The 68,390-nt window shown below is 42.8% G+C and overlaps 1 protein-coding gene across 1 annotated transcript; it reads left to right on the forward strand.

Moving 5' to 3' along the window:
* The first annotated feature begins 3,584 nt into the window (after nucleotides 1-3,584).
* Nucleotides 3,585-21,212, forward strand: LOC308325177 (LIM/homeobox protein Lhx8-like). Its single transcript, XM_080777601.1, has 8 exons — nucleotides 3,585-3,703; nucleotides 7,994-8,170; nucleotides 9,256-9,377; nucleotides 11,031-11,251; nucleotides 13,907-14,016; nucleotides 15,372-15,467; nucleotides 19,322-19,493; nucleotides 20,560-21,212. The coding sequence occupies exons 1-8, from the start codon at nucleotides 3,677-3,679 to the stop codon at nucleotides 20,634-20,636; spliced, it is 1,002 nt and encodes a 333-aa protein (XP_080633727.1). The 5' UTR covers nucleotides 3,585-3,676; the 3' UTR covers nucleotides 20,637-21,212.
* Nucleotides 21,213-68,390: the final 47,178 nt, after the last annotated feature.

Below are 68,390 nucleotides of genomic sequence, written 5' to 3' on the forward strand. Positions count from 1 at the left end.
CACACACACACACACACACACACACACACACACACACACACACGCACACTAGACACAGAGTTTCCTTAATTGCCGCTGTCTGTTGTTTAGCTTACTGTACAGAGTGAAGGGCCCACCGGCAGCCAATCACCTCCTCCACATCCATACCTGTCACAACTAAGCACTTCCTTTCAGGGTCAGGTGACCAGACGAGACCTGGGAGGTAGTGAGGAGGGTGGCACGCACGCACGCACGCACGCACGCACGCACGCACCCACGCACACACACACACACACACACACACACACACACACACACACACACACACACACACACACACACACTACATACAACTCGCAGAATCAGCTGTGTTCACTTTAACTTTGAATGTTTAAAAATAGACCCGAGCTTTTCTTTAGGAGATAATTAACATTCTGGATTTTTTTTTACGTTTTGTAGCAGCAGAGAGATAAGTGGGGTGTTGTGGCCCAAAACTAAAACGACTGAACGACAAATAAACAATACGTGCTTTTATTATTAGGATGCCGAGATGTTTGGGAAGAGAAGGGAAACCGAACCCAGAGACAAACAGTGGCCCCTCCTCACGAACCCTGCCTGGCGTCTTAATGATAAACCCACACACACACACACACACACACACACACACACACACACACACACACACACACACACACACACACACACACACACACACACACACAAACACATCCAATGGGAACAGTGCACTCCTGTTGCACTGCTGTAAAATATGCTATGGGCTGGAACTCCCTTCTAAATTTCTATATTGCAGCATTGACACTTTTACTGAAGTAAAAAAACGTTGAGTATACTTTTTCCCAGCACTGCTTGAGCGACGAGTATTGGGCTGGATGCATACGGAGCCTTTTATTAAGATACATGTCAACTTTTACAAGCTATAAGAGAGTGATATGCATTGACCTAACCAAGTATTACACAGTGCAGGTTCAGGGAATTGTCTTTATGTTAACTTTGGAAAAGATTACATACAATTCTTAAAGGGACACTTCACCCTTTTTGCAAAAAGATATATGTTAATGACGTTTAGAAGCTTTAGATCACTTTCTTGGGGGTATTTATGTGTGTAATATGTGGTTTTAGATATTTTAGATTGTAGCAGTGAGCCTGTTGTCTCTGATGTCATGGACACTGGTCTCACTACCTTCCTGGACTACAATTCCCATAATTCTTTGGTGCACTGCTCCTCCTTGTGGATAGGGGGAAGAGCTGTCTTACTGAGACAACATGTAGTCCAGGAAGGAAGTGAGACCAGTGTCCATGACATCAGAGACAACAGGCTCACTGCTACAATCTAAAATATCTAAAACCACATATTACACACATAAATACCCCCAGGAAAGTGTTCTAAAGCTCCTAAACGTCATTAACATATATTTTTTTGCAAAAAGGGTGAAGTGTCCCTTTAAGGACAAACAAGAAATGTTTCAGGAGGTGTGGGGCCGTTTTATAAGTTATATTAAGAACAATAATTTGTCACATTTAATGGATGAAGCTGAAGAGGAGTACAGTGCTGTTGTCGTTTTACTTTTTTGGTCCTTGTTGTTTTGCTTTCTTTACATGTGTAATTGTCTCGTTAATGTTCATTGTTGTTTTTTGTATATTATTTGTATTGTCATTTGTGTGGAAAAAGGAAAATCAATAAATCCATTGTTGGAGAAAAAAAAAAAATACATTTCAACGCTGTGTCCTTTTAGTGGCTCCCTTTAGGATGCACAATCTGCTCTCTTATATTTTTTAAAGACGTTATTTCACTGTATTGTCCCTTTGACCTCGTAAACGCTATACTGTGTTGACAGACAGGAGTCCTCAGGGGTCGATATAAATATAGGCGCCCTCCTTCCCCCCCCCCCCTCTCTAGTCCAGATCTCTTTGCTGAACTTGTAGATCTGCTATTTTCACGCCGAAATAGTGACCCTATAGGAGTGTAGGGTTCACTATGAATGCCCTACTTGTGGGCATGCAGACTAGTGTGGTGTGACGGGATCTCCTTTTAAGGCTCATTCATAGTCTGGATTTTCCAGACTATATGGAAAAACTATGGTGAGCTGACCACCGCTACGGTGGTGAGGTGACCACCGCTCCGGTGGTGAGCTGAGACCACCGGAGCTGAAATAACGTTGAGCGGTGGTTAGACTGTCATATTCGCAGATACCGATATGACCCGATATTACCAAAAAGGGACGATACCGATATACAGTATCGGGACATCTCTATACCCGTAAGTAGACAAATGTTTGGTGTAACTATATAAAGATTGCTGTCATGCATGTATACAGCGATGTGATCGAGCTCTGATTTGTCTACTGTTTTGGGGACATGTATGCGTACAGTAGTATACAGTATAGTTGATAATTGTTATAATGTGTATATTGTATTGTACATACAATTTGCCCTCACAAAAACAATGTATCACCTGCATGGCAGCAATACAAACAAAAATAGTTATACAATTCACATTCAGCCCGGGAAAAAAATCTATAGTTGTTAATTTATTCTGAAGGAGTTCTGCAGGGTTGAGCGTGTGGAGCTGAGCCGTGTGTTGCTGAAGTATAATTTAATTCCCCTGTGAGGACCTGGTCGTCAGACGATGTATGTCTGGCTAAATATAATGCCGACCCCAAACATGACCTGTGCACTGTTTCCCCTGCTCCTATTGGCTGTCCCCCTGGTCCCATGGGCCGTTCCCCTGTTCCTATTGGGCCCAGAGGAAAAGATGAAGCATGCTGATAATGTCAATCCGTAATGGATCTGAATGCTTTAACACACGTATGGACATTTTGGATTTAAAAAAAGAATGCTGCACTTTAAAAGCTGCACTTGAAAATGCAATCTATATGAAAACACTATAGGCTATTATACAATGTAAACTATATTTGAAGCATTTGACTATAATTGCATGATTTTTTTTACCCCCTTATGTTGCATCCTGTTCTGTGACTATAGACTATTTGCCTAATACAAAATAAAAACGGCTAAATAATAAGAGGCCTGTGTGTGTGTGTGTGTGTGTGTGTGTGTGTGTGTGTGTGTGCGTGTGTGTGTGTGTGTGTGTGTGTGTGTGTGTGTGTGTGTGTGTTATTGGAGTAGGGGGGAGTGCATGGGTCTTGATATCGAATGGAAGTTAGGAACCAATGAACCAATCCATCTGTCCCAGGCCAACCTCAACTGTATCAGACGGGGGCGGTGCTGCAGCCAAGAAGGTTTGCCCCAAAATAAGGAGGAAAAAGTGGCTTGGCTCTTGTTGTCAGACACAACACAGCACAGACACAGCACAGCACAACACAGACACATCACAGACTCAGACACAGCACAGCACAGCACAGCACAGCACAGCACAGCACAGCACAGCACAGCACAGACACAGCACAGACTCAGACACAGACACAGCACAGCACAGCACAGCACAGACACAGCACAGCACAGCACAGACACAGTCACAGACACAGCACAGCCTCCACTTCTTTACAGGATGGATTAGTTGAGTGCTGCAGAAGGACATGCCAGGAGGACACTGCCGCTGTAAGGTGGATGATAATATTAATAATCTGAACCCGACAACAAGACATTCCCTCCCTGCAGGCTGCTGTGGAATAAACAGACCCTCTGGACCGTCTGGGGATGTATTGGAATATAGACAATGTTCAACTGCATCTCTCATAGCACGGTGAGTATAGTATATAGGCTAATAATAATAATAATAATAATAATAATAGAAATAAATTACCAGCATTTTGTGGGGGGCCTTGAGCCTATATTTATTATATTCGAGGCCTGCAACGCTGTGACTTTAATATCAACACATTATTTTGTGCAGAGCTTCTTCACTTTTGGTTCCATAACTCAAACTCAACAGCATAGAAAGTGCTATTAGCAAAACATAAATGCATATTAATGCCACAGAAAGTTAAACCACCAAATACATAAATAACATTTTATACACTTAGGTATATTTATAGGTAGGTAGAGATTTCAAAATTCAAAAATGTCTGCACACACAACCTTACATTACATTTTTGTGCCCCACTAAAATGTAGCCTATCCTATTGATCATGCAACAGCAGATTAATATCAGGTTATTGGGTGAGTTTTAACTGGCCTGCAGTTAAATAAACGTTAAAATAAATATAACTCTAGTTTAGTATACAGTGGTGCCAGTGGTGATTTCGTCGACTAAAACTAAGACGAAAAATGTTCGTCGACTACCTTTTTTCACTGACTAAATGGAAACTAAATGATGACGATGACTAAAACTATAAGACAATAAATAAAGACAATTTCGTCAACGTATAAAAACTAGACTAAAATGTTAGGAAGGGACTAGTGGACAAGAGATCCAGTATAAGTCATTTTACACTTGGTTGCATGCTGAAAATAGCTGACCTACAAGCTCACAACGCGTCGCAGCGCGACGCGTTGTGAGCTTGTAGATCGGCTATTTTCAGCAAGTGTAAAAACAGTCATTACGACAGCATCAAGGCCCGCCAATAGTCGACTAAATCAACTGTAGATTTAGTCGACTAAAACTAGACTAACAGGTTTTTTTGGGAGCGTTCTATACCCATTGCAGGCTGTCTGAATAAAATAAATAAATAAGGTAATTAACATTTTCTCATATTATTGCTTATATGCAGCTTTTTAAAAGTCTTATATAAAAGTCCTTAAATTGTCACTTGGCCCAAAATCATGTGGGGGTCAGACCCCCCTGGGGGTCCCGACCCGCAGGTTGAGAACCACTAGCTTTAGCAGTGGCCAAACCTGAAGCTATGCACAAATAAATACACACTCAGTTCAGTTGGTTTTCAACCCTTTTAATGTCATCGACGTCCAATATTTATTCTGCATTTGAGCCACGGCTGACGGCACCGACCACCAGTTGATGATGAGATAATTTATAGCCTCTCAGAAGCCCTAAAACCACAAATATTTTGTCGTCATTGGATACGATTTTGTCCACAATTGATGTGGTATACCATAATGGAGAGACAAACAGGCAAACATTGATCAAAATAACAATTCGTCTACATTCTCTCTAATTGTGTAAACGTCTTGTAAATTAAGTAGACCTATAATAATGCAGACATTTAACAATAATTTAACTCTTAAGAGTGTAACATTTCATTTTACGCTCTCAAGAGTTAAATATCTATAATAACCCATTTTGTGCGGGAACCCCTTTTGGTGTTTTAAGCATTATGCTATGCTTTATAGCTATTGAAAAATAGCAGATCTACAAGCTCATAGCCACACTATGAACTTGTATTTTTTTCGACGTCAGGCTATAATACGTAAATGGGATAAGGGTGCAGATGGTTACCAACTCTGAACTCTCCATAAATTAGTGGCATGGGTTGGGGACCACCTGGAACCTGAAAAATGTTGAAAAATGTTATAAAATGCTGAAAATAATTGATTTTTTTTAAAAACTAAGAAGTAGTGTTGGAAGTGTGTTCAACCTTAACAGGTGTATAGAGGAATCTAATATGTTGAAAACTATTTTTGACTGGCCACCAACAATGCACCTCTTCAAGGACCACAACTGGGTGGTCCCAGGACCACTAGAGTGGTCCCAGGACCACTGGTTGAGAACCACCGCCCCACTGCAGTTAAAATGAATACATCACTGATTCACACACAAGTCACAACTCACAAGGTGGGTGCAAAAACAGCAACGCCTTGTCCCTGTGTGAGCTTATAGATCTGCTACAGTATAGGCTATTTTCGTCCATGCTATTAAACCCCTTATCATCCCAAAACATTTTTTTGCCTTTTTTTGAAAATATGCTTTGAATAGTTCAACTAGCCATCTATATCGACACGTTGTGAGCTTGTAGATTGTAGATTCATTTTTATGTTTTCACATAAAGATGAATCAAATGTATACAGATAAAGTGAGACAAACTAGAAAGGTATTAAAAAATGTTTTTCAAAATAGTAAAAAAAAAAAAAAAAAAAGGCTAAGTAGTTTAGGGATAAGGAATTAGCATGGACGAAAATAGAGCCCTATATGTTCGGCACGAGCAATTGATTGATTGATTGATTGAAGTATTTATTAACAGTGTCAGTTTGCAGAATTACAGTACATTTCAAGCACAAACTCACATACACAACTCCAGCTTAAGCACTGTCTCTGCCACTGACACGCTGCAGTCTGCAGTGCACGCGCAATCAGAGCAAAATCACCTGCAGCTGGTAGCGCTGCGGCATGACGTCACGCGCTAGGCTGAGCTCGAGCCTCGTCTTGCTGCTTTGTCTAAACTTTTAGAAAAAAAAAAAAAAAGTGAATATTTCAGGTGTCTTAATATAGTTCTTCATTTCAGAGACAGTCACAAACAAACCTTAAAGGCTTAATTGTAAGGTTGTTGTTTTGTTTCGTGTTTTTTGGGGGGGGGGGGGGGGGGGGGGGAACAAGGAAGTGCACCGTCGGATCCATGCGTGGTCATTCATTTATCCTATTTAATATAGTTTTAGAATAAATACTTCGTCGCCATCATGTCCCTGTCGGAACCACCACAACAACAACATCATGTTTGGCGTCCAATTCCAACTAATGTTCTCACCACCGAAGGACTGGGAGTTGAACTAGTAGGTGTTGTTTGTGTTTTTCTAACTACATTAATATTGGTAAGCTATTATTGGAAGTTGTTTTTTATTGACGTTAAGGCAGAGACACAAATGTTAACTCCCAAGCAGAAGAACAATAAGTTTCCAAAACAAATCTGGGAGCTGTTGGGAGGAATTTGCTCTGCTCATTGTTGACAAACTTGGCTTAAAATGGACAAAACAAATCGCCTAAAATCCACCTAGAGACAATTTACCAGAGTGTGTGGTAAGAATGTAACCAAATGGACCAGGTATTCGTCTATATTCGTGTGTGTTGCCAATAATTGGTTACATTGAGCTGTGTGTGGACGGACCATTATTTTGGCTACATTTGCAGGCTACTCAGTTTCAAGTGGCTAAAACGAATGGATACATAATTAATTAAGCACTACACTCAGTGAAATGAACACAGTGTATCGAATCCTTCACGTACGTTATGACTCATAACTTTTGACACACAGAGTTGACATGAACTATATTACTATTATTTATTTTGTCTGTTTTAAGTGTCTAGCCTATAATAAAGCAGTGGTTCTCATACTTTGTCATGTCAAGGACCCCCACATTGATGTGTATTTGCCAGCCAGGGACCACCAGACCATTGAAAACATTTCATGTTCTGCTTTTAACTGTGTTCTTGTACTGTTTTTAACCTGTACGGTGACCTTGAGTGCCCTGAAAGGCGCCTTATAAATAAAATGTATTATTATTATTATTATTATTATTATAAACAGCAGCTCACAGATTATATAAACTTAAAGGCTAGATATGGATGTGCATAAAATTTTACATTTCCTCTGATAAGTCCTAGTAGTAAAGAAATCTCTTTTTTTGCAAGTAGAAATTAATCCGGGTTTTACAGGGATAACTTAGTTAAAAAAATAATGGTGATGCTATAGTAGGCTTATATTGCCTAATTTAGCTGGGGACCCCCCGGAACCCACTTTGAGAACCACCTGCTACTGCTGCTAAATATTTTTTACGTTTAGCCTAAAAAGGCTGCTTTATAGGCCTACTAAGTTTCACAATGGTGTTGCAAGTTTCACAATGGTGTTGCATTGCATGCCATTATAAATAGCAGATATACAACTTGGCACACAATGCGTCACGACACGAATATGACACGTTGTGAGCTTGTATATCTGCTGTTTACTAAACGTGAAGCCAGCACGACGCAACCAAGTAAGCAACCGAGTTTTTAACTGGAGTTTTGACAGCTGGGGCGTCATTTGGGGCACCAGGGGACGACAATCGCCAGTGTTTCTGACTGTTAGGACGTCGGAACCAAAGATATGCACCGATTTTGATTCCTATCTCTTCCTGAAACTATACGCCTCTTTGTTTTGACGGACAGGGTTCTTCCGGGCCCGACGACCTCTTCGAGGACGACGGCTCCTACTCCCCGGCCTCCTCGGTGTCCTCGGTGACGTCGTCCACCGTCCCCACGCTGACCGCCACCTCCTCCCTGGTGGGGGGGAAGGTCCTGTGCACCGCCTGTGGCCAGGAGATCTCCGACAGGTACCTCCTCCAGGTCAGTGTGCGACTGTCAAACTCTTCCTTCTACAGGTACCTCCTCCAGGTTCCGGCGTGTTTCCTCCTCCGCGTCATCAGTGCCCATACCCGAAGGCGGGGTTGGTGAAAGGGCCTTTCTGTGTGGAGTTTGCATGTTCTCCCCGTGTCCCCTAGGGTAGGTACCCTTACATGTTCTCCCCGTGTCTCCTAGGGTAGGTACCCTTACATGTTCTCCCCGTGTCCCCTACGGTAGGTACCCTCAAAAAAAACATGCAGTAATCCTGGTCTCTAAACTGCCTCCCCCTGGCCAGCCGGGGCGCCTGATGGAGGGGAAAGGAACTGGTTGGAATAACGTGTTCCTTCCACGCGCTACGTCCAACCAGGGAAACCCCCCCCCCCCCCCCTGTCAGGTGTAAAGGAGCAACTTGGACACTCAGGCATGAAGGAAGCATGAGTTCAAGTCCGTTGCTCTCCCCTTGTCCCCCATATATGGGGACTAGGTTGGTGGAGGGTGTGTAGAGCCCAGGATCACATTGATTGATGATTGACACAGGGGTGAAAAATAGGTTACAAAATTGTGGGATAAAAAAAAAAATACAGTGTCATGTCAAAGACCCCCAAATTGACACTAATTAGCCCCGCGATTAACCCCCCATTTGGAAAAGTTATGCCGGCAGGGACCCTCCATAAGAGAAGATTTTTTTGTCTCTAGCAGTGATTTTCAACCCAATTAATTTCAAGGACAACCCCCAGTTTGACATGCATTAGTCTACGGACCCCCATTTAATGGCATTTCTATCTCTGGGAGGGACCCCCGATTTATATTGTTTATATTTATATTGTCTATGCACACCGTTAATAATGTAATGAAGTATTCAATCAATCAATCAACACAACTGTAACATTCTTAACCTTTATAATTCAATTTGAATGTAGCCTTTATCATCGACAACCAATATATTTTTTAACTAATATGATGTACTGTCTGTCTGTCTGTCTGTGTCTTTCTCTCTCTTACACGCACACACACACGCACACGCACACACACACACACCCACACACACACACACACACACACACACACACACACACACCTACCTTCAGGTCAACAACTTCTGCTGGCATGTGCGCTGTCTGGCGTGCAGCGTGTGTCAGACCTCGCTGGGCCGACATGTGAGTTGCTACATCAAAGATCAACAGATCTTCTGCAAACTCGACTACTTCAGGTACAAAAACACTTTATTTTACTCCATATACTGAGGGGGAAAAAAATCGGAGGAATCCTCTTGAAGAAGACTTTTGAAAAATAGTGCATAGTGTCGTAGGCCTAATTGGTGGTGTTATGTACAGTAGAGTTAATAATGATTTCTCTGGATAAGAGCATCTGCTAAATGCCTCATTTATAATTGTAAATATTGTAAAAACTATGGTCTGTAAACGTGACTGTACAACATTGCATTCTGACTATTCAACTAGACCAGTGGTTCACAGATGGCAATTTAAGGACTTTTGGCCTGACGTCGAAATTTAAAAGAATGTCTTCTAAATCCTCACAGTTTTCTGAAATACCTATATGTTCCTATGTCAGTGTCAGTGGTGTTCAATATTTCATGTCAAGGACCCCCAGAATGATGTGTATTTGACCACCGACCCCACTTTATTTGAGTTAAAAACGTTCGCTCTGAAAGAAAATATATATTCAAAGATTTGTGCCACATTTTCACGATTTCTCAAAAATAGCAGTCCTACAAGCTCGTAGCGCTATGAGCATGTAGATCTGCTGCTATTTTTCAATAGCTAAAGTATAACATGATGCTTAAAAGGCCATTCATTACCACATCAAAAGTTCAACAAACTCTAAAAACTGGTCGAACATTGTGAAATAACGTAAAGAGGCAACATTTGTGAAAATAGCCGATCTACAATCTCATAACACCTCGCAACTTGTACTGTAGATTGGCTATTATCACAACATTTATGTCTCAAAGTCTCCTACATTCCCAATGCTTCAGTCACAAGTTCAAATGTGATTATTTTGGGGGTTTGTGGCCAGTATCGCTGAACTAGACTACTTTTTTTTCACCAGCCAGCATAATGTGCTGCCCATGGCAGACAATGTTGTACAGTACAATATTTCTACTTTTACTTATAGGACGGAAAAGCATCTGTGTCGCCTTAGCTTTTAACCACTTTAACCATAATTGTAAACTTTAGCTGTTGGAAAAATAGCACATCTAGACCTGGGGCGTGCGCTGGCCTATAGCGGTCCAGGCGCATCCTGCCACATTATAGGCTCTGGCCTGACAGTGTGTCGCGTGTTCGAGTCCTGTTCATGACGACCTTTTGCTGCATGTCTCTCCCCTTCTCTCTCTCTCCTTTCCTCTCCGTCTTCACTATCAATACAGGCACAAAAGCCAAAAACAAATCTTTACATGCAAAAAAAAGAAGAAGAAAATGGCAGATCTACAAGCTCATAGCACAGCACAGTGTGCCTTGCTATGAGCTTGTAGATCTGGAACAACATATTTTCAGATGGGGGGTCGGTGTCCAATTGCATAAACTCTTTGGGGTCATGAAATAGTTTGAGACATAGACACTGTCAGGATTTGGAAGACATTTTGTAGAATCTGGCCTCAGTCTTATGTGGGTCAATGACAAAAGTGAGATCTGAGTACAGACTACTTCCCATTGTCCCTCTCTCTCTCTTGGGGTTGTGCACGCTTTCCCGACACACCAAAGGGCCGATGCGAAACTGCGATGGTCCGACATGCGCTGCTCCCGTGCTTGCGGTTATGGTTAGGTATTGAGGGATTGAGGTTTTCGGATCAATAGTATGTCGGAAATAAAGCCTGTACCCCTCTCTTGTCTCGCTCCTTCAGGAAGTACGGGACGCGCTGTGCGCGCTGCGGTCGCAACATCCGCTCCAGCGACTGGGTGCGGCGTGCGCGCGGCTGCACCTTCCACGTGCAGTGCTTCTCCTGCTCCTCGTGCAAACGCCAGCTCTCCACCGGGGAGGAGTTCGGACTGATCGACGACAAGGTGTTCTGCCGAGTGCACTACGAGAACATGCTGGACAACATCAAACGCGCCCAGGAATGTAGTAAGTGATCAATAATTGGCCATTTGCAGACCGCGGCCATGTTTCCATCAGAGTTTGGAAGCGCTCGTTTTCAGTAAAGCGACGTCCTGCTGCCTCCTGCATTATGTGCTAATTCAAAACAGGTGGTACACATGGGCAGTTGAGTGATATCTAACGAGCACTTCCAAACTCCAGCACTTCAAAAAAAAACCTGCAAGGACACAAAGTAGCTCATAACATGTATACAGTGGATTTTTATGAAACAAACACTTCGAGGATAGAAAGAGAATAATTCAAGCTTCCCGTACAGCTGCAATGTTGGTGAGTTGACATTGTTTAATACAATCAGATAATAATAATAATAATAAACTTTATTTATATAGCACCTTTCATACATAAATGCAGCTCAAAGTGCTTGACAGAGCAGAAAAGATAATAAAAACAAAAGCAAAACAAAACGGCATTAAAACAGGCATGCAGTTAACGGTTAACAATAGGACATCAATTAACGCAGTGTCAAATCAGGCAAAGGCAGTGGTACAATGATAAGAATAGATATTTTAAAACTCAACTAAAAGCAAGAGTGAAAAGGTGAGTCTTAAAGGACCTATAACATCAAATTCAACTTTTTCAATTTATTTTGTGTTTTTGGGGCTCCCATATGTGTTTTCTATCCCCACAAATAACCAATTTTGAACAATCAGGCTTTCATATCATACGGGTGCTTTAATGGAAAGTGCTCTCAGGAACAGCTCGACTGATTTTGGCCTCATCGTGATGTCATCAATGTCACCCTACTTTGTATAAAGCTCCTCTTCAGTCTTCAGTTCCAAATTTGCATTTCCACTTTGTTTACAATTTCCACCATTGTTAATTTTCCAAGCTGGCATGGAATGGAAACAAGCCAGGTTTTATCTAGCATCAGTATTATAATGACTCAAATATTAAATAATCTGCATATCAGCACTCCCACCACCTCAGGACATTGTGGTACTGCAGCTAAAACTGCTTTCAAAGTCCAGAAAGAAATGACAAGGACTGGTTATACCAGAGTGGTGAATGAGGCTCAAACCATTAGAAATAACATTGAGGGACATAGACAATATGATAGTAAATATTAAAAGCAGTTTTAAAATGCATGTTATTTGCGCTTTAAGCTGTGTCTTAAAGATGTCTGTAGAGGTCTTATACTGTACATAGATATAGATAGGACTTTTCTGTTTGGATGAATGGGCTGCCAATGGAAGTTGCACCTTGGAAGCACCTTGCCATTAACTTACATTGGTAAGAGGGAGTTGGTAGATGGCCACATAATAGCACGTCTCTGTACGTCTGTACTAGAGCTGGGACTCGATTAAAATAATTAATGTAATTAATCAGAGGCTTTGTAATTAATTAATCTCGATTAATCGCATATCAATATTCAACCCGAGAACAGTGAGAAACCTTTTTTTTTTTTCAAATGTTTTTTGATATCCCAGTGAATAGTGACTACGGGATTCCACTCATTTTCAACATTTTACTGTCATTAATAATATACCTTAGAGTTGTGGATATAATAAGAAAGTCCCCCAATTCTGTGTTGCCTAGAACTGGAGGTCTGAAAAAATCAGTAACATTATGAAGTACATGTCAGTGACATCACAAAAATGTACTTCATAATGTTACTGTTTTTTCCCCCCAGACCTACAGTTCTAGGCAACACAGAATGGGGGGACTTTTTATTATTTCCAGTGCACACAACTCCATAGAAACATTTTGAAAATGAGTGGTATTCCCCTTTAAGCAATAAAACTTTTTTATCCCAACATAAGGCAGCATGTGCAGCCTATATAAAGTGTCTTCAGTGTGTATATGAATACTCAAATGTGCTTTACATGGCGGGGCATGAGAAAACAAATAAAAACAACTTTATTAGGGGGGGAAACATTTCACATGACATGAGGTTGGGGCAGACCATTGACTGACCATGGAATTCCCACGCTTGCTACTTCAGTTATAGTTCAGTATGTTTCGTTGGTTATTTAAAAGGATAAATGAACACTTAACAATTGTACTGTATAATGCTGATGCGTGTCAATTGCCAATTTATTTGTCCAGTTAGGTTTCTGCATAGGGCCCTGTAAAGCATTTCACAAACCATATATTGATTTTAGATTGCAAAGTTTCTTTCATTACGTGATGGGGGTGAATTGTTAACATCTCCCATTTAATTCCAACTGGAGCCATTATGTTGCATGCCTTATCCCCCTGGTCTCTCTCTCCTGTTAACCCATTTTGACCTGAGAAAAGATTCTACAAATATCTTCTAAATCCTGACAGTTTTCAGAAAAGCCAATTTTTCTATGTCAGTGGTTCTCAAACATTTTCATGTCAAGGACCCACAGAATTATAGGCTATGTATGTGTAGGGCGACCCCCATCTGAAAATATGTTGTTCCAAGGACCCCCCCCATGCAGAAGCAAAGATTTGAGTTCAAAACGTTCGCTCTGAAATAATATATATTCAAAGATTTGTGTCACATTTTCGATATTTTTACAATAGCTAAAGTATAACATAATGCTTTAAAAAACCAACAGGGGTTCCCGCCCCCAGAATGAGTTAAAATAAATTAATAAATTAATTACTATTAAAAACAAACAAATGAAAACAAACACACTCTTTGTCATCTTTCAGAAAGAGCCCGAGAGGAGGATGCAGTGCCCTCTCCTGGTCAACATGGTGCCAGCACCATAGCCAGACCAGCCAAGAGGGCTAGAACTAGCTTCACTGTTGACCAGTTGCAGGTATGACGCAGTGTTGGGGCTTGTTGACAAAAAAACACAAGCTTCAGAGTTGGTATTGTATTGTATATTGAATTGTACAACTCTTAATACACTACGCATTAATATTCCGTTCTCAGAATTGATCATTGTATTGCAGTGTTGGGAATTTTTTTTTAAATGAACTAGTTCACTTCAGTTAAACATTTTAAAAATGAACTACCGGTAGTTCTGTTCATAGTTCATCATTCAAAATGTTGAACTAAAGTTTTCATCGTTCTAAAAAATTAAATATTATAGTTATTTTTCGTGCTTTTCTTTTCTTTTTTTTTTTATTTTATTATTGCCACACTAGCCCATAGCCATATAAAACTTTAGACTTTATTCCAAATGTCCAAACCTTAAAAAACGACTTTGGGATTAATACATTGACAACTCATACAAAGTCTCCATTACCATTATCCAAATTAATTCCTTATATATATATATTTTTTTTTTTACATTTTACAAAGATTGCTCTTTTGCAATGTGAAATGCCACTGAATTCTTCATTATTTTCCTTGTCTATTTGTGCACACTTGTGAAAGCTGCATGCTTTTATTATGAAGGCAAAAGTTTCTGAATGTTCTCAGAACCTGCATTTCCGCACGATGAAAATAGCTGATCTACAAGCTCACAACTCGTCGCGAGCTTGTATATCAGCTATTCTCAGCACGGAACACATTGTACGACGAAGAATAAATCTGGCATCACTGCACTTGCACTCAATGTGGATCCATGAAACACTGAGGAATTGACTTCGCACAAAGATTGAGGAGATGATCTTTATTTTCTTATGTGAATCAATGGCACCAATTGATCTGTGCCTCTCCTCCCCTACCACCAATAGAGAGTATGCACATCAGGACACGTCCCCCCTCATCTAGACTGAGTGGCAAAACATTGAGCAGCATGAAGGGTTGGAGTTTGGAAACGCTTGTTGGAAATCACTCAACCGTCCTGTTTCTAAATGTCACATAATGCAGGAGGCAGCATAATGTTGTGTTATTGAAAACAAGCACTTCCAAACTCTGACACTTAGAAAAAATAATCAAATGCAGGGCATTTATTGACAGAAAGTAGCTCATAACGTTTCTATGGTGGAGTTTTATGAAACAAAAACTTTGCAGATAGAAAGAGGATAATTCTAGCTTTTCGTAACAGCTGCAATGTTGGTGAGTTTAACATTGTTTAATGCAATCAGACAGGACTTTTCTGTTTGGATGAATGGAGCTGTCAAGGCCATAGAAAGTAGTTTTTTGACACTCAGTCAGTGGGCGTTCCCGCATAACTTCCAGGTACGATGATGTCACACGCATACCCCTCTATACCTTCTCCAGGTCATGCAGACCCAGTTTGCCAAAGACAACAACCCAGACGCCCAGACCCTCCAGAAGCTAGCAGAGAGGACCGGCCTCAGCCGCAGGGTCATACAGGTACATCACCTACAGTAGTCTGTGGTCTTCAACAGATGGTCTGTGGTCTTCAAACAAATGGTCTGTGGTCTACAACAGATGGTCTTCAACAGATGGTCTGTGGTCTTCAAACAAATGGTCTGTGGTCTACAACAGATGGTCTTCAACAGATGGTCTGTGGTCTTCAAACAAATGGTCTGTGGTCTTCAACAGATGGTCTGTGGTCTTCAACAAATGGTCTGGTGTCTTCACCAGGAGGTTGTGTGGTGTCTTCACCAGAAGGTTCTGGTGTCTTCACCAGGAGGTCTGGTGTCTTCACCAGGAGGTTGTGTGGTGTCTTCACCAGAAGGTTCTGGTGTCTTCACCAGGAGTTTGTGTGGTGTCTTCACCAGAAGGTTCTGGTGTCTTCACCAGAAGGTTCTGGTGTCTTCACCAGGAGGTTGTGTGGTGTCTTCACCAGAAGGTTGTGGTGTCTTCACCAGGAGGCCTGTGGTGTCTTCACCAGAAGGTTGTGTGGTGTCTTCACCAGAAGGTTCTGGTGTCTTCACCAGAAGGTTCTGGTGTCTTCACCAGGAGGTTGTGTGGTGTCTTCACCAGAAGGTTGTGTGGTGTCTTCACCAGAAGGTTCTGGTGTCTTCACCAGAAGGTTCTGGTGTCTTCACCAGGAGGTTGTGTGGTGTCTTCACCAGAAGGTTGTGGTGTCTTCACCAGGAGGCCTGTGGTGTCTTCACCAGAAGGTTGTGTGGTGTCTTCACCAGAAGGTTCTGGTGTCTTCACCAGAAGGTTCTGGTGTCTTCACCAGGAGGTTGTGTGGTGTCTTCACCAGAAGGTTGTGGTGTCTTCACCAGGAGGCCTGTGGTGTCTTCACCAGAAGGTTGTGGTGTCTTCAGCATTCCCTCACAGCAGACAGACTTGTCTCCGTGCAGATCGCAGCATCGCAGCAGGTCTCTGATCGCTTCCCGGCACAAACTCTCCTGGAAGTTGTTGGCCTTCAGACACGTCTGGATGGCACAGGCCTGCTTCTGACAGGGATCCTTCTTCCCCCTCCGTGGCATGACGATCAGAACGGGACGTTTTGGTTCAGATGAAAACGTGACATACTGTAATAACACGGCCAGTAAATGGTGGTTCGGTAGCACATTATGTCACGCAAAGTCTGGCCAATTGGTGACGGCGATTACTGTTGATGTACCTAATTTGGTTGAACAGATTTTTAATGCGCGGCATGTCCTTAAAGATGAGGTTGATTAAAATGTTGTTTTATTTGGACGTAAAATCGCAGTGTTCTGATTAAATATACTGATACGGATATCAAGCTGTTTTTTATTTATTTCACAATTCCTTTTAAAGGACGTGGTAACTTGTGATGTCATTGTACGATGACGTCATCCATCTATGCATGCACCAAGCGTCTGTACGTGTTTACGTATGTGTGTCAAGTTGACACACGTTACAGCTCTAGTGGTTCCCTCACTTTTCATGTCAAGGACCCCCAAAATCGACATTTATTAGGCCCCTATTTGAAGAGATGTATGCCAGGGGCCCCCGATAAGAGAGGATTTTTACGGCTCTAGCAGTGATTCCAAAATTCTTAACAGATAATTTCATGGATCCCCAGTTTCACATTAAGTGCCCATACCAAATGGACCCTCGCGGGTCCATTTGGTTCCATTTGTACACTCCCAAGAGTTAAATTAACTTTGATTTTACTATATAAATTGGGGGTCCCAGAGATAGAAATACCATTAAATGGGCGTCCGTCCGTAGCTTAAAGGAGAATTCCATACTAAAAGGCTTTCTTACCTTTCTTTGCAGTCGTTACGTCCCCACCAAAGAGGTCCAGGTGTTATTTTGTGCAAAAGCTCCTTTTTGGCTGTTTCCCCTACCATAAGCCCTAAATGAATTGCATTGAATTGAATGGGAATTGAATGGGGCTATGGGGTGTTGTGCTAATTCGCTTATTTCCATCACTCAAAATTATAATTTCTTTGTATATATCCTCTCTTCATAATGTAAATAATATCCCAAGCGGCACACTTTACTACTTCTTTCGATGGAAATAAGCGAACTAGCATAACACCCCATAGCCCCATTAAATTCCCATTCAATGCAATGCAATTCATTGAGGGCTTATGGTAGGGACATATGGGGAAGTAACAACTACAAAGAAAGCATTCTAGCATGGAATTCTCCTTTAATGCATGTCAAACTGGGGTTCCTGAATGAAAACGGATTCATTTGCATCGTAGGAAGCATGAGGACAGTCCGTTGCTCACCCCAGGTTGGCAGAAGGTAGTGTAATAATAATAATAATAATAATCCAACTTTATTTGTATAGCACTTTTCATGACATGCAGCTCAAAGTGCTTTACAGAGCAATGGAGAAAAAAAGAGAAGCAAGGCATAATCATTAAAAAAAATCAATTAAAAGCAATTGGGTGTAGATTAGAAGTGGGTCTTGAGCTGTGCTTTAAAAATGTCTACAGAGGCTGCCTGTCGAAGGTAGTGTAGTGTAGCGCCCAGGATTACATCTAGTAGACAATTGAGACTAGGTGGGAAAAAATGGGTTACCATTCTGACCTGAGATCAGATTCATACGAGGTTTCCACTGGACACACACTGGTCTGATTAAAGGCGCAGTGAAACGGAAATGGTGAAGAACATGAAAATGGTGTTTCCACATGAAACACCGGTCTGAAGTTTCTGAACCAATCAGAGTGTCGCATCCCTTCAGGCGATGGGACGGTAGCTAGGGACGGTGGCTAATGCTATGCGCAACAGCGTGGTGTTGTTTGTTTATAAATCAGACGGTCGCCCAGCACAACCAGTTTACTGTTATGTGGCTTATTTCTACCCTATAATGTTTTCAGAAACATATTTTAGCGTGATGATTAAGTTGAAACCGAGTAATACACTGTCTGAATGTTATCTTGAATGGAAATAAAAACGGAGAAATCTGTAATCAGAAGCAGCTGTGTTGCATGGATGCGCAGACATGGGGAATTAAACATGTGAGCTTCATTTTTATTGGCTTTTATCGATGTGTACCTCTACACGTCATCACGCAGCACGTTTTCGTTTTAATAAATAAATAATACAATCGTTTTTATGGACCTTTGATATAAAAACACACGGAAATGAGAATTTTCCCATTGTTTTGGCATCCATTGTTAGGTATGCCCATATGATGACCACGGATATGGTCTAAAAGTGTGAAAAACGTATTTTTCATTTCACTGCGCCTTTAACCCATTCTGACCTGAGATCAGATTAAAAAAAATGTCAGTCGTTCTTTGATTTTTCAAAAATAGCAGACCTACAAGCTCGTAGCGCGCCACTCGGTGGCGCGCTATGAGCTTGTAGATCTGCTATTTTTCAATAGCTTAAGCATAACATGATGCTATTAAACACCAAAATGGGGTTCCCGTTCAGAATGGGTTAAAAATCACCCAACCGTCGCTCTTGTTTCTCACACCCTCTCCAGGTCTGGTTCCAGAACTGTCTCAGAACCGTCTCTCTTGTTTCTCACACCCTCTCCAGGTCTGGTTCCAGAACTGTCTCAGAACCGTGTCTGTGTTTCTCACACCCTCTCCAGGTCTGGTTCCAGAACTGTCTCAGAACCGTCTCTCTTGTTTCTCACACCCTCTCCAGGTCTGGTTCCAGAACTGTCTCAGAACCGTCTCTCTTGTTTCTCACACCCTCTCCAGGTCTGGTTCCAGAACTGTCTCAGAACCGTCTCTCTTGTTTCTCACACCCTCTCCAGGTCTGGTTCCAGAACTGTCTCAGAACCGTCTCTCTTGTTTCTCACACCCTCTCCAGGTCTGGTTCCAGAACTGTCTCAGAACCGTCTCTCTTGTTTCTCACACCCTCTCCAGGTCTGGTTCCAGAACTGTCGAGCTCGTCAGAAAAAGCACATCAATCCAATTGCTTTATCCTGTCCTGTGGTGATGACATCACTTCCCTCTGGCCAACTGGTACCAGAAAACCTGCATTACTCCACCTTTGTCCCTGACACCACCCTCCTGACCACCCTGACCTACATGGATGGTAAGAGACACACACACACACACACACACTGTAGGGCAGAAGTCTTGAGACGTGGCCTCTCCCGTGGTGGTCAAAAGTCCCTCCCTTCGTGATGCAGAAAACTACCTTCTATAGCCAGTGGTTCTCAAAGGGGGGTCCTTGAGGGAGCTCCAGGCGGTCCCCAGCTAAATTATAGTTTGGAACCAAATGGGCCTGTAACTCTGAGAGTGTACGAATGGACCCTCACAGGTCCATTTGGTTCCATTTGTACACTCTCAAGAGTTAAATTGACATGGATTTTACCATATAAATTGGGGGTCCCAGAGATAGAAATGCCATTAAAATGGGCGTCCGTAGGCTTAATGCATGTCAAACTTGGCGGTCCTTGAAATGAAAACGGTTGAAAGTGACAGCTAGAGCTGTTACAAATGGAGGGTCCCACAGGCTAATAAATGTCAATTTGGCCGTTCTTTGACATGAAAAGGTTTGAGAACCTACTGTTCTATACAACAGTTCTCTTCATATCCACTAGAATTCAATGTTGTTTTTGGCAGCAAATTTCAAATTTAGTTTAGTCATAGTCTTTGGACTGAAACTTCATTTAGTTTTAGTCACATTTTAGTCACCTGGTCTTAGTGTTAGTCTAGTTTTAGTCGACTAAATGTCATAAGATTTTAGTCGACTAAATCTACAGGTGATTTAGTCGACTAAAATGTGTTTCGGTGGGCCTTGATGCCGTCGTAATGAGTGTTTTTACACTTGCTGAAAATAGCCGATCTACAAGCTCACAACGTGTCGCAACGTGACGCGTTGTGAGCTTGTAGATCAGGATGCAACCAAGAGTAAAATGACTTAAAGTGGATCTCTTGTCCACTAGTCCCTTCCTAACATTTTAGTCTAGTTTTTATTTGTCGACGAAATTGTCAGTATATTTAGTGTTAGTCATCATAGCTTAGTTTTCATTTAGTTTCCATTTAGTTTTTGTCAGTGAAAAAAGGTAGTCGACGAACATTTTTCGTCTTAGTTTTTTAGTCGACGAAAACAACACTGCTAGAATTTGAACCTTGTGTATTTCTACCTCTTCCAGTCCAGTCCGCCAACCCACTGTTACTCCAGCCGGTCATAGCCAATCCGATGACACACTTGCCAGTCGGCCACGCTTGAGCCACGCCCACTTTGAAGACGAGCTGTCGCTGGTCGGCCCCAGAGAGGTTTTTTCCACAGGAGCCGGTTGAAGAGATAATAAGCATTGCACTGAACGTCAAAACATGCCTAGTAGAAGCACTAGATGTGTTCCAAATGATAAATGCTGTATTTGGATTTATTCAGGTTTTCGAAAACATTGCCATAATCTATACACTGCCCCTTTTTATGGCGCTGCGAGCGTTACAAACATTCCATTTCTTTAAATGTTTACTGAAGAGAAGCAGTATGGCAGAGTTGCCACCAGCGTTAAGTACATTTTACATTAGTATGTAGAAGAAGTGTAAAATAAGTTATATTTGTGTTATTGTTTTATCCATTATTGGTTATACATTTCCTGGCATTTAATTTATTTTGAAATGTATGACAAAGGCACCTTGTAGCAACAAACCCATTTCTCAGTGGAATATTTGTCAGCTGTTAATTTACACCGTAGAGTTTGGAGTCGTGTGAACAGGCTCAAAATAGTTTATTTTTATTTTATGTACACAGGAACAGATTTTTTTGTTTGTTTTTGTATTAACCTGGAAAGCCCAGCTAGACCGGTCATTACCTGTGTAATCGGTAATAAATTATTGAAATCTTGCAACAAAAAAAAAGAGAAGAAAATCCAGTCTTTGTTGCACCTTCCCGAGGCTGTGCGAATCGTTTTACTTACTTGGACAACCATTTCAAAAACCTTTTTAGCCTGCGGACCCCCATTTGAAAAATATATACCAGGGACCCACCTATAAGAGAAGAATTGCACGGCTCTAGCAGTGATTCTCAAACATTTTAATTTCAAGGACCCTCAGTTTTGACATGCATTAGACTACAGACCCCCATTGAATGGCATTTCTATCTCTGGGACCCCCATTTATATTCTAAAATCAATGTGGTACAAATGGAACCAAATGTGTACACTCTTGAGTTACAGACCCCTAATAAGGGTCCATTTGGTTCCTATTATAATATCTAGCTAGTGACCCCCTGAAACTCCCTCACTTTCCAACGGGTGGTGCTGTTGAGAGTAAATCAGGTCGTCTCATTGAGTGCATTTAAAAGGTTTTATTTTGATGCTGCAGGATGGATATAGCATAACAAAAGTCGAGTGTTTAAAATGCAAATTTAACTATAAACTTGTGAAGTGATGCAAAATAAACAATCATAATAATTGAAAAACAAAATATTCAGAATTAGCGAAAATAGCTTTTGGTTGGTTTTCACAACCGAGTATCACTGTTGCGCTGCCTAACACACACATTCACTGTATATATGATGGTTTGGGGTTACAGTACAGTGACAGTACAGTACAGGGACCCCCACACGGTAACTGTCATTTCCCAACCATTTCTGGCTCGCCAGAACCGGGCCGGACCCCTGGGCGCGTTCCTGGCAGTCTGGATGTTCTTGTTTCCTTGAATGAAAACGGATTTATTTGCATTGTAGGAAGCATGAGGACAGTCCGTTGCTCTTCCCAGGTTGGCAGAAGGTAGTGTAATATTAATAATAATCCCACTTTATTTGTAGAGCACCTTTCATGACATGAAATGCAGCTCAAAGTGCTTTACAGAGCAATGGAGAAAAAAAAGAAAAGAAAAGCAAGGCATAAACATAAAAAAACAAGAGCAGTAATTTTCCTACCATTGCTGTCATGGCCATACCTTAAAGCTACCTGTTTTATGGCAAAATAAATGGTTATGGCAAAACTTAACTTAAATAATAATCACTATTATGGGTCCATAAAACATTTATTCAGCTCTTTTGAATGCATTAATTGCTTACACTATTCTCAGTATTCGGTGATATATTTTCTGCCTATTCGGGCCGAAACCGAATAGGCCGAAAATGCATTTTCTTTTCTTCATTTTCTGCCGAATATTTTCTGCGGACGAATATTCGGTGCATCACTAAGTTATATTGTATTTACATACTCTAGTCTACCATAAAAGTACACAAAGTAAATAAAAAACAAGGACAAAACAAATGACAGTTGACACTTTGATACAGAACAAAGAACAGGAGACTGCAGAGTAAACTAAAGGAAATGGAGAAACGGATGTGAAAACAACAGAGAGAAGCACCGTGCAGTCGACGTTCTAAGTGATATTGTTTGATAATTAAGCCCATTGTTTTTGGTCAATGGAGGTCTGGACTAGTAACACAAAACAACCCAAACTTTATTTCCTCTCTAAATGGACAGACAGCTCGGAGACCCCAGGGCACTTTGATGTCCATTCAGTTCACCCTGCCCACTGCTGCCCACTAGACATTAGTCAAAACAAACATTTATGCACACATGCTTTCATGTAGCCCACTTTCACACACACACACACACACACACACACACACACACACACACACACACACACACACACACACACAGTATGCCATCATCAGACGAACAGGCAGGTGAATGTGTTGGTAGCCGGGGGAAAACGCCCAAGGAATAGAGGGTATGCGCATGCTTAAAGTGAATGGTACATCGAGTGGCAAAGCAACATGCAAAGTAGTTTAACATTGTTTAACGTTGTTTAATGCAATCAGAAAGGACTTTTCTGTTTGGATGGGCTGTCGAGGCCAGAAAGTAGTTTTTTGCCACTCGGGCATTCCTGCATAACTTCCGGGTTTGGTGATGATGTCACACGCATACCCTCTGTAGAGTTTAACTTGTGATGTCGTGCCGTACTTTTTTTTATTCATGTTTTTTCTATTCATTTGGTCATTATTATTAAGGTCCACAGAATGAGAGGTCTGCTCTAGAAACACAGCGAAAACAAATGCATGGCCATTGTTGTATACCACGCCATAGATAATTTTCATTATACTTTAAGTAGCATGTGACATGTCAAACTGAGGGTTTTCATGACATGTACAGTATAGGGGAAAAAAGGGGGGTTCTTTATGCAGCCGCCTCCTTTTGAAGGAGTTGTTTTAGCGGCTGCGCTAGAACCTCATACTACAATGAGAGAACACTCTGATTGTTTATAATTGGCCCATCATTTCAGGCCGTTAATAGAGCTATTTAAGAACTGCAGTTTATAAGAGGTTGTTTGATGAGCCATGAGGAGCTGCGTTGCTGTTGCCATGTCAACCATTATAGTAGTAAGTTTGTGAAGCAACTATGCAACTTTGCCACCCGGTGGTCAACCTTTGCCAATGATTCTCATCAGAATTTAAAACACCAATGAAGGAATGAATGACGTATGATGTGTTTCTCTGGGAAAAGTAGCGTTCTGTAGAGTAAATATATGAAATAAAAACAGTTTGAATCGACATTGGGAAGGAATTAAAATGGAAACGTATACATATTTATTTAATATATTTAAATAAGCAGTGGACAGAATATATATGTATTTATTTGATTTGCACAACTACACAATATACTGTTTATTTCCAAAGGAAGGATGACTTTTTAGTTAAGCTGGTAAGAGGAAAGCCTAGAGGGGCTTCTGTGAGAACCTCACCGTTTGCATTGCATATAATTAGAATGTATTACATTTCATTAAAAAATATTATTTTCTATTTTATTTATAAAGTTCAGGCTCCCTGAGAGTGACAGGGCTCTCAGAATGTCTAACTTAAATAAAGGACAACTTCTTTATTTTTAACAGAGGTACATTTTTAGGATGTTATTAGAGAAAGTAAAAGATGAGTGTTCATGTTTTTTCATTTGCTGCTTTCTTTCGTTTTAGGGATTTTTAGCGGTTTTTCACAGGGGGCACAGGGGGCATTCGAGCATGGGGCTAAATATGTATTTTTTTTACAACATTTTATAGCGATTTATTATTTATTATAGTCCTACTAGACCCCAAGAAATGACATCTGGCCACAGAAGATCACAGGATCTACTGAATGTGAAGGAGGCCTACTGGGGGGAAGCCACACTGTGTGTCATATGCTCAATATGTCCCCAATTTCTTGGGGTCTAGTATAGGACTTTTTTATGTATTGCCATGCTTTTTTGTTCTTGCTTATTGTAAATCGCTCTGGATTAAGAGCGTCTTCTAAATGCTTAAATTGTAAATTGTAGGACTATACTAAATAATAATAAAAAAATCGCTATAAAACGTTGTAAAAAAAAATACATATTTAGCCCCATGCTCGAATGCCCCCGCGGCCCGGCCACCTGTCAAAAACAGCTAAAATCCCTAAAACGAAAGAAAGCAGCAAATGAAAAGAAATGAACACTCATCTTTTACTTTCTCTAATAACAACCTAAAACATGAACTTTGGTTGAAAAAAAAAAAAAAAAGTTTTCCTTTAAAACAGTTTAAGAGCCATAAACGTCTAATTGCCAATTATGTACCGGATGCCACGGACGACAAGACGTCTTCCCTTGGGATTTTTATTTTTATTTATTTTTATCCATATTTTGAAAATTCCTCTAATCTGGTGTACAGTTGACGACATGCACATTACATGCATAATATAATTACAAATTATTTCTTTTGTTATAATGGGAGAATTGGCACTCAAAGCCTTTTAAACTGGTGACCACCAGGTGGTGCTGAAAGAGTTTTAACAAGATATCTTGAATGTTATTCAGGTTGGAATATTTGAAGTTGCATCTTCATGTTTTTCCCCAGAAAAAAAAGATTTTGGTGATTTTGACGAGAGTCTTATAATCTCTAGGGTTACTGTAGTACATTTACACAATGCATGACAAGACATCTCAATAGCGGATTACCATGAAACTTGCAGAGCATTTTAATCATCGTCAACAGCAGATTAATCCTCATTATATAACATATTTTACGATGATGGGGCTGTGGTGACCTGGGTTATGGATTAACCCATTCTCCACGGGAACCCCTTTTGGTGTTTAAAGCAATACCTTAGCTATTGGAAAAATAGCAGATCTACAAGCTCGTAGCGTGCCACCAAGTGGCGCGCTATAGGAGCTTGTATAGGTCTGCTATTTGTGAAAAATCTTGAAAATGTGGCTCAAATCTTTGAATGTATATTCTTTCAGAGTGAACGTTTTTAACTCAAATCTTTGCTTCTGGAGGGAGGTTCCTGGAACAACATATTTTCAGATGGGGGTCGGTGGCCAATTAGATATCATGTTTGGTGGTTCTTGACATGAAATATTGAGCACCACTGATATAGAAACATGAGGTTTTCCAGAAAATTGTCATCATTTAGAAGACATTTTTTTTCCAGGCCTAAATGGATTAACACCAGAGTCACCAAATCATATGAACAGCTGTGAGGTTTGTTTTTTCTCCATGCGGTCACAGTGGTTGTACTATATGGCTGACACAGAACGTATAGAACTTTATCATGTTAAAAAACCCTTTTAGACCTGACGTCAAAATGTCTTCCAAATGTTTCTATGTCAGTGTGGGGCTCAATATTTCATGTCAAGGACCACAAAGGTTATATGAATTGGCCCGCCGAGTACCCCCATCTGAAAATATGTTGTTCCAGAGAGACCCCCACACAGAAGCAAAGATTTGAGTTAAACCCCCCCCCCCCCCCGAGGGGTCGCGACCCCCAGGTTGAGAACCGGTGACATCTGTAACCGCAGCAAATGCATTGTGGGTCATAATAATTATAATGCATCTGCTGCATGAGTGTTGTTTTTGGCAGCACATTTTGATTTTAGTTTTAGTCATATAGTCTCTTGAATATAGTTTTCATTTAGTTTTAGTCACCTGGAATGTGTTAGTGTTAGTCTATAGTTTTAGTCGACTAAATGTCATAAGATTTTTGTCAACTAAATCTATACAGTTGATTTAGTCGACTAAAATGTATTTTGGTGGGCCTTGATGCCGTCATAATGACTGATTTTTACACTTGCTGAAAATAGCCGATATACAAGCTCACAACGCGTTGCGCGCGCGCGTGTGTGTGTGTGTGTGTGTGTGTGTGTGTGTGTGCCTTTCAAAGGCCTGTTATATGGATTCTTGGCTGAGAACAAAGAACATGTCGCCCCCATACCTTACACACCCAGTCTCCTCCTCTGTTACCACACACACACACACGCACACACACGCACACACGCACACACGCACACACACACACACACACACACACACACACACACACACACACACACACACACACACACACACACACACACACACACACACACACACACACAGCAGCCACCACCAGTGCAATCCTCTCCATCCATTATTTCCCTCTGTATAGTGTTCCCCCCCCCCCACCCACCCCCCCGACCCTAATCCCCTTATTTCTACCCAGAAGACACTGCCCCCAAAATCCCCCTTTCAAACCCCCCCCCCCCCCCCCCCCTGCTGCTCTCTCTCTAAATCTCATTCTTCATTCTCATTCTTCCCAGTGCTCCATTACTATAGTCTGAATTTAAAGTGAAGATCGATATCCTTATGTAAACTGACGTGCCCACACATGCAAAATTGGTGTGTGTACAAGTGCATTTTCTTTGCGTGCGTTTGTGTATTACACATTGTGTACGTGTGGAAGCACATGCACGGTCACCTACGCATATATAGGACCATGATTTCAGAGCCTGTATGAGTGTATACGTGTTGACATGCTACAGTTTATATATACGTATATAATATCCGGTGTGTTTGTGTGTCAATCCCTTTTTAAGCCCTCAGAACCACAGGGGGTCGGTCGGCTCCTCTTATGTAGGTCATCATCATATGGTTGAGGAGTTGATGCTAAAATTCCACTAAACTGCTCTTCACTTCAACACCAAACTGTCAAACCAGGTCTCTCTGGCCTGCCTGGCCTACATTATATAGGCTACCACTAACCACACCCAGAGAGGGAGACGATTGGTCTACCACACTACCACACACTACACACTACACAGTACACTACACACTACACACTACTCACTACACACTACCACTACCACACCCAGAGAGGGAGACGAAAACTGCCTCCCCCTGTGAATTCGTTTGGCAAAACTTTTACAAACTGAAACTACCCCGGTATATAAATACCTCATACTATATGGGAACTTAAAATATGTCAACTTTTTTTAGGAACACTTTAGGTGGAATATACTAAGTCTTCTTAGAATTAAATAAATGGTAGGATATATAGCCCTTTTATCCAAAGCACTTAATTTCACACATTCATCCACTGGAAACCATGCAAGACACCAAGATCATCAGGTTCAGATGGTCTTGCTCAAGAACACTTCGACACCTCCGTCTGCTCAACCCTGAGTCTCCTGGCCACTCTACTACCCCTGGGTCACTTTTCTTGCTCTTTCTGGAAATAACAGAAACAGCTTTGGAGCTTTTTTTGTGTTTTTTTTGCACAAAAACACATTTCACCCTCTTTGCACTTTACGCCTTGAAACCTGTGATGTGTCGATAGAGTTGACTCGGACTCCGCTCACTCTATACTCCTGCTAGGCGCCTGTTTTTAAAACCCATTCTGACCTGAGATCAGATTCTAAAAATGTCTTCTACACATCCTGACAGTTTTCTGAAAAAGCTATGTTTATTTAGTTTAGTTTATTTGCACAATAAAAAACAGTACAAAAAAAGGTAACGTCAATAAAAGAGAAGTGTGTGCAGGTGAGAAAAGAAACCCAGGGAGGGCTTATATGTGGTTCTCACCAAAGATAATATACAAATAGTAATATACAAATAGTAAGACAAAGTAATCAAACATTGGTATATGGAAAATAACAAAAACAACAAAAAATACATAATTTACACTTGTGAAGTGTGTGTGTGTGTGTGTGTGTGTGTGTGTGTGTGTGTGTGTTTGTGTGTGTGTGTGTGTGTGTGTGTGTGTGTGTGTGTATGTGTGTGTGTGTGTGTGTGTGTGTGTGTGTGTGTGTGTGTGTGTGTGTGTGTGTGTGTGTGTGTGTGTGTGTGTGTGTGTGTGTGTCTGAGTCCGAGTATGTCTGAGTATGCACAATAAGGCTACATCACATTAGAATCAATTGGAGAGGGTTGCTTCAAGAGGCTGGCCCTCTTATATGTCAGTGGTTCTTCGATTGGTTCTTCCATTTTTCAAAAATAGCAGACCTACAAGCTCGTAGAGCTTGTAGATCTGCTATTTTTCAATAGCTAAAGCATAACACCAAAAGGGGGTTCCCACTTTACACACATTCATATAGTTCAGTCATGGTTTTCAACCATTTTCATATAAAGACCCGTTATTTATTCAGTATTCGAGCCACGGACCACCATTTGATGACATTTAGCCTCTCAAAACTTAGAATAGTGTGTTTGTCGTTGGGTGAGAATTGAGATTTTGTCCACACTTCCATGCTGTATTGATGTTGGTACCATTAGGAGAGAGAACAGACGTTGATCAAAATAACAATTCTTCTACATTCTCTAATTGTGTAGACTTCTTGTAAATTAAGTAATGTTAGATGTTTAACAATAATTCATCTCCTGAGAGCGAAATTAAACCAAATGGAAACCGTATATATGGGTCCATTTGGTTTCATTTTACACTCTCAAGAGTTCAATATCTAATAAAAGGGTCCATTTGGTTACCAACCCTGCATCATTTAGCTGCATGGGGACCACCTGGAACGCCCTCAAGGACCACTGGTTGAAAACCACCGTTGAAATGTCATATGAAAAATTGATTACTTAGAAAACCAGAGTCGTCAAAATAATATCATCATTGATGGTCTGGTCCTGGTCCTGGTCAGACACCGAACAAAAGGTTCGAGAGTTTATGAACAACACACTGAAAATGGACTCAAAGTCTATTGAAATTGAAAGAGCCCTCCCACACTGGACCTGTGAAACAGAACTCTGAAAAACCACGATCAATTGTTGTGAAATTCTTAAGGTACACAAGGATAAAGACTGTTTTAGTCAGCTCAAACAGGCTAATATTGGAACATCTGGTTACTATACTGAGAGTGAATTTAAATCCTCTGTTATATACTACTAGCCCTTACCCGTTTGCCCCCCCCCCCCCCCCCCCCCTTGTGGCCGTGGGAGGTACTGCGCCCGGTGCGTTTTTAATTCACTAATACATGTTGCATCCTTTGTTCGTCTTCTCCTACCAAAGCACACCGTTTGCACACATTTCACCATGCACAACACGAAAAGCTAGCCTGTCCACACATCAACCACTACTTTGCATTCATATTCATGTCATATTTACAGTACAATACCCATTTTCGCATTTCTTATTCACTAATAAATTCATTATTAATCATTAATGTGTCAAATCGAAAAAGTGGGACTGATTGGTGCAGGCAATGATGAGATAATGCAGTGTTTCTGACATTCATTCATTCATTCAGACATTGTTAGAATTATAGTATGATGATAGTATGATGATAACCATATATACAGATACAGAGAAGACCAAGGGGGAGGGGGGGGGGATCTCTTTATATCTCAAGTCTAATCTGGTGTATAAAGAAAGGCGTGCTATCGAAAACTACTTAATCTCCTCTGCTGAAGCTCTGTTTGTTGAAACCGAACAGTCCATTATTGCATGCATATATAGACCACCTAGCTCTAGTCTACCTGATTTCAATAGTGACTTATAGCAACGGTACTTGACACTCTTTCCAAAGAAGGGAAACACTGTTATATAATGGGTGATCTGAATATCAACATTGCTAACACGAATAATAATCTAGGACTTTATTGATACAATGTACTCGTTTTATTTTCACCCTATGATTTCAGTTCCAACCAGAGTGACAGAGACTTCTGCCACTCTGATAGATAATATTTTGTACAAAATGTGTTGGGTGACAACAGTAAGTCAGGGGTTCTGTGTATGGAGGTTGCTGATCATTGTCCAATCTTTCTAATAACATTCAAGGAACATAATTTATAGAGTCTATAGAGTCTACTCTATATCCCAAATATAAGAGAACGTTTAATGTAGCAAACACTGCTAAATTCAAATCAGTGATCAGCAAGTATACATGGACAGATATCCTTCATTCTGTAGACCCACAAGAGTCCTATACTTTGTTTATAAAATTTCTCAAGCCTATGATCTGTTTTCCCCTTAGACTGGTGTCCTCCAAACCTCATCATAACCCAACTAAACCATGGATAACCTCAGCCATCATGAAATCCGTAAATACTAAACATTTAATAACATTTAATCATGCTCAATTAAAAATATGTAGAAATAAATTAAATCACATCATTAGAGGAGCAAAACAAAACATTATTATAATGAAGAACTCTCAAAACATAAAAATAATATGACTCTCCTTTGGAGAACAATCAATAGTATTCTCAACAAAAAAACAAAATGCAAAAAATTACCCAAAGAATTTATACATTTAGAAAACTCTGCATAATGAGTACTTTTATTTTTGTAAATAAATATTTTTTTTTCAATTCTGCACTTTTACTTGTAACAGAGTATCATCTACATTGCAGCACTGATACTCTTACTTAAGTAAAAAATAAATAAATAAAATAAAAAGTAATACAATTGAGTACTTTTTCCCTCAGACAGAAAGGAAACTGAAGCCACTAGTTTATATATTTTTTTCCCCCACACGCTGATTGGCTGAGCCTGGTGTAAACGGGGCGGGGCCTTTGTCTGAGTGCTGTCCAGCAGCACCAGTGAAAGCAAAGCAAGGTGCTGGGGAAAGATTTTCACACACACATACACGCGTACACACACGTACATGCGCACGCACACACACACACACACACACACACACACACACACATACATTCATTCTGAATCTGCACACTACACTGTCTGGCGAGGAGAAAGCGAGAGAGAGAGAGAGATATACAAATTAACGGATACAGCGAGAAAAGGGTGAGTTGATGTTTTTTTGGACAGTATTTTCGCTGCAGAACAACGGTGTTTCTGTCCGCCTTGTTTCACATGCACTGGTTTTCTTCTAGCTAGTATTATTATAATAACGCAGCTGCATATAGGCGAATATTGATGAAAGAACAGAAGGAAGCCGACGCGGTTCGGTTGGATAATTCGCACGCGTTTATTTATTTATTTCATTTTTATTGATTTATTTCATGTATTTTCTGGGCACCGCGACTGCTTGCTGCTGCGTGGATGGGGCTATAATAATGTAATGCTAATGGACGCTGTGTTGGTTGGCTTAATTATTATACTACCGGTACTATAATATTAATAGTGAACGCGTTCATGGTTCAATGCGTCTTATTGTTGTGCTATAGTGTGGTGGCGACACCGTAGAGAAGGACGGTGTTTACAATCCAACAATGGGCCATATAGTGGGCGTGTGAGGAGGGGGACTCTCTCCCTCTCTCTCTCTCTCTTCTCTCTCTCTCTCATGCAGTGGTTGTTGGCTGGGTGTCCTCTCTCTCTCTCTCTCTCTCTCTCTCTCTCTCTCTCTCTCTCTCTCTCTTTCAGCTCTTTGTTATGGTGGGTGCTGCCGCAGCATCGCAGAGGAGTCAGTCAGTCAGTCAGGATGGGATGGGAGGATGCTACATGGACTCTGTTAGCTTAGGGGACAGACAGACAGACAGGGATGGGAGGGAGGGAGGGAGGCTACATGGACTCTGTTAGCTTAGGGGACAGACAGACAGACAGACATGGGAGGGAGGGAGGCTATGGACTCTGTTAGCTTAGGGGACAGACAGACAGACAGACAGACAGACAGACAGACAGACAGACAGACAGACAGACAGACAGGGATGGGAGGGAGGGAGGCTACATGGACTGTCTGTTAGAGGACAGACAGACAGACAGGAATGGGAGGGACCGACAGACAGACAGACAGGTGCTTGACTGTATCACTATAGGCCCAGATCATGATGTGACAATAAGCCTCTAGCTGCCTGCCTGCACGCCTGCGTGGTGGTTGTTATATAAATGTCTTCTGAACATAATTCTCTTGACTGAGCATCATTGTCAGTCACCTATAGGTTATTATGTTATGGGTGGTGGTTGGTTGGTTGGTTGGTTGGTTGGTTGGATCAACGCCACGCAGACCTGCATGGGGTCTTGTTGTACAGTACAGGTACCTTCCCCCCCCCCCCATGGTTCTGTACTGTATACGTGGAGGATGTGTGTGGTGAGGAATGAGGATGGATTAGTACACATTGTTCTATCGTATCAATCCGTTCAGCGTTTCTGTTTCTCTCCATTTCTCTTTCTCTCTCGTCTCGTCTCTCTTTGGCGGACTCCACATACTTTCTCTGATTCATTCGCTCTGGATGTGTGATGTCATGAATTAATAATAATGATAATTATAATAATGTGTGCTGATGAGTTCACGGTAACACACTAAACACAGGTCTACTGACTGACCTGCAGTAACACAGGTCTACTGACTGACCTGTAGTAACACAGGTCTACTGACTGACCTGTAGTAACACACGTCTACTGACTGACCTGTAGTAACACAGGTCTACTGACTGACTATAGCTCTGGTTCATAGCCTTCCTGCTTCGATTCTGCAAATTTCTGCCCTGCAGGAAGGCTATATGCGACTTACCGGTTTAAATCTCAAATCGAAATCAGACCAGCCTCTCCTCTTTAGTGGAAATCTCACGAACGTTTGACCTATACTCACCAATATTAAGACGGGTTGTGTCAATAGAAAGCCTACTTTCCTTAGGACGCACTCTGAGCCCCCCCACCACACGTATAAACGGTACTTTTTGGCCAGAAAGGGATTTTTTTTCCACCGGAGGAAAAATATTCTCTATGAGGCAGTTCTCTGGGCAATATCAGTAGAGGGCGCAGTGGAGTAACTACTTTTTTTTTTTTTTCCGGTGGAAACAAAATCCCCTTTTGGCCAAAAAGTACCAGAGCTACTGACTGACCTGCAGTAACACAGGACCACAGTGTCTGTCTGTCTGTCTGTCTGTCTGTCTGTCTGCCTTGTGCTCATGTTTCTGTCCATTTCAGGCAGTCTTCTATACATCATTGGTCTGAGCTGTCATTGGTCTGAGCTGTCATTGGTCTGAGCTGTGTCATTGGTCTGAGCTGTCATTGGTCTGAGCTGTGTCATTGGTCTGAGCTGTCATTGGTCTGAGCTGTGTCATTGGTCTGAGCTGTCATTGGTCTGAGCTGTCATTGGTCTGAGCTGTTGGACATTCTGGCTGTATATTTTAGCATGCTGAGCCGAGACAGACACGGAGAGAGTGAGCGACAGACACTGATGGAGAGACAGACACACAGAGAGTGAGCGACAGACACACAGAAAGTGACCGACAGACACTGATGGAGACAGACACACAGAGTGAGCGACAGACACTGATGGAGACAGACACACACACAGAGTGAGCGACAGACACACAGAGCGTGAGCGACAGACACTGATGGAGAGACAGATGGACAGGACAGATAGGGATGACGAAATGGGACGGCTTCCCCACACATGAGGGTGCCCAATCAGGATGGACAACGATCGATTAGGGGAAACCGATTTGAACAAATAGCAGTTTATCCTCTTGTTAAAAGGCAAAAAGCCCTTCCTAAGGTGCCACACCGCCGGATGATAAACAAACAGAATATAGTATAAGTCAGACATCTTGGCTTCATTTGACGTTTTTTTTTAGTTCTTTATTAGACGTTCTCATCTCCGGTCTTAACCATATGAACCCTATAGCATGTTGAGGGGCAAACATTCCGCGGAAATATAGCAGATCTATACATACAAGCGTACAAGTGTGAGTTTGTCGTAGCCTTAAGTTTGTCGATCTGGTATTTATGCAACAAGAGATTTGTTTGTAGAGACGAGGGAAAAAGGAGGAGGCCTAGTGTAGATCCCTGTTGTACTCCGGTCAACTAAAAGTGTATACATATACATACAAGGACCTATAACATAAAATTCAACTTTTTCAATTTATTTTGTGTTGTGTGGTTGCATGCTGAGAATAGCAGATCTACAAGCTCACAACGCGTCGCGCTGTGACGCGTTGTGAGCTTGTAGATCTTGTAGATCGAGCTTGTAGATCGGCTATTTTCAGCGAGTGCAAAATCAGCCATTATGACCACATCAAGGCCCCCCAAAATACATTTTAGTCGACTAAATCAACTGTAGATTTAGTCGACTAAAATCTTATGATATTTAAGTCGACTAAAACTAGACTAAATTCCAGGTGACTAAAATGTGACTTAAGATCAAAGACTATATGAAAATAAATTAGAAATAGAAATTTGCTGACGACAAACAGCACTGTTCATCAGCATGTTGGCATTGGTAATGTTGAATGAAGACAGGTCCGTTGGGCAAGTACAGGTCATGTTGTACTTGCCCAAAGGTCATGCCCACTTTGCCCCGAAAAGTAAATCGTCCATTATAAAATGACAGGTAAAATTTGAATTACTGTTCAATTTTCTTTTCCTACTTTCTGGCGCTGTGTGATAAAGAATGTCATACCTCAGTTTGTATGCCAAATACCTATAAAGTACATACTAGGTATGAATGTGACTAATACTACGTTCACACTTATTAAGTGTAGCAACAGTGAAAACAGCACATTATAGGTAAACCAGCAGTTCTCTTATTTTACATTCTACAGAGCAGAAGACTTGTGTCGATGAGTTTATAGACAGTTGCGTCTCAACCCTCAAACAAGCATTTCCCCCTGTCGAGCAACCTGCCCGCAAGTTTAATTTAACTGCCAGGGGTAGGTGGACAACCCTTAGTGTCATGTCAACGCCTGTAATGGTTATGGTAATGTAGTTGTTGAACAGTGATGACGGAGATCACAGAAATGCTTAGTTACCATGAGTGAGCTTGGTGAACCAGCCTTTATTTTGAAATTCGAAAGCCCATAGTTTGAAATGGATTCTATGGTCTTTTAAAAATCAATTCGGTGGAGCTGGTGGACATGATGATAAAGAACAGTTTCATAAGCCAAAATATATTTGGAAATTTGGAATCTTATAGGACACCGTATTTCGAAGTAGATTCCACCATGGCCTTTTTAAAATTCAACTTTGGTCCTCGTGGACATGAGAAAGAAGGCCTGCAGTAGACGGTACTATACCTACCTAGCCCAGATCAATCCTGGGTGCTGCATGTTTACCTTGGACTGCATGCTGGGAACGTGTCTCTCATGCAGTGCATTAGCTTGGACTGCATGCTGGGAACGTGTCTCTCATGCAGTGCATTAGCTTGGACTGCATGCTGGGAACGTGTCTCTCATGCACCAACCAGCTTGCATGTTTCCATTTTCTTTTAGTGGTGCAACCACTCCAAGGAACAGCAATGTCCGTGTTCACCTATGTGGCCATGAGCACCAGTATATGACTATGAGTACCAGTAGGGGCGCTGTTGTGCCAGAAACGGAGAGAGAAAGATAGTATTAGTGCTGCACTGCTAATGAGAGAGAGAGAGGAGGGGGGAGAGGGGAGTTGCACCACTCAGTTCACACGGGTATGATTTTCTTTTTTGAGTGGTGCTAGCCACTCCAATGAACAGCTATGCGTGTCTCTGTGTACAGTATGTATGTCAGTCCCTGTGCATGTCTGTTTCACTACGGAAACGGCATCGCTTGGAAGTGTCACTGTTGAGCAGACTAACGCACGCACGCACACATGCACGCACACACACACATGCACACACACACACACACACACGCACACACACACACGCACACACAGCACCACTCAGTTCAGATGGGTCTGATCTTTCATAAACCTAATGCTCTAGTCTAGTTTATATACAGTATATATGCGCTGAATGACAGTTTTGTGCATAAATTGTGAAACTAGCCAATCTACAGATTCTACAAGCTCACAACACATCTAAGCAAAAGATGAAGAACATGGGGAACATACTGTAAGTCCTATGGGAGTCATTGTTACCAGTGAAAACCTCCGAGTACGATGGGGTTATAGTGATCTAGCGTACTATTAAAGGTAGAGTAAGTGATTTCACTTAATTCAAATATCACTTATTTTTTTGTTTTGTTGTGATAATCCTCTCTACTATAGAGTGGGCTGACCATATAAGGAGTTCCTCCCTGTCCCCAGTTAACCCCTGGGGGTGAAAAAACCTTAGGTTTCGTTTTTGACTCTCTATCCTGATTGGACGAAGGCTTAGGTCCCACAGCCAAAAACGAAACCTACGGTTTTTTGAGTGAAATCACTTACTCTATCTTTAAAGGTCAGATTTGGTCAGTAACCACCAATTTACAATTTAGGCATTTAGCAGACGTTCTTGATCCAGAGCGACTTACATTTAAGCAAAAACAAAAGCACATCATACATCACATCAAAAGTAGTTATCATGAATCATGTATAAACTAGGAACGTAACAGTGGAGTATCTATGTCAACTATACATACTATATGCTATATTATATATTATACAATATACATGTACTATAAAGTGCTATGACTACATAAAATGCAATTCTAGTGCAATTTTAGTGCCGTCTACGTAACAACCACCGGTTAGCTGAATTGCTCGTTTACATAATTGATGACGTTTATGGTCCTTTTCAATGTGAATGTCGTTTAATGTTTTGATGTTTAATTTACGTCATATTTAGCGGAATCTTGACCCAGTTTCTCCGTTCATTGTCAGTGGCAAATATTGAGACGTGTGGGGACTAAAGCTGTATATAGGAGGCCCTCAAAAACACATTATTTGATCACTTTTCATCGTGCTCCTAAAATAATTTGTGTGCTACTAGACTTTTCAACTTAGTAGTATAGCACACGTGGAAGCACTTGGAAAAATGCTAAGCGTCGAGCCCTGAGCGGGTATAGGTCCACGTAGCAACTTAGCAAGCCAGAACCTCAAAGTAAAAAAAAAAAAATCTGCTTCTATAGACTCTTTAACTTGAAATGTGACCATATAATTATCATTCCCACCTTGGCTGCCCTTCACTGGAATTGCCTGAAAGCTTCAGAAGCGATTTCAAGGCGTTATTGATCACTTTCAAAGCCCTGCATTCGTGCATGGGCCAGGCTCTCCCATGGTTCTTCTAAGCCTGTGCGTAGCCTTTTAGATCCTCAGGCAGGGCCCTCCTTGTTTCCAAAAACGTGCCTCATTACCAGGGCCGATGTCCGTATATGGGCACATATAGAGCGTCGCAGTCCCGCCCCCTTTCAGAACAACGCGTGGCCCAGGAAATGAATCCCAATGCATTTTGACCATAGGCATTTCAAAACGTATTTATTTAAAGACTTTTTTAAGCGTCGTACGAAGCCAACTCTTGTCGTGACAAATCATGACAACGCACACAATATTTTGGACCAAACAAATAATTACAAAGAAGAAAAAAAAAAAAAAAAAGTGTTTTAACCTGCCATTTTTTTCTACTTTCTAATTCTTTGTTTGGCTGAATTTTTTGTGTGTTTGTTGTCCGCGGCGTAAACGTCTTTAAATAAATACTTTCTGAAAAGTCTATGAGGAAAATGAACGGGGATTTATTTTCCGGGTCTCTCGAGGGGAGTGTGTGTGTGTGTGTGTGTGTGTGTGTGTGTGTGTGTGTGCGCGTGTGTGTGTGTGTGTCTGCATTGTACTTGTTTACATGCATGTGTGCACAACCATGATGTCTGTGCCTCTGTTTGTGTCCGTGTGGACAAAACATGCATTGTCCACTTCACGCCGTTTCACGCCACATCCTCAGTGACTGTTCAGCTGTTCATTTAACGCGTCGGTTTAGGTCAATTCTTCCACTGAGTTGAAATGAAACACAGTGATTATTTATAATCTTTACTGTAGTGTGTGTGTGATAATTCCTATATAGCATGGATGGATTCAGGGTCATTTTTGGGTTCTCAAAATAGAAGGTTCGAAAATTTAGTCACATCACACAGTTTACACTTTACATTACAGTACTATACTTTCTCTGATTACCTTCATCAGAATTCACATGTTACTGACGGTATATCACCCTCCTCTTCATCAACACACCTCTCCTCTCCTCTCCTCTCCTCTCCTCTCCTCTCCTCTCCTCTCCTCTCCTCTCCTCTCCTCTCCTCTCCTCTCCTCTCCTCTCCTCTCCTCTCCTCTCCTCTCCTCTCCTCTCCTCTCCTCTCCTCTCCTCTCCCCTGATGATGATGAGTGATAACGTGTACAGAGATGTTGTGGTCGTTCAAAGACCTATATTGTTTCAGAATCAGTATCAGAAAAGCTGTCGATACCAGTGTTGTTTTTGGCATCACATTTTTTTATTTTAGTTTTAGTCATAGGGCTGTATTTTGCGTGTCTTAAGTACCAGGTCTTATTCCCTAACTTGAGTAAACTAAAGACCTGGAGGCGTGATCAATGCTCTTTGGCTATTCTGAGTGGCCAAAGAGCATTGATCACGCCTCCAGGTCTTTAGTTTACTCAAGTTAGGGAATAAGACCTGGTACTTAAGACACGCAAAATACAGCCCATAGTCTCTTGAATAGTTTTCAGTTAGTTTTAGTCACATTTTAGTCACCTGTAATGTTTTAGTGTTACTGTAGTTTTAGCCCACTAAATATCATACGATTTTAGTCAACTGAATCTCCAGTTGATTTAGTCGACAGAAATGTATTTTGGCAGGCCTTGATTTACACTTGCTGAAAATAGCAGATCTACAAGCTCTTGTAGATCTGCTATTTTCAGCTTGCAACCAAGTGTATAAAGTGACTTATACTGGATCTCTTGTCCACTAGTCCCTTCCTAACATTTTAGTCTAGTTTTTATTTGTTGACGAAATTGTCAGTATATTTATTTAGTCTCATACTGTTAGTCATCGTACCTTAGTTTTCATTTAGTTTCCGTTTAATTTTCGTCAGTGGAAAAAGGTAGTCGACGAACATTTTTTACTTTGTTGTACAAATCAATGAATAGCGCAGATATCGGAACGACAAGCTCACAACACATCACATTGTGACTCTTTGTGAGCTTATAGATCAGCAATTCGGGGCTATTTTGAACAATTTCTCGTCTATATCAGAGATTAAAATAGGGTGCATTTTGCATCCCAAAACACCGTTCATATAGTTAAGGGACGCAATAAAACAACGACCTCTGCATCCACGGGATGCACTTACTGTACTACTGTACTGTTTTTTATTCCAGTTTATTTTGCTATAGCTTTAGTTATAATAATAATTTCTTCATCTGTTTTCTACATGAATATAACCAAATTATAGCCATATAAAATTAAATGGGAGTTAAATGCTGCAATTTGTAAAAATGACAAAATATGACTCTTATAACGTCGTTGAGGTGGGACTCATAAAATGTCCCTGGGAGTCATTTAAAAGACCATCCCTGGGACTCCCTGCATCCCGGGACTCATTACATTGAAAACCTATTTACATCACTGCTATATAATGAGTCTGACATGCTCAAAGAAGCATGCAAGGACCTTTACTTTGATTGTTTCGGCTGAAATGCCATTTGATTTCACCCAAAGGTCTGTTCACCCAAAGGTCTGTTCTGTTCAGCAGTGAAGACTAAACCACCGTGTCTCTCCTCTCCGGAATAATCCTTATGTTTTCTTTCTATGCTGTAAAGAAAAAGGAGTCCGTGTTGCAGAACTGGTGATTTAATAAAGACAAAATAATTCAAAGGACAAAACGTGATCAGCCAGGGTTCTAATTCTGCATCGACTCTCCGTAGCAAACAAACAAAATAATATCTCTTCCTCTGAATAGCGCGACCGCTTCCCTCTCCACCAGAACCCAAAGTAAACACAAGATATCCCATAATACTCCTCGTCCGAGCGCTCAGCCCGCCAACACGGTTAAAGGAACAATCCCCCTAACCTTAGGGATACAGCGCGTCTCTGTGAAGGCAGGTGAGACGCCCTAGTGTTCCTTAAACCATTTTAGGACTGAGGACGTGATTCTGAAAAACCTTTATCAGTGGTTCTCACAGGGTTAAAACCCTCATGTTTCTATATCAGTGGTTCTCACAGGGTTAAAACCCTCATGTTTCTATATCAGTGGTTCTTACAGGGTTAAAACCCTCATGTTTCTATATCAGTGGTTCTTACAGGGTTAAAACCCTATGTTTCTATATCAGTGGTTCTCACAGGGTTAAAACCCTATGTTTCTATATCAGTGGTTCTCACAGGGTTAAAACCCTCATGTTTCTATATCAGTGGTTCTTACAGGGTTAAAACCCTATGTTTCTATATCAGTGGTTCTCACAGGGTTAAAACCCTATGTTTCTATATCAGTGGTTCTCACAGGGTTAAACCTCATGTTTCTATATCAGTGGTTCTCACAGGGTTAAACCTCATGTTTCTATATCAGTGGTTCTCACAGGGTTAAACCTCATGTTTCTATATCAGTGGATCTCACAGGGTTAAACCTCATGTTTCTATATCAGTGGTTCTCACAGGGTTAAAACCCTATGTTTCTACATATTTCAGTGGTTCTCACAGGGTTAAAACCCTATGTTTCTACATATTTCAGTGGTTCTCACAGGGTTAAATCCCTATGTTTCTACATATTTCAGTGGTTCTCACAGGGTTAAAACCCTTTGTTGTATTTGGCTGCGACCCCCAGAAGCAATGATTTGAGTTAAAAACGTTCGCTCTGAAAGAATATATTCAAAGATGTGCGACACATTTTCACGATTTTTCAAAAAATAGCAGATCTACAAGACTACATCGCTGGCTGATGGGTGAATTATTATTACTCCTTTCTTTAAAATCTTGTGGTTTTAATAGATGCATGAAGCCAAAAAGAAACAACTCTATGCGCACATGCGCAGAATGCACACACACACACACACACACACACACACACACACACACACACACACACACACACACACACACACACACACACACACACACACACACACACACACACACACACACATTTTGTTTTTAAGCAGATTTAGCTGAGCGTCCAATCCGTCCATACTGCACTTCCACTTTGACTCAGAGGTGATGTCATCCTGACATCCTGACGCTGTGTGTGTGTGTGTGTGTGTGTGTGTGTGTGTGTGTGTGTGTGGGTGTGGCTGCATTGAGCATCTCTCCTGATGAATATGTGTGTGTGCGTGCGTGCGTGCATGTAGATACTGTAAGTCGACACAGCATGCTGTCAGCAGTAACCTGAGCTTCTGTGCATCAGGCAAACACAGTGTGTGTGTGTGTGTGTGTGTGAGTGTGAGTGCACGTGCGTGCGAGTGTGCGTGTGTGCGTGTGCGTGTGCGTGTGTGTGTGTGTGTGTGTGTGTGTGTGTGTGTGTGTCTCAGACCCGGTCAAACGGGAGACAGCCAATAACTGCTGAGTCACCATGGTGATGGCCCGGGCAGCCATGTTGATTTGAACATGAGAGAGACAGAGTGGGCATGCATTACAACATACTGCATGTATGCTCTTTGAGTTGAAGCTTAATGTCAATGTCATGCCATTGTTGTGCCAGGCTTTTACAAAAAATCACACCCGTGTGAACTGAGTGGTGCAACTCTCTCTCTCTTTCTCTCTCTCTCTCTCTCTCTCTCTCATATATTAGCAGGCAACAGTGCAGCACTATCCCTCTCTCTGTTTCTGGCACAACAGCGCCCCCTACTGGTACTAATAGTCATACTCGTGCTCATAGTCACATAGGCGCATGGGTGGGTATAACGTCACATAGGCTGCACGGACACGGACATTGCTGTTCCTTGGAGTGGTATTGCACCACTCAAAAGGTACTTTGGATTAAATATATAATAATATGATTTATAATTGGTGAAATCAGTGGGAAATCCTCTCATGTTTTCTTTTGGAAAAAGCATGTCTTCATATTTTTCGTCTGTCGAGTCATTCAAGCTTATTATTATTATTATTATTATTATTATAGCTTCCATGCCTTCAGAGTCTTTGGCTAAGGGGATAATAATGTTTGACGCCGTGTTGAGAAATAATAACCGACAAGATGTTTAAACACCTTGACGAAGTGGAGGTGTTTAATCACGCTGAAGGGCACGTCATACATTACCTCGCTTTTTACACGGCTGCTTTATTAATACATCCATAAATGTACCCAAAAGTGATAAGAAAACGAGCTATTTCCTTGCTTATTTTATGGTAATGAAATTGCCATAAATGGTCTGATATGGGACCCCCATAAGAGAAGATTTTTACGGCTCTAGCAGTGATTCTCAATCCGTTTAATTTCAAAGACCCCCCAGTTTGACATGCATTAGTTCTACGGACCCCCATTTAATGGCAATTCCATCTCTGAGACCCCCAATTTGTATTGTAAAATCAATGTTAATTTAACTCTGAGAGTGTACAAATTTGGTGATGTCACGAGGCGTGACCATATATGGAGGTGTGGGTGACTAAGGAAGGACGGGAGATGCAGGGTTTCATAGTAAATGCGACCTTACAGTCGCAACAAAGGAGAAAAAGGAAAACGGTAACGGTGAACGACACCTCCTTTCTCTGGGAATTAGCATTTACTTCGCCTCGTCGTGGCCTTTGTGATTTTTCAGGCTATACTTTTGAAAGAAACCAGTGATTTGTGATTCTGCGTCAGTGGAATCCACATTTTGATGGTGTCGTTTCAGTGGTTTTTAAACCCATTTCATATCAAGGCCCATTTTTTATTCCACGGACCACCGTTTGTTGAGATTTAGCCTCTCAGACCAAAGACGAAGAATGTTTTGTTGTCGTTGGATAAGATTTTGTCCACAATTCCATGCGGTATTGATGGTGTTACCATATGAGATAACAGGCGTTGATGAAAATAAAATAAAAATTACCAGAGTTACCAACTCTCCGCATTTGGCCACTGGTTGAAAACCACACACGTTGTAGAGGCAAATGTTGTTCTTTTACTTTTGTAGATCTGCTTTTTTCAAAAGATTTTCATTTAGACATTTTATACTATAAATTAAACTTAAACGTAAATCTTTAGGCATTTGGTGTTTTAAGCATTATGTTATACTTTTACTTTAGCTAATGAAAAATAGCAGATCTACAAGCTCATAGTGCGGCACCGAGTGCCGCGCTACGAGCTTGTAGATCTGCTATTATTTTAAATCGTGAAAACTTGCTCATTTTTTAACATATATTCTTTCACAGTGAACATTTTTAACACAAATCTTTGCTTCTGGAAGGTCCCTGGAACAACATATTTTCGGCGGCCAATTACAGATAATTCTGGGGGTCCTTGACAAGAAATATTGAGTAGGCCTTCCACTGATATAGAAACATGTAGGTATTTCAGAAAATTGTCAGGATTTAGAAGATTTATTTATTTATTTCGAAGTCGGGTCTAAGTAAAAAAAGTGAAAAAGTACTTTTAAAAGAGTACTTTTTCCACCACTTCTCCTCACCTACTGGGAGATTTATGATGCTTTCAAGCTTTATGTTTGCACGCACGCACGCACGCACGCACGCACGCACGCACGCACGCACGCACGCACACACACACACACACACACACACACACACACACACACACACACACACAATCTTTTTTTCATTTCCAGCACCATATGTCCACCTATAAACAGATGAAAGTAGGCCACACGTTAAAAGAGTTGCAGTGCAGCTTGTTTGTGGAGGTGAAAGGTTAGGTACAGTTTCATAACAAGCATTTAGCCATGTCAACACCAGGGAGGGATTTTTTATCGTTTATAATTTGGTCGTTAATATTTGATGCAAGCAATAAGGCTTGGCCTACAGTTTGAATGCAGTCATTGGGAGAAGAGAAGAGAAACACATGTTTTACTAACCCATTCTGACCTGAGATCAGATTCTAAAAATGTCACAGTCGTTCTTCGATTTTTCAAAAATAGCAGACCTACAAGCTCGTAGCGCGCCACTCGGTGGCGCGCTATGAGCTTGTAGATCTGCTATTTTTCAATAGCTAAAGCATAACATGATGCTAACACCAAAATGGGTTCCCGTTCAGAATGGGTTAACCCATTTGTACCTGGGAACGATTCCTACAAAATGTCTTCTAAATCATGACAGTTTTCTGAAAATCCCATGTTTCTATGTCGGCGGTGCTCAACCTTTTTCATGTCAAGGAACCCCCAGAATTATCTGTATTTTGCCACCGACCCCCCCCCCCCATCTTAAAATAGGTTGTTCCAGGAACCCCCTGCAAGAAGCAAAGATTTGGGTTAAAAATGTTCGCTCTGAAAGAATATCCCTGTAGTTTTAACCCTATAGAGCACCGACTTATGACCTATTTTTTTTTAACAGCAATAATGATACGCATCACGATACATGGTTGACAATACGATACATGGACGATATCGGCATAGGTCGATATAGCATCAGTTGGACCTTTCAGGGCTTAGCGGTGATGAAAATGGAGCCCTCTATCTCTCTCTCTCCTGAACTTTGTCTGAACTTTCTAGTAGGTTTGCCAAAATAACTGAAAGCTACAGCTGTTGTTGTAACAACACAGTCCTGTAACTACCCATGTGGGTGTTTCTTCCACACATTTACCTTGTCAGGATCACTGCACCTTCAGGCAATAACACAATCTGTACAAATCCTTTTGCCTTCAAGGACAATTCCAGGTGTGACAAAACATTAACAACAGAACATTCTTCATATTCAGTGTCACAAACTTGAGTGAACAACAGCAAGAAGCACACTTTGCAATGATGGCTAACCTGAGGGTAGATAAACCACCATAGAGTAATACAAGGATAGAGACCGGGCGCTCAACGTTAAAGCCCAGATGGACAGGGTTTCCTCCTCATAAATCCACGGGTCCGCCCTGCAGTCCCACCTCTGACCAGTAGGGCAGAGCACTTCAACGTTGGACAGCCTCACTGGGGGCTTGGCATGCGCACTAGTGATGGGACCACGTGTTTATATTTATGTTTATTTATTTGATATGGACATAACAATCACATTGCTCATTGCACAGTTGTACAAATTGTAGATGAATCGTTTACAGTGTGTTAGCACTATATGTGCTAGTTTTCACCACTTGTCCATGCACATGAGACTTTTCTAAAAAAATACAGTGACACTATAGTTTAAAAAACACCCAATCAAGTACAAAACATTATACATTCTGATAAAATTTACAGCAAAATAATTACAATACCCATTACATAATCTAGCTCTAGTATAACCAGCCAAGCTATAAATGAACACAGTTGATTTGATTTCCTCTGTAGAACACGTTACCATCCGTCTCTAGTTTTAGAAACGTAGGCAAATATAGTTCCATAGGCTTGTTCCATAGGCAAATAGTTCCATAGGCTTTCTCCTTTTACTGAGAAGGCAGACTGTCCGAATGAGTTGTTACACCTGCGGGAACAATACAGTTACCACTTATTGAGGCTTGTGTGGTTGCTCTACCAGAGCTCAGAAGTATATCAACCAGTCCAGAGAACAAAGGTGAAACATGACCATGTAAACATTTAAAAACAAAAATGATAGTAGAAAAAAAAAGATTCAAACGTAAAAAGGTTGTGTTTTTTTTAAGATACCACAGAGGTGCCATCTCATTGGTTTTTGATCCATGATTTTTACAGCCCGTTTGTATTATTGATGTTATTGGTTTTAAGACGGTTTGAGAGGATTGTGACCATGTTGTACAATGCTGTATGCTAGGTGTGAGAAAATCATAGCATGCTTGTACAGCTGTGCAGTTTTAGCTGATAAAGTCTCTTCTAATATGACGAAAACAATTTAGATTTGGTTTAACCTTCTTGCATATATGCTTTACCTGTTTTTAAAGTATTTTACTTCACTCATTTCAGCAAGAGTTTCATTTTTGATGCGTACCTCAAAGGTGTCCACAGCAGGCCTGCTGCGGATGGAGATACACATTCAGTGATGTAATTAGGTTTTCAATGTAATGAATCCCCGGGATGCAGGGATGGTCTTTTAGATGAGTCCCAGGGACATTTTATGAGTCCCACTTCAACGACGTTAGGAGTTATATTTTGCCTTTTTTACTAATTGCAGCATTTAACCATTTAATATGGTTATAATGTGGTTACCGGTATATTATTCATGTAGAAAACAGAAGAAGAAATGACTATTATAACTAAAGCTAGCAAAAATAAACTACCGGTAGAATAAAAACAGTACAGTAGTACAGTAAGTGCATCCCGTGGATGCAGAGGTCGTTGTTTTATTGCGTCCCTTAACTATAAACTGAGTTTTGGGATGCAAAATGCACCCTATTTTAATCTCTGCACATTGAAACAGTTTTGTGTACATTTAAAGTTAATTGTGACGACTCTATAGCCAGTTTGAGATGTTCTCCAATTCAGTTATCGGTCAGATAACTGCAGGAGTTTAATGTTTTCGTCTGAGGACCCCCGGAAATGCTTTGGCCATGTTCGTCTCGTGATCATTTGGACGTCACGATTGTTGTGGTAAAAAAGATATTAACGATTAACAATTATGTTACCGCTCTACTGTATCCTGGTGCGAACGTTCACCGAAAATAGCTTTTGTCGAATCAAATGTGTGTAGACTGAGTGAAAAGTATATATATATATAGAGTTTAAGTGGAACTGAATTCGCAGCTCAGCAAATTCATCCTAGTGTATGACAGAGAACAATATCAATTTGTGTACTGTACACGCACGCACTCACACGCCCACGCACGCACACACGCACACACACACACACACACACACACACACACACACACACACACACACACACACACACACACACGCACACGCACACACACACACACAGTGTTACAGTGTGACTGATGACTGCTGTTAGTCATCATCCACCACTAACAGTGTGTTATTTACAGACATTAGTCTCCCTGTCAACCATTGCTTGCATATTGTGAGTGAGTTCAATATTAGTCTTTTTAAACGAACGGAGACGCGTTCAATAGTTATATGGCTGTTATTACATGGTGTCACGGTAGCAGAAAGTTGAACCCAAATGCAGAGCCAAACACAGGAGCAAAATTCAGATATTTATTCACAATATGGTGAATTGCAGATTGTGGAAGGTTGCATGGCAAACAAACATGGAGGATGAGGAAAGCAGTCCAGGCAGGAAGCAGGCAGAAGAGCAGGCAGTAGAATATACCGTAGGTGAGCTGGGTTCTGGAGGAGAGGAGAAGAGCTTGAGTTTGCAGAAAACACAGGAGCAGATACTAGGAAATATAACTAGACTATGACTTCACTAGAACATAAACACTGGCTAGAATCAAGCTATAGTACTACCATGAAAGGTTGAACAATGATCTGACGATGAGTGGAGTGAAGACCAGGGTATAAATACTGTCAGGGCTGAAGAGTTGATGGCCGGCAGGTGTGTCAATTGAGTGCGATGAGGTGACCACAGACAGGTGTGCCAAGGCTGGAAGCTGGGTGGAAGGGCGACGCCCACACATAGCCACAGTATGGCAACACAGAGCCCCATACTGTGACAGTACCTCCCTCTTAAGGGACGGCTCCCAGACGTCCCACAATGCCGATCAGGAACACTAAGCAGGGCGGGCGGAGGGGGTCCGGAGGAGGGAGACCGGCTGTGACGAGGCAGATGCGGGGTCATCAGGTGGTCGGCCCGGAGGCCGAGACGAGGCAGATGCGGGGTCATCAGGCGGTCGGCCCGGAGGCCGAGACGAGGCAGATGCGGGGTCATCAGACGGTCGGCCCGGAGGCCGAGACGAGGCAGATGCGGGGTCATCAGGCGGTCGGCCCGGAGGCCGTGACGAGGCAGATGCGGGGTCATCAGGCGGTCGGCCCGGAGGCCGTGACGAAGCCGAACTGTGGTCATCGGGCGGTCGGCCCGGGGGCCGAGACGAAGCCGAACTGTGGTCATCGGGCGGTCGGCCCGGGGGCCGAGACGAGGCAGAACTGTGGTCATCGGGCGGTCGGCCCGGGGGCCGAGACGAAGCCGAACTGTGGTCATCGGGCGGTCGGCCCGGGGGCCGAGACGAAGCCGAACTGTGGTCATCGGGCGGTCGGCCCTGGGCCCGAGACGAAGCAGAAGACACTGATGGCGATGCCAGGGAAGCCGCAGTCGGGGCCAGGGAAGCTGCCCACGGAGGCAATGCCAGGGAAGCTGCAGGCTTGCGAGGCGATGCCAGGGAAGCTGCAGGCTTGGGAGGCGATGCCAGGGAAGCTGCAGGCTTGGGAGGCGATGCCAGGGAAGCTGCAGGCTTGGGAGGCGACACCGGAGGTGCTGCAGGCCTGGGAGGAGACGCCGGAGGTGCTGCAGGCCTGGGAGGAGACGCCGGAGGTGCTGCAGGCCTGGGAGGAGACGCCGGAGGTGCTGCAGTCCTGGGAGGAGACGCCGGAGGTGCTGCAGTCCTGGGAGGCGACGCCGGAAGTGGCAAGGTGGGTGCTGCACACCCTGGAGGCAAAGCGGGTGCTGCACACCCTGGAGGCAAGGTGGGTGCTGCACACCCTGGAGGCAAGGTGGGTGCTGCACACCCTGGAGGCAAAGCGGGTGCTGCACACCCTGGAGGCAAGGTGGGTGCTGCACACCCTGGAGGCAAGGTGGGTGCTGCACACCCTGGAGGAAAGGTGGGTGCTGCACACCCTGGAGGCAAGGTGGGTGCTGCACACCCTGGAGGCAAGGTGGGTGCTGCACACCCTGGAGTTGAGGTGGGTGCTGCACACCCTGGAGTTGAGGTGGGTGCTGCACACCCTGGAGGCGAGGTGGGTGCTGCACACCCTGGAGGCGAGGTGGGAGCTGCACACCCTGGAGGCGAGGTGGGAGCTGCACACCCTGGAGGCGAGGTGGGAGCTGCACACCCTGGAGGCGAGGTGGGAGTTGCTGTGGCTCTGGACCGGTTGGGTATGGTGGCTTGGTGACCCAAGGAGAGTTTTGCTCGTTTGGTGGTACTACGAGGACCTCCCCGGGCCAGCCTGGTGCCCAGAAATGGGTCTACAGCTGGCTCAGAATATGCTGGGATTTTGACCCTACTGCTGAAATAGGCCAGCAGACTAATTGACTGGGTGTTTAGCTGGTCCGATTCAGTGCAGGCGGGCTCATTTAACACAGAAACAGGATGAGTAGCTGACTGCTTAGGCTCATAAAAGGCAGGTTGAAGGGCCACAAATCCGAGTCTAATTGACTGGAGATCTTGCTGGGAAGCAGTGGAAACTGAACTGGTATGCAGAAAAGTCTTGAGCCGATCACGGATAATGTCAAGTTGGGGAACAAAATGACTCACCCATGGCCTCTCTGCGAACCACTGTTGTTGAGTTGAAATCTCTCTGTGGAGCGTAGTATGCTGGCTCGGGGGAGAGGCCATGAGGCGTGCCACCACATGGTCAAAATCGGCAACCTTACTCTTGAATAGCTTTAGCTCTGCTGGGTTCATTTTGGTCAGATCATTCTGTCACGGTAGCAGAAAGTTGAACCCAAATGCAGAGCCAAACACAGTAGCAAAATTCAGATATTTATTCACAATATGGTGAATTGCAGATTGTGGAAGGTTGCATGGCAAACAAACATGGAGGATGAGGAAAGCAGTCCAGGCAGGAAGCAGGCAGAAGAGCAGGCAGTAGAATATACCGTAGGTGAGCTGGGTTCTGGAGGAGAGGAGAAGAGCTTGAGTTTGCAGAAAACACAGGAGCAGATACTAGGAAATATAACTAGACTATGACTTCACTAGAACATAAACACTGGCTAGAATCAAGCTATAGTACTACCATGAAAGGTTGAACAATGATCTGACGATGAGTGGAGTGAAGACCAGGGTATAAATACTGTCAGGGCTGAAGAGTTGATGGCCGGCAGGTGTGTCAATTGAGTGCGATGAGGTGACCACAGACAGGTGTGCCAAGGCTGGAAGCTGGGTGGAAGGGCGACGCCCACACATAGCCACAGTATGGCAACACAGAGCCCCATACTGTGACACATGGATGATATGAACATCATGGCTGTTTTCCAACTGCAAGATCTAATCTGGCAGGGGGATAAGTGGGGCTGTTGTTTTTATTCATATTATCTTTTTAATAACCGGCGATGGAGTGGAATGAGGGGATTTTAGGCTGCGGCGCATTATGCCATTTTGGGGCGGGAACCCTTTGGCGATTTATGTTATACTTTAGCTATTGAAAAATAGCAGATCTACAAGCTCTTAGCGTATTCGGTTTTCGGCCAACTGTTTCCTATATATTCGGTATTCGGTCAAGAGTTTCCCTTTCAGTGCATCCCTACTGTATATACAGTAAAACAAATATAGGACATGTGCGAATAACTCCTGCTGCTGCTGCCTATATGCAGGCAACTTATGTTAAAGTCATATTATGGCCACAGTTTATGAAATTATGACCTACTGTAAGTAGCCTCGATATACCCAGGCTTTCATTTCTAGTATAAGCAATGGTATAGGATTCAGCCATATTAGAATGTAGAATGACCTTTGTTCAGCTGTGATAGTTTTACAGCCACGGACACACACACACACACACACACACACACACACACACACACACACCCCCACACGGTGTGAGTATAGCCTTTATTTACGCAGTGGAACGATGGTGTCCCGCGCTGAAGGAAAACAGATAAAAGGCACAGATGTGTTATCTATTCTGTTCTGCACACGGCGCTGTATTAACGACCCAGCATAAATCACACTTAAGTAAGTCCAAGTGGAGCTGCTGATGAGGTTACAACCATTTACCTCTGCATCATTTATAAACTGGCTGCCCTGTACAGTATATATATGCAACGTACAGTACTGCCTGTATGTGTCCTTCAAAGCCATTAATGTGCAGTATAAGTACGTTGACGTACTCCATGTCAAGGACACGCACAATTATACGTAATTGGCCGCCGACCCCCATGTGACAATATGTTGGTCCAGGGACACACGCCCCTAGAAGCAAAGATTTGAGTTTAAAAACGTTCACTTTGAAAGAATATGTATATTCATAAATGTCACGTTTTTTCAAAAACATAGCAGATCTACAAGCTATGAGCTTGCTAGCATGTCATTGATTGTTGGATTGAAATATTTATTAACAGTTTGTAGAATTACAGTACATTTCAAGCACAAACTCAATACAGAGACTGCTAACTGTGAGTGGACGACCCAATTAAGCATTACACTTGTTTACAACAGGGTCCACATTGTTCAATTCATCAAAACATATAGAGACATACAAATAGACACTTCTATGTAGTTAAAGAACAGAACAGGAATTCATCATATATAAGCAAAAAGGGAAAAGATACATATACAGTGAGGGGGAAAAGGGGGGGGGGGTGGGGTGGGGGAGGATTCAGATTTTACAGAGGCCAGTTTCGAATTGCAGCCATCCGTAGGTGCCCTTTGAGAGCGGTTTTGAAGGAGTCAAGGGATTCACATGTCTTAATGACTGTTGGTAGGGCGTTCCACATTTTGGTGTGATGCATCACATATATAATACAATAGTTATCATGAATCATGTATAAACTAAGAATGTTACAGTGAAGTATCTATGTCAACTATATACATACTATCCTATATTATATATTATACAATATACATGTGTACTATAAAGTGCTATGACTACATAAAATTCAATTCTAGTGCTGTCTACGTAACGATCCTATAAGTCTGTCTAAAATACTATCTAAGTCTACATAAAGTGCTATCTAAGGGGCTAGGCTAGGGCAAGTGCTACGGGCCATGGTGGTGGAGTCTGAAGAGGTGGGTTTTCAGACTACGGCGGAAGATTTGGAAGTGAGGCTGCAGTTCTGGCTGTGATGGGAAGTGCATTCCATATAGTTTTGGAGCCAGAAGGGAGAAGAGTTTGGGATGTGCGGAGCGGTAGAGTATAATGTTACATGAGTGCATATGGGCTGTGGTGGGCCCGTCTGGGCCACATGTCAGGGCCCGGGTTCTTGACCCAGTCCAGCGCTGTACATGGAGGAACTAATTAACTGTGATTAGACCTGTCTGTCTGTCTGTCTGTCTGTCTGTCTGTCTGTCTGTCTTCTGATTGGCAGACGGCCTCTCTCTCTACCCACCCACTCATTTACAGCCACGCAGTGAGTTAAATAATTTTGGGTCGGGAGCCCCTGTTGGTGTTTTAAGCGTTATACGTTATACTTTAGCTATTGAAAAATAGCAGATCTACAAGCTCATAGCGCGAGTGGCGTGCTATGAGTCGTGAAAAAAGGGCCGCAAATCTTTGAATATATATTTCAGAGCGAACATTTTTAACTAGTATATTTGCTTCTGGGGGGTCCCTGGAACTACATATTTTGAGATGGGGGTCCGTGGCCCAATATAGAGATAATTCTGGGGGTCCTTGACATGAAAAAGGTGAGCACCACTTGACATGTTTTTTTCAGAAAAATGTTACGATTTAGAAGTTTTTTTTTTAATCAATCCAAAATGGGTAATTCAGCAGCAGATTATCTAGTTGTCAAAGCATTGTTTTCTATAAAGTCTAACTCTTACCTTGTCCACTGCAGACACTATGAATTAAATGTTTTCTATAAAGTCTAACTCTTACCTTGTCCATTGCAGACACTATGAATTCAATGTTTACTATAAAGTCTAACTCTTACCTTGTCCACTGCAGACACTATGAATTAAATGTTTACTATAAAGTCTAACTCTTACCTTGTCCACTGCAGACACTATGAATTAAATGTTTACTATAAAGTCTAACTCTTACCTTGTCCACTGCAGACACTATGAATTAAATGTTTACTATAAAGTCTAACTCTTACCTTGTCCACTGCAGACACTATGAATTAAATGTTTACTATAAAGTCTAACTCTTACCTTGTCCACTGCAGACACTATGAATTAAATGTTTACTATGAAGTCTAACTCTTATACCTTGTCCACTGCAGACACTATGAATTAAATATTTACTATAAGGTCTAACTCTTACCTTGTCCACTGCAGACACTATGAATTCAATGTTTACTATAAAGTCTAACTCTTATACCTTGTCCATTGCAGACACTATGAATTCAATGTTTACTATAAAGTCTAACTCTTATACCTTGTCCACTGCAGACACTATGAATTAAATGTTTACTATAAAGTCTAACTCTTACCTTGTCCACTGCAGACACTATGAATTAAATGTTTACTATAAGGTCTAACTCTTACCTTGTCCACTGCAGACACTATGAATTAAATGTTTACTATAAAGTCTAACTCTTACCTTGTCCACTGCAGACACTATGAATTAAATGTTTACTATGAAGTCTAACTCTTATACCTTGTCCACTGCAGACACTATGAATTAAATATTTACTATAAGGTCTAACTCTTACCTTGTCCACTGCAGACACTATGAATTCAATGTTTACTATAAAGTCTAACTCTTATACCTTGTCCACTGCAGACACTATGAATTAAATGCGGAGTGTATCACTCTGCTGTTATTCAATTTGTTGTAATGGTTCCGGGGTCAATACTGGTGTGAATCACACCGTGTGATTCATGATTTATTCGTCATTCTTAATGTAATTAGTATAATATATTATACCTTGTAGTATGCCCTTGGCCAACAACATACAAATTGTGTATAAATGAACTGCATGATGCGTGCCGTGGCAGGCTACTACAGTTTTGTACGTGTGTGTGTGTGTGTGTGTGTGTGTGTGCGTGTGTGTGTGTGTGTGTGTGTGTGTGTGTGTGTGTGTGTGTGTGTGTGCGCATGTGCGCGTGCGTGCGTGTGTCTGAATACAATTATTTGATAGCATCACGTTCATGAAACTTGAAATAGGGGTGTCCGACATATCCTACATACTTACATACGATCATCAAACGTACCTTAGTTACGTCATCAAGAACGGTGGTCCCTTATTGGCCGATGGACAACACCGATCACTAGGGATGGAGCTCGTTAATTATTATTATTGATAACGATCATCTTATCGATCAGGGTTATCGAGCCGGGTTCTTATCCAGCCCACTATCGAGCATTTTCTATTATTTTGTGGAAAGACGGGAGACAATAAATTCAGAACAGAACCAGTAGTATATTTTATTATATTTTATTATAGGGCCTTCAAATACAGTACATTTCTAACAGACAATTTACCTTTTTTACGAATACAATAAGATTAAAGAAACTGTTAAACTTCAAAGTGTTATTTAGTTTACCCTGGCAGCTCTGTTTGGCAGGTATACTGACTCCTTGTGTCTGAGAGGCTGAATCTCGTCACATGGTGGTACGACTGACTCCTTGTGTCTGAGAGGCTGAATCTCATCACATGGTGGTACTACTGACTCCTTGTGTCTGAGAGGCTGAATCTCGTCACATGGTGGTACTACTGACTCCTTGTGTCTGAGAGGCTGAATCTCATCACATGGTGGTACTACTGACTCCTTGTGTCTGAGAGGCTGAATCTCGTCACATGGTGGTACTACTGACTCCTTGTGTCTGAGAGGCTGAATCTCGTCACATGGTGGTACTACTGACTCCTTGTGTCTGAGAGGCTGAATCTCATCACATGGTGGTACTACTGACTCCTTGTGTCTGAGAGGCTGAATCTCGTCACATGGTGGTACTACTGACTCCTTGTGTCTGAGAGGCGGAATCTCATCATATGGGCATGGTGGTACGACTGACTCCTTGTGTCAGAGAGGCTGAATCTCGTCACATGGTGGTACGACTGACTCCTTGTGTCTGAGAGGCTGAATCTCATCACATGGTGGTACGACTGACTCCTTGTGTCTGAGAGGCTGAATCTCATCACATGGTGGTACTACTGACTCCTTGTGTCTGAGAGGCTGAATCTCGTCACATGGTGGTACTACTGACTCCTTGTGTCTGAGAGGCGGAATCTCATCATATGGGCATGGTGGTACGACTGACTCCTTGTGTCAGAGAGGCTGAATCTCGTCACATGGTGGTACGACTGACTCCTTGTGTCTGAGAGGCTGAATCTCATCACATGGTGGTACGACTGACTCCTTGTGTCTGAGAGGCTGAATCTCGTCACATGGTGGTACTACTGACTCCTTGTGTCTGAGAGGCTGAATCTCGTCACATGGTGGTATACGACTGACTCCTTGTGTCTGAGAGGCTGAATCTCGTCACATGGTGGTACGACTGACTCCTTGTGTCTGAGAGGCTGAATCTCGTCACATGGTGGTACTACTGACTCCTTGTGTCTGAGAGGCTGAATCTCGTCACATGGTGGTACTGACTCTTTCTTTGGCTCAAATACCAAACAAATAATGGGCCTTAAAATGAAAAAAAGTTGACAGATCGCTTCTTTCTTTTGGCAAGCTTGTTTTCGTAGACCTGGCGAGCAGTGCTACACTGAAGCACTGAGGCTGAACACAGCCATTCTGAGAGAGAGAGAGAGAGATGCTGTGTGAGAGAGAGGCAGAGAGAGAGAGAGAGAGAGAGAGAGAGAGAGAGAGAGAGAGAGAGAGAGAGAGAGAGAGAGAGAGAGAGAGAGAGAGAGAGAGAGAGATGCTGTGTTGTACAACAAAACACACTGGCTACGGGGAAGAGAGGAGGGAGAGAGATGCTGCTGCTATTCACACCACATGCACACTAACGTGCACACACATGCACGCACGTCACACATACGCACACACACACGCACACACAACGCACACATAGTGTAAAGCCTCTGGTTTCCTGCCAAGCCCTCTCTCTGAGAGAGAGAGAGAGAGAGAGAGAGAGAGAGATAGAGAGAGAGAGAGAGAGAGAGAGAGAGAGAGAGAGAGAGAGAGAGAGAGAGAGAGGCCTGTCATTCAGAGTTTTAGGAGATGGGTTGATTGCAAAAATGGCGAGAGAGAGAGAGAGAGAGAGAGAGAGAGAGAGAGATGGAGGGTCATAGAGTACAGATCAGGTCAAAGCAAGGGATTGTGGGTAGATGGGTTTGCTAATCCCCCAGAATGCAACAGCTGTCTTTGCACAACCACCTTCTAACACATAAGTACACACCCACGCATGCACGCACGCACGCACACACACACACACACGCACGCACGCACGCACGCACGCACGCACGCACGCACGCACGCACACACACACGCATACACACACACACACACACACACACACACACACACACACACACACACACACAGTAAAATGCTTACAGTATATGTTTGTTTCCTGGTGATGAGTTACATCATGATGTGTTGCAGAGATACTGCAGCACACACTGACCAATACAGAACGGTCAGGTATGGCTGCAGTGCACAGTACTTCATTAGACTACAAATATGGCTGCACAGTAGTTCATTAGACTACAAGTATGGCTGCACAGTAGTTCATTAGACTACAAGTATGGCTGCACAGTAGTTCATTAGACTACAAGTATGGCTGCACAGTAGTTCATTAGACTACAAGTATGGCTGCACAATACTTCATTAGACTACAAGCATGGCTGCACAGTACTTCATTAGACTACAAGTATGGCTGCACAGTACTTTATTAGACTACAAGTATGGCTGCACATTACTTCATTAGACTACAAATATGGCTGCACATTACTTCATTAGACTACAAGTATGGCTGCACAGTACTTTATTAGACTACAAGTATGGCTGCACAGTACTTCATTAGACTACAAGTATGGCTGCACAGTACTTCATTAGACTACAAGTATGGCTGCACAGTACTTCATTGGACTACAAGTATGGCCGCACACTGTGCACAGTAGTTCATTGGACTACATAATAAAGAGTCAGTCAGGTGCCGTTTTTCAGTAGAGGTGCTCCCGATCGGCCACCGATTCTAAGAAAAAATCTTCTAAATCCTAAAAGTTTTCTGAAAATCCTATTTATCTATATGTCAAGAATGGTGCTCAACCTTTTTCACGTCAAGGACCCTCACAATTATCTGTATTTGGCCGCGGTCTCCTATCTGAAACGTGCGCCACATTTTCACGGTTTTTCAAAAACAGCAGATCTACATGCTCGTATAGCGCGCCACTCTTTTTTGTTTTGACCACTTTCTTTTCCCTTATTTTTCACGGTTAGATCATTCTTTTTGCCTCTTGTCCGTGTCCTAAATGTGTGTCTCTTATAACAGCTGCCGGTTATAGAAGCTTTTTCCCCGAGTCTAATAGAGCTTCGGTCTTTGAGACATTGATGCACCTTGATCGCTTGCCAGACCGCATCATCTCAAAGAAATACCTTTTTTTTTTTACTCTCCTCGCGTTCTCTCAGAGGAGGCGAGGAGAGTATACCAAACCCCCCCCCCCCCAGGTCCCAGAGCACTCCTCTGGGACCTTTCTGTCATAATCCATCCAACAGTACCTAACATATGGTCCTCTCGGTTGAACGCACCACCTTCCCACCACGGACTCACAGGTCCAGAGGATCTGCTCCTTGGGGCGGTTGAGGTTGTTTTTGTGGTTTTCGCCTTTATTTTTTTATAGAGGGACATATATATATAGGCTGACAGGAAATGGGGAGAGAGAAGCAGTAAAGTCTGTCGGGATCGGGAGTCGAACCCGCGGCGGCACACCGCTAGACTGAGTAAAATGCAGTGCATTGTCATTTAGTTCTACTGGATCTCTTCTGCACGGTGAAATAGCAAGCACGGTTTGGAATTCTGCACATAAAACCCCAAAATGACGGAGGGGCGCCTACCGAAGTCGAGCCACAGGAGACACCGCCGAGCATGCTAAGGCGTTCGAGTTGTCGCGTCGAGCGTTGCGACGTTCGGTATAGAGCCGACTCAGCCCCGGTCCGAGTTGTAACCCTTACCCCGATGGCACAGAATCGTAAATGATGTCAAACCCAAACTCACCCAAACATATTGGCCAATTCCACACATGCTATACTAGTGAAAACTGAAAACCAGTATAGTCGTGTAAATTTGTATGGATCTTTGGGGGGTTTTCTAGGTGTGCGTGATCCGTGGCTATTTCGCCGTGTTTGGGTGAGATCGGGGGTTGAGTTCTTCATGTGCAGCGGCAACATTTTCGTCATGGTTTTTTAGTCGACGAAATAAACACTGTATAGTGGCTCTTTGGGATGGTTGAGGTGCTATAGCACGCCCCCCAAAAAAACCTAAAAAAACACTTTCGGTGCTATTTATCCCCAACAGTGTTTTGTGTCAAACAGGCATTATACAGTAATTCACGTCATCATTTTCTCATGGTATCACCAGATCGATAGCAGAGGAAGCTATATATACAGACTGCTGACTGCCTTTCACTTCCAGAGCCTCTTGAAGGAGAACGAGCAGGAGCTTAATTTAGAGAATGTTAGGCTCACATTCATAAATAATACATGCGTGGCTGGAGGGAAAACATTGAACCAGAAGCTGTGATGGACTGACTGCTCGCTTTTTACACACTCACTGAAATGAGCACACAGGCAGCGCTGCCCGTCTGTCTGTCTGCATTCTCCTCCTCCTGTCCTGTGTCCCAGACAGGTCTCCATCGCACGCACGCACGCACGCACGCATGCACGCACTATAGTGGCCTCTGGGTTGACTGAAATGGGATGAATAAGAACTTGGAAATGTAGGTGAGTTGAGGCATTGCATTTAGTTAAGACTCGGTTCACAGTATATTGTGGAAAAATAGCTGAGTTTCAATCTATTATAAAATTGTTTGCCTCTTTCTTTTATTATTTGAGAAAAAATTCACATAATATGCTACTGACACACATACTGGTAAATCATCACCTTGGCTTGTGGGGACGTCAAAGTATTCTTTTAAATAAAACAATACAATACTTATCCTCCCATTTTCACCCCAACCACAAAATCCATAGGCATGCTGCTTCACAATAAAAAATAAAAATAAATAAAAAATAAAAAATAAATAATAATGTATTAGACATGAACACAAGGCCCCCCCCCCGCACACACACACACACACACACACACACACACACACACACACACGCTCGCACGCTCGTACGCAACGCACGCACACCAGCTGTCCTATAAGAGAGCCAGCATTACGAGATTCATCCCATTTCAGTCAGCCCAGAGGCCACTATAGAAAGCACAGCATAGTAGGAACTGCGTGCGTACGTGCATGCATGCGTTCGTGCGTGCATGCGTGTTATAGTGGTAGGACAATGGCAGCTTGTTCATTAAGCGTGTGCACGGTGCACGGAAACAGAAAGACATAAAGTGTGCTTGTACCAGGTCACACCATGAGAGAGAGAGAGAGAGAGAGAGAGAGAGAGAGAGAGAGAGGCCTGTCATTCAGAGTTTTAGGAGATGGGAGGAGAATGCTATGCTATTTACATGTGTTGGTGTTTTGTTTACAAGGGGTGGTTCTTCTGCTCGCACAGATCATGCCCTGGTCCAGAATAACACAGTACAGAGGTCAACAGGTCCATTCCTCATGGACAGTACAGTGAAGTGTAACGACTGCTCGGGACTGTTGTCGTTGTTTGAGGTGTGACCATCGGCCAACGATTGCCGATCAGCTAATTTTTCACTCCAAATGGCTCGACCGGTGATCGGCACTTCGGCCGACCTGAGAAACTGATCTTTTTTTTTTTTTACCATTTTAAGTGGTGTATAATGCATATACTGTACATATGGTGTATGGTGTATTTACATGAAGTAGTTGGAGAACCACTGATATTAGAAACATGGGTTTTTCAGAAAACTGTCATGATTTTGAAAGCATATTTTGTAGAATCTGGTTTCAGGTCTCTCAATGTGTTAAAACACTGTAAGATGTCAGTGCTGGCTGTTTATTAGCTACAGTGTAGCTAATAAACAAACAAACAATAGTTCATCAAATGGGGTTCAGTGGGCTTAAAAATGCATACCAATTTAATGGTTATAGTCCTTTTACAACCGAAAGGTTGAGGATGGCTGTAGTTGCGAAAGCAGTGAGCACTTACTATGAGACCTAGCAGATCATGTCTGTGTGTGTGTGTCTGTCTGTCTGTCCTGCTATCCAAATATGGAGTGTGTTGCATCAGCAATCACTCAGCTCCATATATGGGCACAAAAGGGGCCAGGTCCACTCAGCTCCATATATGGGCACAAAAGGGGCCAGGTCCACTCAGCTCCATATATGGGCACAAAAGGGGCCAGGTCCACATATACAGTAACAGCGGGACAGACACACAGACAGACAGACATGATCTGCAGGATCTCAGCTGCGTTCGCTTCCCGCGTTTGCGCGTCTTACTGGTTGGTATTAATGGTATCTACAGTCAGTATGATATCTACAGTATGATATGATATTAACTTTATTTGTATAGCGCTTTTCAAAACACAGTTCCAAAGTGCTGCACAGAACAAGATTAAAAAACGACAAGAAAAACACAATAACAAAATTATAATGGCACACAAAACAATAGCAAGCATGCATGTATACAATTGGCTATTAAGTACCGGTAGTTAAAAAAACACTCTGTATATAAAGGTGGGTTTTCAGGCGAGACTTAAATAGGGGGACGGATGGGGCTATACCCTAATGTGGTCCACAGTCTGGGTGCCCGATACCATCATATACTGTATACCATACCATGTAGATACCATCAGTATGGTATCTACAGTATGGCATCTCAGTTACAGCTGACTACCGAGGGTTGCATCAGCAACGGAGCCTTTCATAACACTACGTAGCTGCATGCCATGGAGAGAGAGGCAGCCAGCCAGCTTTGACATGGCTCTGTGTGTGTGTGTGTGTGTGTGTGTGTGTGCGTGTGTGTGTGTGTGTGTGTGTGTGTGTGTGTGTGTGCGCGTGTGTGTGTGTGTGTGTGTGTGTGTGTGTCTGTGTGTGAGTGTGCGTGTGCGTGTGCGCGTGCGCGCAAGAGAACAACATGTATACAACAATGGGGCAGTGTTATTATTGTTTTAGGATAAAAGTCAACGCATCCCGTGTTTTTCTCTCTGTTCCTCATTTCATTTATCTGTTTCTCTGCCTGCAGTGAAGACTGAGACTAGTGTATACTGTTTACAGTAATGTGAGAAATATGTGAACGTCGACACAGGTTTTTCAAAACCACTCCACTACAACAGTGTGTGCATTGGTGGTTGTTCAAAACCTTCCACTACAACAGTGTGTTGGTGGTTGTTCAAAATGGAACGCCTAGTTAGTACTGGGAATAGTGATGATGATGATGATGATGGTGCTTCCATCCTGGTTACCGGTAGAAGGGATTTGTATTCAATTCAATTCAATTCAATTCAATTCAAAGGAGCTTTTTTGGCAAGAGAAAATTTACGTTTAGTCGTTTACATTGCCAAAGTGGAACAAGACAATCAATAACAATGTATGTACAAATAAATATTGAATAAAATAGGAATACAATAAAGGTGTATACAGAGCTGTGTTACATTAACACTATGTGTAATACTATCTTGTCTGTCTGTCTGTCTGTCTGTCTGTCTGTCTGTCTGTCTGTCTGTCTGTCTGTCTGTCTGTCTGTCTGTCTGTGTCTGTTACAGTCCAGTGTCTGCTGAGTCTGCTCACCACCACCACACACACACATTGGACGTGCACTGCAGTGTGTGTGTGTGTGTGTGTGTGCGCACTCATTTGCGGTAGAAAACAAACAAAGATTCACAGTGAGAAAGTTAAGGCCTATTCATAGTCTGGACTTTCGGTCACCTCAGTGACGTCATGTTGTCCATCCTGGTTACCGGTAGAAGGGATTTGTATTCAATTCAATTCAATTCAATTAAATTCAAAGGAGCTTTTTTGGCAAGAGAAAATTTACGTTTAGTCGTTTACATTGCCAAAGTGGAACAAGACAATCAAGATATAACAATGTATGTACAAATAAATATTGAATAAAATAGGAATACAATAAAGGTGTATACAGAGCTGTGTTACATTAACACTATGTGTAATACTATCTTGTCTGTCTGTCTGTCTGTCTGTCTGTCTGTCTGTCTGTCTGTCTGTCTGTCTGTCTGTCTGTCTGTCTGTCTGTCTGTCTGTCTGTCTGTCTGTCTGTCTGTCTGTCTGTCTCTGTTACAGTCCAGTGTCTGCTGAGTCTGCTCACCACCACCACACACACACATTGGACGTGCACTGCAGTGTGTGTGTGTGTGTGTGTGTGTGTGTGTGTGTGTGTGTGTGTGTGTGTGTGTGTGTGTGTGCGCACTCATTTGCGGTAGAAAACAAACAAAGATTCACAGTGAGAAAGTTAAGGCCTATTCATAGTCTGGACTTTCGGTCACCTCAGTGACGTCATGTTGTAGTCCGATGGTCACCTCAGTGACGTCATGTTGTAGTCCGGTGGTCACCTCCGTGACGTCATGTTGTAGTCCGGTGGTCACCTCAGTGACGTCATGTTGCAGTCCGGTGGTCACCTCAGTGACGTCATGTTGTAGTCCGGTGGTCACCTCAGTGACGTCATGTTGTAGTCCGGTGGTCACCTCAGTGACGTCATGTTGTAGTTTGGTGGTCACCTCAGTGACGTCATGTTGTAGTCCGGTGGTCACCTCAGTGACGTCATGTTGTAGTCCGGTGGTCACCTCAGTGACGTCATGTTGTAGTCCGGTGGTCACCTCAGTGACGTCATGTTGTAGTCCGGTGGTCACCTCAGTGACGTCATGTTGTAGTCCGGTGGTCACCTCAGTGACGTCAAGTTGTAGTCCGGTGGTCATCTCAGTGACGTCATGTTGTAGTCCAGGTGGTCACCTCACCACCGAAAACCCAGACTATGTATGAGCCTTAAGAGTAATAATAGCCCTTCTGGTAGGTTTCGACAACAGCGTGTATGGCAAAAAGGAACTGCAAACATTTGTGACGGTTATATAGGGGAGACCTGGGTGCCACACAGACACCGGTGTATGCATGGAAACGGTGGGCCCTCCTGTAAACAAGTGCAATGCTTTTTGGCGTCGTCCACTCACAGTTAACAGTCTCTGTATTGAGTTATACTTGAAATGTACTGTGATTTTGCAAACTGTTTAACAAATCAATCCCCCCCCCTCCCCCTCCCAGGACCATGGACCTGAGCCTGCGTGACGCTCTGGGAGGAGGAGGACGCTCCCCGGGAGGAGGCTCCTCCCCCAGCGGCGGCGGCGGCGTTGGGACGGACGGTCTGCTGAAGAGAGACTTCATGTCCGCGCTGGAGAAGGAGAGCTACGACGACCAGGTGGGAGAGACCGTGGCCAAGAGCGACTACCGCCCCCTGCTGGACGGGAAGGACCCCAAGAGTGGTGAGTAATAACTATAAGGAGGCCCGCAGGCGGTCAATCCAAATTAGCCGTGTTGTTTCCAGCCTGATTCGCTGCATTCCGTTATTTAGCTTTTTTTTCCACTCGCTGTCAACCCGGGATGACGATGGAGGGCTCGTCTGAGGACGACATAGAGAGAGCTCCTCGGTCTGGAAAGTTTGAATTATTTATTGTGTATGTTGCAGATAATTATATTATTTTGGGATGTGTATGTAAATGAGATGATGATGATGATGATGATGATGCTTGATTGATAATTGGTTGACTCCATTGTAGGGAGCAACTATCAGCTGTGGGGTGTGGGGGGGGGGGGACATACCAACAGTATGAGGGTTTGTTTAGAGTACTCTGATTTATCATTGTCTATATGTGGATAATGTGTGGAATATTATAGGTAACACTTTAAATGTGTGTATATGAAATGTGGTGTCTCTGGACATTGAGTAACTGGGGAAATTGTGGAATCAATTTAGGGTTGGTATGGTCCGTGGGAGGGGCTTAGCCTCTATAAGTAGGGAGACTTCCCACTGCCAGTCAGTCAAAGCAGGACTGCAGAGGTGTGAGGACCGAGGGCCAACCTGCCAGTTGCTGTGTAAATACCTTTGTTTAGTTTTGATCGTGTGAAAAGGTGAATAAAGAACAGACTTCTCTGCATCCAAGGTCTCTGTCTGACAGTTTTCTCCAGTTTTTGGCTGTTCTTCCTACAAGTGCCTTATATTTTCGGCCAACACTATACCACACTATAGGGCAAAGTGTGACAGTCTTGTCTCCAAAGTAGACGGGACATGTAAAAGTTAGAAACCGGAAACAACAAACGTTTTCAAAAGGTTACAGGAGAAGGCGCGCTCTGGAAAGAGTGCGTGCTCTGTTTTTTTGGGGAAAAAACAGCAGTTTGACGTAGTATCAGTGCACACTGCGTAGCCAACAGCGGTTTGCCCTGCAAGGCTGCAACATCAAGTTATTATTCACTCAACTCACCCCACACAGCCGTCAGTTCTTTTTGTACTACTGCATCTGACATACATGGCTACATAAAAGGTGACGTTATGAAACAGGACCTTTTCCAGAGTAGCGAAGTGACAAAACAAATTACGGAACGCTGGAAACCAGGCTACATCGATATAGCGTGTCTGTGGCAAAGAATACCTTTTTTACACACCATTATGGTTGCGTTCGGAAATGCGCCCTGAACGCACCGGTGTGCTCTCTTGTCGTTCGTTTATTCAGTGCGCTCGGTGCGTTGTCGTTCGGAAATCCAGTGCGCTGCACACCGGGTGTGCCGAGTTTTTTATGAAACAAACACTTTGCGGATATAGAAAGAGGATAATTCAAGCCTTTCCGTACAGCTGCAATGTTGGTGAGTTTGACGTGGTTTAATACAATTAGATAGGACTGTTGTGTTTGGATGAGTGGGCTGTCAGTGGGAAGTTGCACCTTGTTAGCACCTTGCCTGCAAGATGGATGCGGTCTGCATTACGGTCCATTACTGAATGTCAACTTAAGTCTCCAGGTTTTTATGACACTGACTTACTACGACACTATGGCAGTGGTGGAAAGTAACTAAGCACATTTGCTTAAGTATTGTACTTAAGTAAAACGTTGAGGTATTTTGTACGTTACTTGAGTATGTACAATTTTCAGTACATTTACTTCCGATACATTTCAGAGGCAAATAATTGTACTTTTACTCCACTACAGTTATTTGACAACTTTAGTTACTAGTTATGTCGTCGATTTTCATTATCATTACATTACATTAACCACTTCAGTCCTACGTATTATACACACTTCAGCCCTATATACACATTTTGGACAGCTGAGCCCCTTAACTCTGAGAACCAACTCTGAGAGACATTCGTACACTCTCAGAGTTACAGACTGGTTACGGTCATTCAGCGCTAGTTCACTTTAACCCATTCTGAACGGGAACCCATTTTGGTGTTAGCATCATGTTATGCTTTAGCTATTGAAAAATAGCAGATCTACAAGCTCATAGCGCGCCACCGAGTGGCGCGCTACGAGCTTGTAGGTCTGCTATTTTTGAAAAATCGAAGAACGACTGACATTTTTAGAATCTGATCTCAGGTCAGAATGGGTTAATCAGACCAGTGTGTGTCCAGTGGAAACCTCGTATGAATCTGATCTCAGGTCAGAATGGGTTAAGCATTTCTGCCGATATCATTGTCCGCTGTCCTTTTGTATGTCCGACTTGTGCACGGCAAAAAATAGAAGTTTGACAAAAACGCCCACCACACCACCACAGGGAGATGAGCTCCCCCCCCTGGTGGTATGAGAAACACACGCATAGGCATGGAGGTAGAGATGGGAGGACGCACGCACGCACGCACGCACGCACGCACGCACGCACGCACGCACGCACGCACGCACGCACGCACGCACGCACGCACATAATTTGCACCAGTGTCACTGTCTGTAGGCGAGGACGAAACAGGGAGCAATTATCTAGTTCTAAAGCCACACGAGATGAGATCTCATCGTCTGTGCAGTGTTTTCTGCGAGGATAGAAATCACCCTGAGACACACGCAGTCTAATGAAACCATTTCACCTCCTCGGCCTCAGGCTACCAGCATACTGTTGTTGTTGTTCAGATCTATACCTGCCACTGCGCAGATCTGGGGGGGGGGGGGGGGGGGGGGAAGCGTTTGTATCATAACATTATGTATACCGGTCCGGTATTTTTCTATAACAGCAGACTCTTCACATACTATAGAGCATGTCTGGAAATAAGTGTCAGAACTGAAATCGACATGTACGTTTGAAATAAATGCTTAAACATGTAGCTATAGGTGTATAATGTTAGAGTCCACAGAAGTGAACCTTTCAAGCCTGTTTTCTCAACTCGCTGTTTTCTGCAAGACTAGCTATTATTCCCTGCTTTCATATGACATGAAAAAACGAAAATCCAATGGCGGTACCTAGACAGGCAGGCAGAGACTAATCTCTCTCTCTCTCTCTCTCTCTCTCTCTCTCTCTCTCTCTCTAAATGGTAAATGGTGCATTTATATAGCGCCTTTATCAAGGCGCTTTACATATATTGTGCATTACATTCACCCATTCACACACACACACACACACACACACACACACACACACACACACACACACACACACACACACACACACACACACACACACACACATTCATACACCTTTACATATAGATTGTGCATTACATTCACCCATTCACACACACATTCATACACCTTTACATTATAGATTGTGCATTACATTCACCCGTTCACACACACACATTCACACACTGATGGCGGTGGAAACCATGCAAGGCACCAACCTGCACATCAAGAGCAATTAGGGGTTCAGCGTCTTGCTCAAGGACACTACTCTGGGAGAGCAGTTAGAACTGGCAACCTTGCATTTTCCATCCAGCCACTGAGCCACACCGCCACCGGCTCTCGCTCTCTCTCTCTCTCTCTCATCTCGGTCTCTCTACTCTCTCTGTCTAGCTCTCTCGCCCTGTCTTCCTATCTCCTGATACTGTGATGCTGTGTCAGCAGGTTAGGGTTCGGGGAGGATGTCCGACTGACCTGTTATCAATCGTGTGTCTGTGTGTGTGAGCGATTATGCGCATGTGTGCGCGTGGACAGATAGAGAGAGAGAGAGAGAGAGAGAGAGAGAGAGTGAGAGTGTCTATTTACAGATAACACTATAGGCTATATATACCATAATGTGTTGTGGGTGTTTGTTTGTTATACGCTAGTAAAGATCCTCAGTGTTTATTTAACTCTCGACAGCATATGGACGGTATACCCTTACGGGTCACTCTGCGTCCACCCCGGGGTCCAGTGGAGAAGGTGTTATAGTCAACAGACTGTGAGGCGCCCCGAGCGTTCTCACTGTGGTCCAGTGGTGAAGGTGTTAGTCAACAGACTGTGAGGCGCCCCGAGCGTTCACATGTGGTCCAGTGGTGAAGGTGTTAGTCAACAGACTGTGAGGCGCCCCAAGCGTTCACATGTGGTCAGTGGTGAAGGTGTTATAGTCAACAGACTGTGAGGCGCCCCAAGCGTTCACATGTGGTCCAGTGGAGAAGGTGTTATAGTCAACAGACTGTGAGGCGCCCCGAGCGTTCACATGTTGGTCCAGTGGTGAAGGTGTTAGTCAACAGACTGTGAGGCGCCCCAAGCGTTCACAATGTGGTCCAGTGGTGAAGGTGTTAGTCAACAGACTGTGAGGCGCCCCAAGCGTTCACATGTGGTCCAGTGGTGAAGGTGTTAGTCAACAGACTGCGAGGCGCCCAGAGCGTTCACATGTGGTCCAGTGGCTGGTGTTAGTTAACAGACTGTGAGGTGCCCCGAGCATGTTCACATGTGGTCCAGTGGTGAAGGTGTTAGTTAACAGACTGTGAGGTGCCCCGAGCGTTCACATGTGGTCCAGTGGTGAAGGTGTTAGTTAACAGACTGTGAGGTGCCCCGAGCGTTCACATGTGGTCCAGTGGTGAAAGTGTTAGTCAACAGACTGTGAGGCGCCCCGAGCGTTCACAATGTGGTCCAGTGGTGAAGGTGTTAGTCAACAGACTGCGAGGTGCCCCAAGCGTTCACTATGTGGTCCAGTGGTGAAGGTGTTAGTCAATAGACTGCGAGGTGCCCCGAGCGTTCACAATGTGGTCCAGTGGAGAAGCCCCGAGCGTTCACATGTGGTCCAGTGGTGAAGGTGTTAGTCAACAGACTATGAGGCGCCCCGAGCGTTCACATGTGGTCCAGTGGTGAAGGTGTTAGTCAACAGACTGTGAGGTGCCCCAAGTGTTCACATGTGGTCCAGTAGGCTGCATAATGACGTCGCACTGAGTGATAAACGAAGGCGTATATAATTATAATCCCTCCGTGAGCTACGGTTATACGGAACAGGGAAAGGTTTCTCTGCACACG

Source organism: Protomyctophum bolini, assembly GCF_963924005.1.
Source record: "Protomyctophum bolini genome assembly, chromosome: 12".
In the NCBI taxonomy this organism is placed as follows: domain Eukaryota; kingdom Metazoa; phylum Chordata; class Actinopteri; order Myctophiformes; family Myctophidae; genus Protomyctophum; species Protomyctophum bolini.

What these genes read in the sequence shown, in the direction of transcription:
- LOC308325177 (XM_080777601.1), top strand. Translation starts at nt 3,677, where the DNA reads ATGTTCAACTGCATCTCTCATAGCACG. An exon ending in ACTGCATCTCTCATAGCACG is followed by an intron (nt 3,704 to 7,993) that starts GTGAGTATAGTA and finishes TTTGACGGACAG; the next exon opens with GGTTCTTCCGGGCCCGACGA. An exon ending in TCAGCCGCAGGGTCATACAG is followed by an intron (nt 15,468 to 19,321) that starts GTACATCACCTA and finishes CACCCTCTCCAG; the next exon opens with GTCTGGTTCCAGAACTGTCG.